The sequence below is a fragment of the Phragmites australis genome, chromosome 24 (assembly GCF_958298935.1).
Source record: "Phragmites australis chromosome 24, lpPhrAust1.1, whole genome shotgun sequence".
In the NCBI taxonomy this organism is placed as follows: domain Eukaryota; kingdom Viridiplantae; phylum Streptophyta; class Magnoliopsida; order Poales; family Poaceae; genus Phragmites; species Phragmites australis.
This window is the reverse complement of record NC_084944.1, coordinates 20,461,576-20,533,664: the sequence shown is the minus strand read 5'-3', so window position 1 is coordinate 20,533,664 and position 72,089 is coordinate 20,461,576.

Sequence of the window (72,089 nt, the reverse complement as noted above, 5' to 3'; positions counted from 1 at the left end):
GAAGCTTCTCTAATCTTGATGTGGTTCAACTGCCCCTTCATATCTACATCAAGGTTTGTACTAAAGGTGAAGTATTCATATAATGATGTGATCTTGTATCTTCTTGTTGAAGATCTCTCCTCTTGATGAATTAGCTACCTTTGATCTTCTTGATTTACACTCATTGCAAGTATGCTTCTTTCTTCGTCTAAGGCTAGGTTAGACGATATATTGTTATAGATGTAATCGTGGTGATTAGATCTATAGTACCAATCCTCGCAATGTTTGAGGCTCGCTTTATTGTATTCTTAGCGAAGGCATGGGCAGACTAGCCTAGTTATCATGACAGGGCCAGGGGCGAAAGGTCATGCGCTTAGCTAATGGATCATGATAGATTGCATTGGTTTAAATATGCTAGAAGTTGTCTCGAGTGAGATTTCTTATTAGACTGAACCTCAACTAGACGTGCTATCTAGGCTATCACGTGATATTGTGGTTACTCTCTCTCTCTCTCTAGTTTATCTAGATTCGCTAGGATTGGCTGGCTCTTTGCCTTGTGCTTTGCTCATGCTCTTGCTTTGCTTTGCTCTAACGCTTCTTCCTATGCATGCTCTTCTTGCTAATAGGATGATCTGTTGGTTGGTTAGAAAGCTCTAGGACCTCAATTACTGATTCCTTGTGGATTCAATATAAACCTTGGAATATTCTAAGGGAAAAGCTACAGATGACACTGTTCGCTTGCGGTTCTTATTAAGTGTGCGCAGAAGTCACCAACAGGCATGACTATATATAAGAGAACAGTGGCGGCAGCCATGTAGGAAGAGGCAGCCAAGGGGGTGGATGTCCTAGGGCACCCCTTAGGTGTGGTATTGGTGGTGGGGGCACACACCAACTTTGGCCTGTGTCCCAAGCGTGATTACAAGGCCTATGGCCCGATAAAGGTGATGCAACACCCGGCAGAACCAGCAGTAACTTGGAGCACCAACCTGGAGGCCTTCCTAGATGAATTTGTATGTGGAACCTGATTCACTGGAAAGATCTTCAAATAACCTTTCCATCGAGTACTTATATGTCTCCATCGGACTCTGGACGAAGGAATTATGGCCTACCAAACGTAGTGCTGTCAGGCTGTCTCCGAGCTGAATGTCCTCACCATGTTTTCTAAACACAAGGAAATTACTAGCATTAGGTAGCAACAAAGTCTCACTAAATTCATTATTCAAACTGAGGAACGATCTCGCCTTGTGAGCAACATGAGTGTTCATATCCAGAGGCGGCATGGTCGCATCATCCTCCCCTTCTTGATAGCAAACCGTCCTTAGTTTGAACGAATATGCATAATATTTGTTCTTCTTTTCCGAGGCCTGTGGGACAATATGCGTAGTGTATGGAAGCAGCCAACAAGGCTCATCTTCTTGTGACTGACCCTATCGCTTGAAAACAAAACTAGAGAAACTCAACATGACATGATTAGTGCTATTGTCACCCTCTATTGTATCCTGTAAGTGCACAACAAATGGAGGTTTCATTCTGGATCAAATGTAAACTTTATGCACCATATATTCTCCTCTATCATTATATCTACCAATAACAGGATATGTATGCCTAGATAACCATGGAAAATTAGAATATGCAAGAAGTTTCTTCTCTAAACTACTTAGATCACACAAATTATCAAATTCAATATAACCCAAAGTATTGAAAGAAGACAACAGTTGAGCTCATCCTTTTCATTAACAATGTGATGCATATGTCTACTTTCAGAACAGGTTTGTGATTCCAAAATAGAAGTGACATGTTCATTCACTAGACGTGATATGGATATAAGTGAAGTATTATCACACAACTCTTCTTTATCACAAGGAAAAACAAGCAAATCATCTTGTGACAAGGGTAAATCAATTTTGGTGTCCACTAAATGTTGCTCCAAAATAGCATGAGTAGTGTTTCATTTTAGTACATCAAAATAATTCTCATTCTATTGAAGTGTAGCATATTTTTCATTACCTTTATTCCCTTTCTCAGCTACCATAAGTGCATTATCATCTGTAGCTTCTTCCAGCATGCATGGGGCAGCAAGTATCTCCTATTTTTCATCGCTCTTCGCATTTCCTTCTTTGGATCATTCTCATATCCCTCCCCTTTTTGATGAAAAGTCGTCCTCGGCGTCGAGTGTCCTTGTGGATCATGCTGCAAAAGATTATTTCCAACAAGATACAAAGCAATAGGTGCTTGTGATCGAGGAACAAATTTTTCTCTCATAAGCATTTTCATATCTTTCCATGTTCGAGGTACTTTGTCAGATGCACACAAATTCATCCACCAAAGTGATGCAAAACCGGTTAAAGAACTAGCAACATTTCGAATCTTTCACGTTTCACATATATGACATCGTGCAAAAATTAGGTCTATCTCTAATTCCCAATCTATGTACCTACCAGAACCAAATTCATCATAAGAAGGAAGGGATGAAACGATATAACATGAATCTGTGGAAGGAGATGTCACAGCTGTGGTGTGGCTCTCTTGCAACTTCTCCATCTCATGACCATAAGTGGTGTGCTCTAGCATTGTTAGTAGCAAACAAGAAAACACACAAGTTGTTTTGTATCGTTATTCAGCTTTCCTTCGTATACCCGTTCTCATACTGTTGTGCTATCACAGGTTACGCTTCTCTTGCGCACTCAACGCAACCATGTAGAGCACGCAGAGGCTCATGCAAAAAATGCGAAGGCGCAAGGGCTCTGTATCAAGAGCGGGCGGAGAAAGCCAAAGCCAAGAAGAGGGATTTTGTGCAGTAGACAAAGGAGGCTGTTCTGCACTCGCAACAGCTCAAAAAAGGAGTAAGCGCCCTTCACTCGAGTAAAGAAAGCGTAAAACAAGAGCTAATTGTTCTTCGCCAGAACCTAACGGCGTCTGAAGCCGACGTGTCGGGGCTCCAGGCCCTCTACAATGCTGAAAAAGTCAAAGCCCAACAGCTGCGCGAAGAATTAGAGGAGGTGGAGCGGCTATCTAATGACGCCTGTGAGGAACCGTCCAAATAGTATTCTAATTAATCATCAGGAGGATCATTATTCATAATCACAACCTCGACGATTAACCAGAATACCATTCCGGTAGTCCCGGCACGTGTTTTGTGCCTAGGATCGGAACACATGCCTTCCAACTCAAATATCACAACACAGTTTAATAGAGAGCAAATAATTAAACTGGATTACCATTAATAAACATGCAACTGCTTCCATAATTTACAACAAAAGAGGAACAACAACAACTATGCAGCGGAAGAAAAACCTATACAACAAAAGAGTATGGAGCCGTATGCCCTTAGGCTCCATACCAAAAGCGCCGGAGTTCGGAGTAGAAGGTGCTACTCCTGCCCGCCACCCTGATCGGCAGGCACAAAGTAGCCGAACACTGCCTCTTCCTCGCCAACCTGCGAACCTGAAAGCAACTTAAGGGCAGCACCCCTTAGTACGAAGGTACTAGCAAGACTTACACAGTATGAGTATATATATTCTCGACTCCAAGGATCATGCATTTGAAGCTGTAGCAAGGATTAAGACATGTTTAAGTTCATTAAGCAGTAAGCAACCTAGACTCTAGGTGTAAGCAACTGACTTAACCAACCACCGACTCAAACCCTGCCAACCAACTAATCAGAACAGATATATGAACAACAAGTGTATAAGAGCAAACCATTCCCACCAAACCACCAACCACATACCGACCAAACCACCCCAATCCAACCATGCCACAACCCACATCGAAACTCTACGACCAAAACATGGTCGCTCGGTGGAGATAAGCGATAGCGATGCTCATGACCGAGAGCGCGGCAGTTCGAACTGATTATACACCCTGCAAGGGGATACTCCTGGACCCACACGACACAGGGACCATACGGCTTGTGCCACCCGCTAAGATGCACACAAGGGGGTACCCGTGACAACCTTTCCCAACCAGGCCCAACCATGTGGATCAACCATAGCTCGGCACGGTGGTATTAGAACTACTCCCCGAGCAAACTAATACCGCTAAAAGCCCGGACTCAAACCGGACTCACACCGTCTATGACGAGGCCCACATGACCACGTCTGCGAAGGTAATCAGCTCGCCTACCATTATATCAGCATGTGGTGAGTAAGGTATGTGCTAAAGCCGACTACACCGATGATCGGTGCTTAACCGGTGCAAGCGGTCTACGGTGTCCGGGTTCCCTCCCCGAACTGCCTGAGGACTCCTCGTGAGCAGATGACACCCCTAACACCGCCCACACCTCGTCTCATCTCACCACTCACCAAACCGACTCATCATCAACACAACCATAAGTGTGAACAAGTAATAAGTCCTAGGCTCGCGACAACGGTGGACGCCGTCGTCGACTTCTACCGGAAAGCCTAAGTACTACTAAGCATAGCGAACTAAAATTAGACCTCGGTGACACCACTAGGCTCCTAGGAACAACACATGACACGTGACCGAAATGGGATAATGCATCGGCATAGGTTCTACCCAACTCAGTACCCGACACATGCAATGTATACATAAGCGTAGATAACATATTAAATTTTCAAGTAGACACGGTGCAATATGAACGATGCTTGCCTTGCTGCCCTGGATCAGAAAGGTGGGACGCCTCACGATCGCCCACGGCCTCCGGGATCGACGGATCGGCGTTCACTATAGAGAGCAACGCGTGCAATGTAATGAGCATGTATGAAATGCGACCATATAAGAAAAATATGCTCCACAATACATGACAATATTTTTCCCAGATCACACTATGCAAAATAAGAGTTTTCCCAGTGGTCTCACGACTTTCGAACATGGCATTGACTATTTGTGCTTTAACTAAGCTGAAACACATTTAATCAATAAATAAATTCTCAGAACATATTTAATGAGTTTCAACATTTTTAACATGTAGTTCATATTCCTACGAAGCCAACGCAACTGGTCTCATGAAGTTTGGAGTTCGTACGAACTAACTATGAATTTCACAAGCCACCAGCTACCATGAAAGCCTGATAAACCGTGCTCGGTGTGCCCAGGATAAACAGTACTCGCGGGTACCGGGATAAACAGTACCCGGAGTGCTCGGGGTGAACAGTACCCGGGGGTGCTCGGGGTAAACGGTACCCGGGGTGCTCGGAGTGAATACCCGGGGTGCTCGGGTGAACAGTACCCCGGGGCTCGGGGTGAACAGTACCCGGAGTACTGGGCTCGGGTGAACAGTACGGGCGCTCGGGTGAACAGTACTCGGCGCTCGGTGAACAGTACCTGGAGTGCTCGGGGTGCTCAGTGAACAGTACCCGGGGAGTGCTCAGGGTGAACTGCGCTCGGTGCTCGGTGAACAGTACCCAGGGTGCTCGGGTGAATAGTACTCGGACGCTACAGTAAAAATCAGCCTCGTGCAGCTCCAGAACAGCAGCTATTACGAAGGGAAAAACTGGGCTAAACTAACCTGGGAGTCTCTCTAAATCAAAGTAAAAATGCCTAGAAGGGTGTACAGGGTCTAGACTTTGCTCAACCGTCTAGCAACATGATTCATAACTTAAATCCACATAAATCCTTATTTGTTCCCAGACTGAAGAACTTTAAGAACTTTGCAACCCTAGTTCCTTATTCAAGATCTATCCAACCAAAAATGAGCATACTTGCCCTGGGAGCCTAGCAGACCCACCCAAGGTCCTTTGCTGAGATTGGTGACCGCCAGTTGAAGGAGGAAACGGCGGAAAATGGCTTGGAGAAGAGAGGAAAAACTGCTGCTTCCTTGCTTCACCCAAAGAACACCAAACAAGTTCAGAACCAGCTCGAATTCCTTCGGGGAAACTGAAAATGAATTGGATGGACGAGTAGTCCTTGAGCTGGTGGTCACGTGAGTACCACATACGTACCTTGATCTTGCTCCCAGAGGTAGGGATCCAAAGGGGAAAAAGGGATCCTAAGAGAGAGAGTGAGAGATAGCCAACTCCAACTTGCTTCCTCAAAAAGCCTTATCTGGTGGAGTGGGTGAGTAGTACGTATGGGCAAGTTTCTTTTTAGGGGGAGAGAGAGTGTTGTTGCCCACCTATAGAGAGATATTTTCCACCCAAGTGGGCCCCATTTAACTAGAGGAAAGTCCAGACTTGCTTCTAGCTCCTTTATTTCTCTTAGTTTTCCTTCTCCCACCTCATTGATTCAAAGTGAGGTGCTCCAGTGACCCAAACTGGAACATGAAGCTGAAATTGCATGTTTTAGGATTAAAACACACAATTACGGATTTCAGGACGTGACAACGCCTTTAGAGTGTTAGAAATCCTGGAGCCAAAGGCCATCGAGGCTAGTGAAGCTATTAGCAAGACTTTTGAGAAAATCGGTGCTTCGGACGTGCCTCCAACACATAATGATGCCGGGCTGGGTGGCCTTCTCGGATAGATTACTGATACCAGCAACAATCTTCTACCCGCAGCTCAGTTATATGGTGACTTCTATGCCATGATCTCAGCCAAAAGTTTGGTCCAATCGATTGAGATGACTGGCTACGACCATCATGTGGAGCTTCAAAAATCAACGTTTTGCAATCCTTCGGATATGTCGACTATGGCTGTGATAAAGGCGGCAAAGGCCACCACAAGATCATTCACCACCAATTACTTGTGTAAACAAGGTCGCGAACTAGCCCTCCGAGAAGCGGAAGTTAACCATCAACGAGTATGCTTCTTAACTATTCCTTCGATATTTTTTTCACCTGCCCGCATATTTATGATTATCTCGCTCTGGAGGCAAAAGCAAAGGGTGTTTCCTCTTCTTCCAGAGCCTTTGCCCCACCAGTCCCATAGGCTACAGCTTCGCAACACATTGGGGACACCACCACGACTTCCAAGGATGTAGAGCAGGTGTGAGGAATGAGCAAAGTTCCGTTTTGGACTTAAAATGTTCTATTATCTATTGTAGTATTTACGTCTTTATTTATTGTTAAATGTTTTGATTACCTTCGCTTCCTACATAGGTCCTCCCTTTGGACACTACGTAGGTAGTCGAAGATGCTTTTCCCATCACTATGATGCGCGATAATATTTTTGTGACCTAGGCTTGTTGGGATTCCTTCCACCACTGCCATCCAGCCATCGGATTTGAGAAGTACTGGAGAGCGAAGGCTAGGTCGTACAAAATGTGTAACGCCAATTCTCAAGCATTTTGGGATTCTTTTTGCCCTTCGGTCTTAGAGATTCGAAGGGTTGAGCGGAAAACCCGCATGATCGAGCACGGAGACTTTGCGCCTTCACATATACTTGTCGAATTGAAACCTGAGGCAGAGGACACTTATGAAGCTCCACTCGGCATTTTCAATTTTGTTATCATTGAAGGACTGATTGTTCGCAAATAACACAACATGTTGAAGATAAAAGTCCTTCGCCCATAACCTCTTCTAGCACATCTTCGAGCAGCTATGCTGGATTTCCGCTAGATCTGACTCAACCCTTTCATGCAAGTCAAGGCATCGCTTTCCAATTTGGTCGCTGCTGATTTTGCAAAGATTTTGTAGATTATGACATAGATGAATTTGCTGAATAAATTTATTATTTTTGTTATATAGCCTTGATGTGTCTTCGTCTGCAAACACTGTGTCCTGAAGCGGCTTCTTGCGCCCGGGGCCCAAGATACTGATTGGAAACAATGCCATCCCGCCGACTTTCAAGCCTTAGGGACCTTCGGCAGCAATGTGCGTGAAGATTCGACCGAACAATGCCACCCCTGACTTTTAAGGTACAGGCCATCAGTGCGGGAGCAGCACTTCAGCTTTTGTTTCTAAGGGTCTCTTTTGCCTTTGGTGTGGGGGTAGATGCTCTTAGCCCCCGACTTATAGTCGAGAGGTGCCCCGCCTTCTTTTTGTGGTCGAGTAGCACTTCGGCTTTTGTTTCCGAGAGGTGCACTGCCTTCTTTCTGAGGTCGGGCGGCACTTCAGCTTTTGTTCCCAAAGGTATCTTTTGCCTTCGGTGCGGGGGCAGGCACTCTTAGCCCCTGACTTTTAGTCGAGAGTTCCGCCGCTTTCTTTGAGGTTGGGCAGCACTTCAGCTTTTGTTTACGAGAGGTGCGCCACCTTCTTTCTGAGGTCAAGCAGCACTTCAGCTTTTGTTTCTAAAGGTATCTTTTGCCTTCGGTGCGGGGTAGGCACTCTTAGCCCCGGACTTTTAGTCGAGAGGTGCACTGCCTTCTTTGAGGTCCTGTAACACTTCAGCTTTTGCTTCCTAAGGTCTCTTTTGCCTTCGGTATGAGGGCAAGCGCTCTTAGCCCCCGACTTTTAGTCGAGAGGTGCGCCGCCTTCTTTGGGATCAGGAAGCACTTTGGCTTTTGTTTCCGAGAGGTACGCCGCCTTCTTTCTGAGGTTGGGCAGCACTTCAGCTTTTGTTTCCGAAGGTATCTTTTGCCTTCAGTGTGGAGGCAGGCACTCTTAGCCCCCGACTTTTAGTCGAGAGGTGCGCCGCCTTCTTTCTGAGGTCGGGCAGCACTTCAGCTTTTTCATTGTTAAATAGATATGCAAGGGCGTAATTAAATAACCATTATCTTACCACCAGAGCGAAAATGCTACTAAAGGATGTCTGATTTAAAATAAAGACAACTAGGTATAGAGAATATGCTCCGGACTTTTACGGTGGGTTTGCACCTGTCTTAAGTCAAAAGGTACGATGTCAGGCATTCCATACCTCGTCTTTTATGGCGAGGCTTCGGCCCGCCACTTTTTGTCAATTGGTTTGCTTCCTTCTACCGAAGGCTATCATTACTTCGATAATGAATTTTTCACAGATGCCAGATGTACACGCTTTCTTGGGGGTAACTACATATATATTAAACATGGTTTATAAAGGTGACTGCCTTGTTAAAAACCTCACACCCTGACAAAGGGTTCCCCTGTAAGAAAAAGAGTACAACACTTGTACACTATTTGGATTGAAATGTACAATTTAAAATTACATAAATGTAAAACTTTCATAGGTGCTTCACCCAGTAACATGATGGCACCCCTCTGATCTTCGCTACATATAAATTTGTGAAGGTTATCTGCATTCCAAGTGCACAGAAGCTCTTCCCCTTCGACAGTAGCCAAATGATAAGACCCAGGTCTAACTGAACTCTTTACCAAGAAAGGCCCATCCCACTTGCTGTGCAACTTTCCTACAGTTGAAGCATTAGGGAGCCTTCGCAGTACTAGGTCTCCAGGCATGAACTCCTTCGGGGATATCTTCTTGTCCCTCCATCTTTTAGTTTCTTCTTGATATTTTGTCAAGTTTTCGATAGCCTGCATTCTAATCTCCTCCAGTGCATGCTTGGATATCAATTCTTCACTTTGAGCTAATTCAGCCGTGACTATAAATGATCTATTTTTACATTCCTTCGGAGTCATTGCCTCTTCGCCGAAGAGCAAACAAAACGGGGTGAACCCTGTTGGTCTTGTTGTTGTTGTCCTTACTGACCATAACACCTTCAATAATTCTTCCACCCATTTTCCTTTGGGCAGGCCTTGTAGATGCCTAGCGACACCAATTAGGACGATGTCGTTCACCCTCTCCACAGCTCCCTTTGACTATGGGTGATACACTGATGCGAAGCGGACTTTGATTCCCATGTCTTCGCAGAATTGCTTGAACCCTTCGCTGTCAAATTGTGTGCCATTGTCAACCATCAGTTCGCGCGGGATGTCGAAGCAACAGATGATGTTTTGCCATAAGAACTTTTGTACATTTCTTGATGTTATATTCACCAGCGGAATTGCCTCCACCCATTTGGAGAAGTACTCTACTGCGACGATAGCATAGCGCAAATTTCCTGGGGCAACCGGTAATTGTCCAATGATGTCAATCCCCCATCGCATTAAGGGCCAGACCGGCGGAATAAGCTGTGTCTCTGTCGAAGGCCTGTTCGAGCCCTTTGCCGAATATTGGCACTTCACACAGCTTCAAATTGTGGACTCCGCATCAGAGATGGCCTTCAGCCAAAAGAACCCATGTCTGAACGCTTTCCCGACAAGTGCTTGAGTGATGATATGGGAGCCACACAATCCTTCGTGTATTTGTCTCAGCAATTCTTGCCCCTCTGCCTGGGATATGCACCGAAGCATTGGTACACAAACTCCCATCTTCTACAAATCAACCCTAATAATTTTATAGTTTCTGTTTCTTTGCGTCATATGCTTCGCCTCCACATAATCTTCTGGCTCATAGTGACCCCGAAGGTAGGCCATTATAGGAGAGTGCCAATCTTTGCTCTCAATAATAGTGACACTATGTGCCTCTTGCGGTGGGCCCTCGACAGCTAGCACCTTCAAGTTCTGATAAAAGACATCTGGTGGGATTGGTAGATGTTGCGCCGCAGCCATGGCGAGGTCATCGGCCTCAAAGTTGTCATTTCTTGATATGCTTTTGACTGTGAATCCCAAGAAATGCTTTTCCATGTTTCGCACTACTGCCATAAACTTAACTAGCTCTGGCTCCTTCACCTGGAATGTCTTGTCAATCTGACTTGCAACAACCTTAGAGTCTGTCTTGACTAGTACCCTTCGGGTGCCAAGCACTCGCGCCTTATAAAGCCCAAGGAGAGCTGCTTCGTATTCTGTGATGTTGTTGGTCGATCAAAAATCAAGTCTGCCGGCGTATTGCAGCTTTACGCCCGAGGCCGAAGATACGACTACTGCCGCGCCAGCACCCAAAGCCCCCCAGGCTTTGTCACAAAACACGATCTATACTGGGTCTAATGGGATTTCATCCAGCCCTTCGGCCTGCGACGTCCAGTCTGCCAAAAACTCCGCTAAAGCCTGAGATTCTATCATCGTTCTTGCAACGAAGACCAATGTAAATGGTGTAATCTCCACAGCTTATTTTCCAATTCTTCTTGTGGCTTCATGATTTTCAAACATGTCGTGAAGGGGTAGGGAGGTGGGTACTATTATCTTGTAGGTTGTGAAATAATGGCGAAGCTTCCGCGATGCCATCACCACCGTGTAAGCCATTTTCTCCATCTCAGAATAGAACCTCCTCGGCCCTGCCAAGACTTCCAAAATATAGTATACCGGAAATTGCTGCTGCTTGCCATTTACTTGCATCTCATGCACAAGTACAACGCTTACTACTAAAGGAGACACCACTATGTACAATAACAACCCAGCCTTCGGATCTAGGCTAGTCAGAGTTGTGAGTTTTGTAGGTATTTCTTTAACTCGTCGAAGGCATCCTGCTGCTCCACGCCCCTCTTGAAAGGGTCCGAGCCTTTAAGAGTTTTGAAGAAAGAAAGTCTTCGCTCAGCGGACCTAGCAATGAATCAACTTAGAGTTGCAAATCTTCCGACAAAGCGTTGCGCTTGCTTCCGACTCTAGGGAGGCCTCATGTCAAGTATTGCTTGTATTTTCTGGGGATCTACTTTGATGCTCCTTTTTTACACCAAAAAGCCTAGCAATCTTCTGGATCGCACACCAAATACACATTTTTTTGAGTTCATCTTTAGCCTTTCTCTTCGTAGATTATCGAAGGTTTCCCGAAGGTCATCGAGGTGTTTGTCTTCCCTAATGCTTTTGACTACTATGTCATCAACATATGCAGAGACATTTTGGAACAACTGTGACTACTATGTCGAAGACCAAATGCCATCCTTACAAAACAATATATGCCGAAGGAGGTTTTAAAACGTGTTTTTTCCTCATCCTCCTTCGCCATCCATACCTAATGGTACCCAAAATAGGCATCTAGGAAGCTCAACATTTCACAGCCGACAGCGGAGTCCACTAACTGATCGATGCATGGTAAAGGGAAGTCATCCTTCGGACATCCTCCATTTTCCATTACTTTTCTTGACTAGCACCGGGTTGGCCAGCAACTCAGAATGCAAGGCTTTGCTTACTACACTGGCGTCAAGCAGCTTCTGCACCTCAACTTTCGCTGCATCTTCCCTCTCCTTCGAAGCCTTCTGAAGCTTTTGCTTTTTTGGCTTTGCATTTGGGTCCACATTTAGAGTATGTTGGATGATTTCTCTATTTACTCCTTGCAAATCCTTTGGTTACCATGTGAAGACATCTTCGTTGTTGCGAAGGAATTGTGTCATCCTTCGCTCGGCCTCCTCTGTCATCTTAGCTCCAATGACAACTGCTCTGTCCGGCCTGTCTTGACATAGCAGCACCTTCTTGGTCTTGCCTTCGGGTGTAGCCTTCGTCACCCGCTGATTCTATAGCTATTCTTCGCACTCCTCAAGTTTCATCGGAGGCTCTGCCACTACATGAACATTTCGCTTGCTTGGAGTATTTCCCACTTCAATCCTACGGGCCACTTGTTGATCTCTGAATACTGTTATGACACCTCCAGGACCGGGCATTTTCATGCATAAGTAACCATGGTGTAGAATTTCTTCGAATTTGTTCAGGATTCCCCTCCCGAAAATTGCATTATAAGGATAGGATATATCAACCACATCGAAGGTGATATCCTCCGTTTGAAAGTTAGATCCTTCGCCAAAAGAAACTGGGATCTCTATTTTTCCCAAAGTGTTAATTGCTTTTCCGCCGAAGACTAGCAATGGGGATGTAGCCTGCCGAAGGCTATTTTGATGTAGGCCCATCCTATCAAAAGCATTGGCGAAAATAATGTCTGCTGAACTCCCACCATCTATGAGGATTCTGTGCACCTCGTTCCCTAAAATGTTCACAATGATGATGAAGGCATCCGTATGCGGGTAATCTAGAACCCTCAAGTCTTCTTGTGAGAAGGTGATTGGTACATGAGACCACTTCGAATGGACATAAATAGGGCCTACTCCAACATGGTTAACCCTTCACACATACTCTTTTCGCTGTCTCTTTGATTCAGTTTCCTGACTGAATCCTCTAGTGATTGCCAGCATAATGTTGAATCCCTGGGTTACTGTGTTCACCGATCTTCTAGCTTCTGCAAGGGCTTTGATTGCTGGCCTTGGTGGAGGGGGTGGGAGTGCTGCTTGAAAAGCTGTTGACTGACCGAAGGTCTGGTATTGGAGCCAAAGGTGTATGAACATACGGCTGTGGCACAACCATCAGTCGCCACTGAGTGACAAATGCCGAGGGGTTTGAGCCGCTACTCTGAGTGGATTCCCCCATGTCTTCATGTCTGAAATGTGCGATGTGATGCACAACTCTTGCAGGATCAAAGGTCTGCTTCCCTAAGCTTTCTTTCACGGCTATAACCTGCGGGCACTGCTTGGTCTTATGAACAGTACCTTCACCGTGCAACTCACAGTATAATGCGATTGGATCCCGCGGAGGCTGTCTACCTCAACTGCCTCAGCCTCCATGGCCTCTGCCACTTCGGCTACCTCGAGCACCCCCGCCCTGTGCTTCAACGACCTCTTGCACGACCTCGTCCAGTCTGGAGTCTATCTAATTGACTTCTTTTTGCCTTGATGTGTACTCGAATGCTTCAGTTTTCTTCACACGCTTCAACCTATCCCTCGACTAGCCAATATTTACATCTCTACTTGAGTTTGGCTTTGATGTTTTAAACGCTGCCAACTCACTTTTCCTCCGAAGATGGTCCATCTCAGACCTTGCATACTCCTCCATCTTGTTGAAGAGCTCATGTACACTCTCCGGCCTCTTGCGTGTAAGCTTTCCTGCCAAAAGTCCTCTGATGCCCTGAATAGCAGCATTGATGATGGTATCTTTGCTTAAACCCTTCGCCTGGCAATGAAGATGCACAAAGCGACGCATATAGTTGTGCAGTGTCTCCGATGGTTGTTGCTTGACTACGAAGAGGTCGCCACGGTAACCTTCTCTACTCGATTGCCTTGGAAATTACTATAAAGGGCATTACGCAACTGCTCCCATGAGTATATGGATCCTGGAGGCAACGTAGAATACCACGACCTTGCTATCCCCTTGACTTCCAACACAAAGGCCTTCGCCAGTGTTGTGTCATCTCCCCCAACAGATTCGATTGCTACCTCGAAGCTCATAATGAATTCCTTTGGATCTAACTCTCCGTCAAACATTACTACCCTCGGCATCTTGAAGCCCGAGGGCTAGGGCTAGTTCTGCAAGCCGACAGAGAGTGGTGATTCTGGATCGCCTGCACATGACCTATGTCGAAGGTCCTGCGTCGGCCATGCTACAAATGCTGACGGAGGAGTAATCATGTGGGGGGTCTACTCACCTGCTTGTTGCAACATGTTAATCTCTTCTTGCATTTTCTCCAGAGTGGCTTTGTCGGCTCATCGGCAGTACTTCGCGGCCGTCTGACCTGTTGTCAAGCTATCCAGCATACACTTATGCTACGTGATCTGCCTCTCCAATTCTTCAGCTTCTAGCCTCACCGCTCTTTCTTCTTTGGTTTCTTCCTCACCTTCGGACTCTTCTGAGTCATCGAAGTCGTCAAGCTCCCCAACAAGATGTGCTTTCCCCCTCTCTTCTATCGAAGGGTTTGCCGAAGCCTCAAAACGGGCCCAAAGGTTAGCTTCTATCCTTCGTATTGTTGTATTTGTATTTTGTTAGAGAGCTTCTTCACGAGCTTCGCCATTCGCCTGGCACCATTACATTGTCACCATCTTGTCCCTGCTAGTCGTTGTCACCTACACTGGTCGAATTGTTGACCGGCTCCGAGACCACCGAAGGGATTGTCTCGGCCGAAGCCCGCACTGGAAGCAGTTGCTTTAGCAATGTTGATGTATCAACATGCTTCGGCTTCTTCTTGGGTGGCATGGCCTCGGAATGTTAGATCCCCACGGACGACACCAACTGTTGGAAACTTAGTTACTGAAGACAGGGGTGGACCTTCGGTCCTTTAGAGGGAGCCGAAGGCTTGTGACACGTGTTTATGGGAAACGGTGCTATATCATTAATGTCAACTGTCATTTTGGGTACAGTGACAATCTATTTATAGCCCGTACTCAACCACTCTCTATTAGAATTTACATCATTACCCCTCAAACTGCTATATTCCTAGCATATTCGGGGGTAATCTGGTACATTCCCAAAGACATTGGTGTTTTTACAATTCCACCCCTTACCATCCTCAGATTCCGACGAATGTCACTCCTTCGGTCTGGCCCCCGAAGGTCTTCCGCAGATTGGGTCTTCGGTGCACCTTCGGTTGGCTTCGGCATGGCTTCGCGAATGGGCCTTCAGTTGACCTCTGAAGTCCCTTCAGAGGCTTCGCCTGCGGTAACGACTTCGGCGCTCCCTTCGGAGGACTTCATGCGGGCGACATGGGTAAGCCTTCGACCGTGGTCCAAAGGCTAGGTGCTGCCTTCGCCGCGTATCCGAAGGGCCCCTTCGGCGTTGAGCACCATCCTGAAATAACTGTAATCATTAGAAATCCTTCTATATTGGAGGTCTTCGACTCACCATCCAAAGGGGGTCCGTGAGGTCATTCCCCAACAGTTATATTATTTACATGTCACCTATTACTTATAATAAGTGATGGGTAAATAATATCACCCGTCACATTTTACTTTTCATCCAGTAAAGATAAATTTGTTTGCTGAACTAAACTTCAAATACTTGAAACCTAAAATACAAATTTGACATTAATATTACAAATTCAAATAACTTGAATCCTGAAATACAAATTTGACATTAATATTACAAATTCAAATAACTTAAAACTAGAAATACAAATTTGACATTAATATTATTAATTTAATATATATAAATTCAAATTTGACATTAATATTACAAATTTAACACTCAAATTTAAAATTATCGTTTTCGTGCTTTCTTGATACGGATCCATTCGTTATGGTCACAACGCAGGTATGGAGTTTTTTGGTACATCCAACTTTTGTCTGTCATCTATAGTTAATGTAAAAACATTCATTCTTCATTAACAATTACCTTAATTTTATAGTTAAACATGCGATTAAAAATTCTATACAAATACACTAGATATATAGCATCTTGCGGTAGATCGGGCAAATCTAGTATCAAATCTAACATAAATACAACTCATTTGTACTAAGATTTTAGATAAAGATGCAAAATGGTCGATTACAACTCAAAGCACAATAAATCCACTAAATAGGAATTAGAGGAGGAGGAAAGGGGGAGATACAAACCTTCAAAGACCTAGCACCAATTCAAACTTCAAATCAACAAGATATTAGAAAGTCTCTAGCGGAGCGGGTAAAAATCGTCAGCACTATGTAGGCGGAACTATTGAGTAACTGTTCGGCCCGCACAATGACTGGCCAGCTCTTATACAGATCTATGTAATAAGTGACGGGTGATAAGATTACCCGTCACTTATTACTTCTTATAAGTGACGGGTAATATTACGCACTTATGACTGGCCCAGGAAGACCTGTCACCTATGCCAAGTCATAAGTGGCGGGTCGTAATTTGACCCGTCACTTATGATTGGTGCAAGGAGATCTATCACTTATGACCAGTTTATAGATGATAGATTTACTTATTATCCGTCACTTATGTCATAGGTGACGAGTAATATTATGATCCGTCATCTATTACATGTTATCTATGACGGGTATATGCCTGGTTCAGACCTGAGGTGATATAAGTGATGTGTGGTTTAATGACCCATCACTAAATTATGTCTCATTTATCTTTTTCACTTAGTGGATGAAACAACATTATGGGTTCTCTTTCGAGCGAATTTGTTTCCCCTTTAAACCTTTTACCCATTTATTTGTTTACCCAGCCCTTTGAACTGTTTCCCCATTTATGTGTACGAACGACCGGTTTCTTTTTCTATTTTCCCCTATTTTGCCAGGAGACGATAGACTAAGCGACGACTACTGTAGTGTACGCTGACAAGCTTGTTCATAAAAGCATTTTTATGAACAACTGAGGCCTTAAAGCTCGACAACATCAGAATTCAAACCCTCAACCGGAGTGAAAGGACGCATCCACTCCCTGGCCTCCATAATGGCATTGTCCACTTTGATCTTATCGTCATCTTTGAGAAGGATGATCCAACTCTGCACGAATGATATACTATGTGTAAGACTTCGTGCGGCTTGTTTGGAAACTTCCTCTCGATCACCATTTTGTTCCTGGAATGCTACATAGCCCATGGCAAACCTGCAAAAAGGAATAAGTCCAAGATTTGAGAATTCTTGAGAATACCCGGGAGCCAACTTGCCCACAAGTCAGCCACCGAGCGAGGGAAGCTGTTCCATCCAAAAAATCTCATGCACAATGCTCCATATGCACAGAGCGATCACACATCTGTAGAAGATATGATCAACTGTCTCTGGTTTACCACATAAAGCACACCTTTCACTCCCTTTCCACCCACTTTTCTTAAGAGAAGTGGCAGCAGGGAGCCTGTCAGGGAGCATTTTCCACTGAAAGATTTTAATCCTAAGAGGTAGCCTACATCGCCAAATCCTCTGAGCCTCCCTGCTCAAAACCCCCTCAAAGGTGAGGAATCTAAAAAGAGATTTGGTAGTAAATCTCCTTGATTTTTCTAAGACATGTGGGACCTCATCCTCAACCTCATTGAGATGAACCTGTTGCAATCTGCTACACAACCATTCCCACTGTGACATGTCACTTTCATTCAAGATCCTATTGAACTGAATATAGGCTTTGGTTTTTTGCTTCCTTTTCGCATTCTCTTCGAGGTTTTTCGAATGCAGATTTTCCTGATTGTAGAATCGATAGGAAGAGTAGCTCTGGTACTTGCTATTTCTTGGGCACCTCTCTGGTTTGTTGGTCTTCTCGCAAATAATCTAGCGTTGCATAGTCTACTGCTAAAGCTGAATATGTAGCTGTTACTAGTTGTTGCTTACAGATTTTGTGGATGGTTACTACTTTGAGGGATTTTGGGTTGGATTTCAGGCGTGTGCCACTTTTGTGTGATAACACCAGTACCATAAACTTAGTCAACAACCTAGTTTAACACTCCAGAACCAAACATATAGATGTGAGATTCTACTTTCTGAGAGACCATAATGAGAAGGAGGATATTGAGTGGAGCTACATAGATACCTAACACCAGCTAGCCGATATATTCACCAAGCCTTTAGATGCTGCAAGATTTGCCTATTTGAGGGAAGAGCTTGGAGTTTATCATCCCTATGGCATTGTGTGAGGAGGAGTTGCTCTTTGTACATTCTCTGTCTTACTTGTGTTGCATTTGCATTGCATTTCATTATGTAAGATAATCATAGTAGTTGAGCTTTGACTTGTATGTCTTTAGCATTTTCAGTTGCTAGACTTGAATTTGGGATAGGTTGAGTAGTTGTGCGGAGTAATCTTTTAATGTTAAGCTCTTCTTGATTCTTGACATGAAACATTTCAAGCAAGCTAGCATTCCCTAAGATGAAATTTAGTAATTTTATGAATCATGTAGACTGAAATGCTCAATTCTTGATCACTATGTTCATAATTGCTTTGGCTTAGTTAATACTTATGTTAAGGCTAGTTTGATAGATATCTAGTTCTAGGTCTCTTGGTTCATGATAGTGGATTGGGGAACATTACACTATATTTTCTGTCTTTATCAAATTTTATCTCATGATAGAACCTTGGGGGAACATGTGTTCCTTGTGTCACAAAGATATTACTTGACTTGATCCAGTGAAAAATTTGATAATTTGCGCAAGTTGAATAATCTTGAAGAAACAAGTTTCTTGTGCTTAAATTTGATCCAATACGGTTGTCTTGAAGCCTCAAGGTGTTTGTCGTACCCAGTTACGCGACACTTTGCTTGGATAAGAGACAACTTGAGGATAAAATGAAATGAAAAGGAAATGTGCCTATATGCTTAATGTTTTTAATCACTTGATCAAACTAAATCTTGATTTCATATGTAAGCGTTTGCAAAGCCTTCTACCATGAATTCTTGTATGCCTAATTTGAGATTGAAGTTAGTTAGTTCTTAATGCTTGTATTGCCTCGGCATGGGTGGATGCTTATGTGGTGATTGATTTTAACATGATTCGGCTATGTGAATTTAAATGCACCAACTAATTCTTCGGGTTTAGCTTGTGTAGCTTAATGTTCTTGTGCCACGGTCTCTTTTTGAGCCTTTGTGAAATTGTGAGCTTCAATTTCTCTTTCCATAACCTTTTGACGCTTCTAGCTTGTGCAAATGCTTTGTGGTATACTTATGAATCTCATTAGGTTTACATGTTCATACTTTGCATAATGTTTTACCTTGATGTTTGCATTGCCAAAGGGGGAGAATATGTGCAAAGAAGTGAATATGCACAAATATGCATCAACAAAGGGGGAGAAAATTGCATTTATCTAGAAATGAAAGGAGAGAAAAATGAAATATGTGCATTCATCAAGGGGGAGCATTTGTTTTTGAGCTTTTGTTGCTCTTTTGAGGCTTTGGCTTGTCTTTGCCTTTTTCGGCCTCCTGCAACCTTTATTATGCCAAGTGATTTTTTTTTTGGCTCTTTCTCGAGTTTTTTTGTCACTTGGATGAGCTTCTTTTGATTTTTTCAAACACAAATCTTTGTGTTTTGAGGGTCGTCAATGCACTCATCAAGGTGGAGATTGAGAAACCAAGTTGAAATGTGACTTAGTTTACTTGTGATGAGTGATTGACATTGGTTTCGATTTGGTTTGATGATCTTTGTTTTTGCTTGAGATGTGCTTTGAATTGATTTGGTGTTTCAATTGAGCATTTTGATTATGGACTAACTGGAGGTGGAGTTGGAGATATGTGTTTGTTTGTCTTATGGTGCGCAGGTGATGGATGTAACTTGGCGATCGACGATGGGTGATCGAGGCTAAGCGGGGTGCTTGGTTCTGGACGATCAAGGACGCCTGGCGGAGTCAAGGATGATCCTAGTGGTACACATGGAGGTCAAGCAAAGCATGGAAGATGGATGGAGACAGCATGTTGACAACGTCAAGCGAAAGGGATGCCCGTGCAACTGATAAGGCGGCCCAAGGGATCGGGAGCAGGAGAGCCTTGCCGGTGGTCAGGATCACAAGACGGAGTACACGTGTTGACACTAGAGCGCTTGCTTAAGGTGTAAGCAAGTGGTGAGTCACACTTTGAGAAGCGTGCTAGAGTTTTAACGGTTTGGCCTCTAAACTGTGGCAAGTCTGGAGGAGTACGTGGCACCATCACGAAGCTTGTGTCGAGGTGAAGCTAAGTCATGAAGGCGCCGCGATCGTCCGATGAATGGAGAAGAAAATGGACCAAAATGCCCTCGGTGGTAGGTAGGTGTTTACTACAAGAGTGGTATTTTGGCAAAAAGCTAGGAAACTTAGGGATCAAGTTTCCTAGACCTATAAATAGATAGGTAGGGCTATGGGAGGATTTGAACCAGCCATCTTGAGGCTCCTGTGCTATCCATATGAGAGCTATTGAGGTAGGGTTTTAGAGAAGAAGAGGATGAGTGCTTAGCCTATGTATTGGGTGAGAGTTTTGTGAGGAGAAATCTTGTAGTCCACCTAAAATTAGGCTGACCTCTACTATAATGAAGTTCCTTTTTCTATATGTTATTTTACTCACCTCCTTCTAGTCTCCTTCTATTGGTTCCCTTGTAAGTTTGCAAGTCTTTCGGTTTTCCGTTGTGATTTTCTTTTTGATTTTTGGGCTGAATTTTCAGCACCTTGTGAAGTTGTTCTTCTTGTTGCTAGAGACATAAAATTCACATACACATGAATATGTGATGGGGTCTTAAATCCCTTGCTCCAAATCATCAATTTGGAGAGTTTTTTCACCCAGTAATAAAATTTTCTTTGGATCTAAGGTTTCTTTCTTAAAGTGCGTTCTATTTGTGTGATGACTCTTGGGATGAGTTTCAATGGAAACTAGGGTTCACATACACCCATGAGAGCCATACCTTCTGTAGAGATTTTCATAGCGACTTATTTCTCTCTAGTTTTTCTTCCGCTCTTGTTTTGAGGTGCGTTGGGTGATAAAATAGGAGAAGGACATTTATTTCACCCCCCTCTAGTCACCATTCTCGGTCCTACAATTGGTATCAGAACATGTTTGATCACTTGTTAACTTTAACAGGCTTTGTGATCCGTAGGCGACATGGAGAGAAGTGGAAAGATTCCTTTGTTCGATGGGCGTGATTTTTCATACTGGAAGGTGCGCATGGAGGCTTATCTTCTAAGCTAAGGAAGTGCATTCTGGGAAATAGTTGATTCCAACTATGAGATCTCTGTTGCTTGCACAACTCAGGTTCAAATAGAATAGTATGAGCCCAACGACAAGGCTAGAAATATTTTGTTCACAAGCCTAAGTCAGAATGAGTTTGACAGGGTCCAACACCTCCGTACTGCCCGAGAAATCTAGACTACTCTGATTGTCTTTCATGAAGGCACTAATTAGATTAAGGCCAGACGTCAAAGCACATACAACTAAGAGTATCAAATGTTTTTGCAAGGGCCCGATGAATCTTTGGATGCTACGGTTGCTCGTTTTGATAGAATAGTGAGCAACCTTAGATCTACTGGTTTTTTGCCCTACTCTGATCATGAGAGGGCTATCAAGCTTCTCTATGCTCTGGATCATAGCATATGAGTGAAGATCTTGAGCATTTAAGAGTCTCCAAGTTGTGACACATTGACTTGTGATGAGCTCTTCAGCAAGCTCAAGTCCACCGAGATATCCAAGGCGGCTTGGATCAGTATTGGAAATCCCCTATCTCAGAATATGGTGTTGGTTTTTGGACCTCGTGATAGCAGTTAGTCTGCATCTGGCTTTTCTTGTGCTAACACTTCATCGAGTGGTTTTGCTTTATCTTCTTTGGTTTCTGTCGCAGAGGAGCAAGTGGTGGCACTTGATGATGAGGACCTTGCTCTCATTGTGAAGAAGTTCACTCGCTTCTACATCAATCATCGAGAATGGAGGAGGGGTGGTTCCAGTGCTTGCTTTGAGTGTGATGACACCACCCACTTCAAGGAGGACTGTCCCAAGCTCAAGAAGAGGGAGGATAGCGACCACGACTACAACAAGCACAAGAATAAGAACAAGAGGCCCTTCTTCAAGAAGAACCGTGACAAGATGGCCAAAAAGGCAGCCAATGCGGCTTCGAGGACGTTCATGATGGCTCTCAGTGACATCGACACCTCTTCAAGTGAGGAGGAGAGCTCAGAGGAGAATGAACCACAAGTAAAGAAAAAGAAGAAGGCCAAGGACTTCACTAGCCTCTGCTTCATGGCGGGCAACAACAACAGCGACCTTGAGCTTGATCCCTCAGAGGTATCACCTTCCTACGACTAGCTTTCCATCCAAGTAGACACCTTAAATGATGCTCTCGTTAGCCAGGATAGGTTACTCAAGAAAGTTGTACGTGAGTTGAAGGAACTTAGGCCTAAGTATGAGTCTGTGTCTACTGAACTTGCATTGCTTAGGTCTAGGTCTGATGATGAGTGTGAGAGTTGCTCTTTGGTCATGGCTGAACTTGCCAAGCTTGAGGGTGCCAAGAAGAAGCTTCTTGAGGAGGATTCTAGGTCTACTCTCTTAGGTGTTTGGAATTGCTCTTTGATTGAAAAGAATGTTGAACTGAAAGACAAGCACCTTAAAGAGCTAGAATCTAGATTGGAGAGTGCTGGGTGTTCGAAGGATGTGCAGCCAAATTGTTCCACCTGCATAGTCTTTCAGGACAAGCTCAGCTGGGTTAAAGGGCATGTGTAGAAGCTTTTGACAGAAAATGAGTACCTTCTTTCTCTAGTGGAGAAGTGCTCAGAGGGCAAAGGGAGGATGAACTTGATCTTGGCCAAGACCAAGATATGTGCCAACAAGGAGGGTTTGGCTCTTGGGTTCGGTTTTGAGAGAGTTGCTCACACCAGTTCTAGCAAGACTATTTTCACTGCATCCGTTACCCTAGAGTCTGAAAAAGCCAAAGTCAGTGTCACTCCACAACTTAAGAAACTCATTCCTCAACCCACCAAGAAGAAGTCAGTACCACAACCCAAGAGAGCTCCACAGCCAAAGGTGAGAGCCCCTATGAGAGATTCCAGAGTGACCGGTAGTCGAGTCCCCAAGAGACGCTACTTTTGTACCTACTGCAGAGAGAGGGTCACATGGTTGGGCTTTGCTTTCGCCATAGGAGAGATGAGAGGCGTGAGTGGGAGTGGAGTACCCAGGAAATATACCACCCCTCTGTTGGTGTACATGAGCCTTTTCCTCGCTCCTACCAACAAGTCTCTAGTGCTTTTCAGTCTCTTCCTAGAGGCGGTGCCCGGTGTTGATTTTACCATGATTCATATGGTTTTGATCCATGTGTAAGAGACTTTGAGTAACGGTAGAGTAAAGGCTAAAGGTATGGTAAAGGTGAGTGAGAGCTTCACTCTTAAGGATGTGGTTTTGGTGGAGTATCTGGGATACAATTTTCTCTCTGTATCTCAGTTGTTGGATGAGGACTTGGAAGTGTGCTTCAAGCGTAATACTTCTCGAGTTCTTGATTCTTCTAGCGTTTTGGTTTGCAAGATTTCTAGAGTTGGGAGAGTTTTTGGAGCCGATTTTTTTGAGTCTTTTGGTTATTCTCGATGTTTAATCGCCCAACCTTCTTCTGAGCTTTAGATGTGGCATAGGAGACTAGGGCACATGAGCTTTGATTTGCTTACTCGTTTGAGTGCCTTAGGTTTGATCCGAGGATTACCCAAGCTGAAGTTTGAGAAGAACCTTGCTTGTGCTCCTTGTCGGCATGGCAAGATGGTTGCTACTCCTCACCCACCAATCAATCTGGTGATGACTGAACAACCGGGAGAACTTCTCCATATGGACATTGTTGGTCCTTCCTGGGTTCGTTCAGCGGGTGGGAAGTGGTATGTACTTGTCATTGTTGAGGATTTCTCTCGCCACTCTTGGGTCTTCTTTCTTGTGAGCAAGGATGAAGTGTTCTCATACTTTCAGAGCTTGGCTTTGAGATTGTTCAAGGAACTCTCTGGTGCATTGAAAGCAATTCGCAGTAATAATGCCACCGAGTTCAAGTACTATCTCTTTGATGCTTTCTATCTTGAGCATGGCATTGAGCATCAATTTTCTATCCCACACGTTCCTCAGCAAAATGGCATGGTTGAGAGAAAGAATCAAATTTTGGTGGAGATGGCTAGGACGATGCTTGATAAGCATAGGACTCCTAGAAAATTTTAGGCTGAGGCCATTAGCACAGCATGCTACATCTCAAATCGGATTTTCTTGCGCTCGATCTTGAATTTGACTTCTTATGAATTGCGCTTTGTGAGGAAGCTGAAAGTTTCGCATTTGAGAATTTTCGGTTGTCGATGCTTCATCCTAAAGAGTAGCAATATTGACAAGTTAGAGTCGCATTCTTCCGATGACATTTTCTTGGGTATTCTCTTCATAGTCACTCTTATAGGGTTTTTAATCTTGACACTAACACCATTATGGAGTCATGTGATGTTGTCACACCCGGTTTTAAGACCAAAACCAAATGTAAACTATATATATGCCAGGATCAGTGTACACATACATATAGCAATGTCATTAGTGGATAACAGATACAATGCTCATATTACAATGTTATTTATTACAAAATGATTGCACGGGTCTAAACAAAATTACATAGTAGCAGAACAGAAAACACAGCGCAGCTCCACACCACAGGCAGTCGACCGAAAGCACTACAAGCCTAGAACTCGGTACCGTCTTCAGGATATTCTTCATAAGCTTCACCTTCTGAAAAGCAAGCGTGGGTATTTTCAATACTCAGCAAGTGGGGGAAAGTATGACATGGAGGATTAAACCAAGGTTTCCTATTCTCTAAGGTTTTATTTGCATAAAGCAAATTTTAGCCTAAAGCTACAGAAAAAGCAGTTTTATTTTAAAGAGGAAAGAAGTACAAAAGATTTTCTTTTACATCCAAGAATTCATTCATATCTCAACCATGGAAAATATCCACCTAACTAATCATCTGAGGGTCCATGCCGCTCATAACCGTGAGCACGGCTGAATATTCAGTTTGACACTCTACAGAATTTGTACAATTTACCCACGAGTCGTGATCATCTCTTTTTGGCGGTACCCGTCGGTACCTTACACACTTTCAGGTTGTGCACCAAGAGATCACTACGAGGCCTTTTTAAAGAGTCTCCCAGTATGTACTCGCCCATTGAGGTTTCACCGCCATACATATCTGAAGTAACCCTCCACTCCAGAAGCCTTCTCTTGTGTCAGGTACAATCGGGAAGTACCCCTTCCTTCTCTACACATCCAACTGGCTCACACACCACTGGGAGAACATCTAGTTACTTCGCCAAGCCGTACCATATTGGTCTCGTGGCTGTACTGTTGTCATGGGTGGTCGCTCCATGAACCGGTCCTTAACCTGGTTTGGGCAAGAACATCAACAGGTACACACCAACATACCCTTCTTGCCTAAAACCTAGATTCCTTGTTGTTGATTCCCTTAACAACATCAATTACCATAGCATACTTTCTATCTCAACTTTTAGTTTCATAGCTTATGATTCAACACCTATATACTACATGTTTATCTAAAAGCATGGCTAAGCATAAACATGATATTACTGAGAAATAAGCATCTATAAGAGTAAAGCCTTTATATAAAACTAGTGTTTGCTATACTACCCATTTCACCACAAAAGCAGCATGCATGTTTTGTAAAGTCTGACTTTAAATAAAAACTGGGCTCACAACATGGTCAAGACACTTGCCTTCGTCAAGGTGATGCACAATTCCTTTAAATTCCTCTTCCTGGAAATTCTCAAACTGCTCTTGAATTGAATCGTCTACACGAGCACACAATCAACCATAAGAATAGTACACTAGATAGTACTAAAACTAGATAAAATCTTATGAAAAGATTCTACACATTGCTACGTGAATATGAGCACAAAGATCACCTAAATCGGAGCTACGGACAAAAAGTTATCAGCATTTGAAGTTATAGAGGTCTTTCTGTAAATTTTACTTATTAGCAGAGAATAAACCAATTATTTTTACATTGAAAATATTTTTTATTGCGCAACAACGATGTCATAAATCAGAAATGAATTATTTTGTGAAGAAAATCCCACTTGGACCACATCCACCGGGCGGTGAACCGGGGAGACCCCTCGGTCCACGGGTCCACCATGGACTGACGGCTCTGGGAAGGGCTTAGGCCAGTGGCGGGAGGCCGTAGAGTGACCAGAGTTGGACGGACAGGGACTCCGGTAGCCAAGATGCTCTAGCGAGTGGTGGAAAATGGCGAGAAGGGGCCGACGAGCTCACCTCGAGCAATGAGGAGGTCGGAGAGGAGTCGGGGTGGCTGGGCGACGGTGAGGACGCTGGCTGCGGTCGGTGAGGCAGCTGGAGGGGTGCTTCGGTGACCAAACGACAACGGCAAGTCACGGGACCGACTCCGGGGACACCTACAGAGATGGAGAGCGGGTCAATTCGACCAGAGGCGAGGCGGATGAGAAAAACAGCGGCGGCGGAGCTCCTCACGGGAACCAAAGAAGAAGAGGCAGGCGACGGTGATTTGAGTGGGGAAAAAGGTGTGAGCGGGTACAAAAATGCGTGGAACCTCGCTGAGAAGGAGGAGGGTGCCTTAAATAGAGGGAAGGGCGAGCGGAGTGGCCAGAATTTGAAGTAGAAGGGGCGGCGGCCATGGCTTTGATAGTCGGTGGTTTCCCACTTTAATTATGCAATAGAGAGGGGGAAAAGAGGGGGAAACAGTCGAGGGGGCCTTGATGGGGCTTAAGTGCTCGGATCCGGCCATTATAGGAAGAGGAGAGAGCACGAGAAAGAAGAAACTACCAGCGGCCGGATGAAGCTCAGGCGCGTCCAGAGGAAGGAGAAGATGAGCCGGAGCAGCGGCTCGGCTCTGCTGGCGCGGCTCGACTGGCATGGCTCAGCTTGAGCTGGGCCCACTGGTCAATGAGGGCGGGGTGCCTCAGGCGGGCAGGCCGGCTCGAGAAGGTGGGCCTGGCCCGAATGGAGAGAAAGGGAGGGGAAAGCGGCTTGGGCTTCGGCCCAAGAGAGAGAGGGAGATGGAAAAGAGGTTTTGGGCCGAGATTTGAAGGGGTTTTGGCACTTTAAAATTCTTTTACTTCTCTTTTTATTTCTTTTCTAATTTTATTTCTAATTCGAATCTAAACCGAATTCAAACGAGTTTTTGAAACATTTTTCACCCAAAAATTCCAGAGAGGGAGAAAAAGGGGCCTACTGCAACTACAGAGCCAGCATGAATGCAACAAATCAAAATATAACCTAAGTTATTTATTTTTGACTTATGAAAATATCATTTAAACCCTATGATAATAGTGATGGTATCACTAATTTGTGGGCAAAATTTTAATAATTCACAAAACTGGAAATTAGGGTGTTACAGATGTGACCTTTGATGAATCAAACCCCTGTGCGAGTTCTGTCTTTGAGTGTGCAGGTGATCAAGAGATGAGTGAGAGCATATTTGTAGATGGCTACCTTCCAGCTCTCGGTGATGACGAGGATGATCCACTACTTCCCTCGACCACAACTGCTCTAGAGCTGGCTCCTGCTTCTTCTACTCCAATAAAGGGTCCTGCAGCATCTACATCCACTTCAGCTACTCTCGAGTCTGCACCAACTGTATTTGAAGGGGAGGTTCTTTCACAACATGAGGCCCCTCAATACATTCAACGATGACATCCTACACATATGATGATCGGAGATCTTGATAAGAGGCCAACGAGGTCCAAGTCTACTTCTCATGCTCATTTTACTAATTCTGCATTTGTTGCTTCTTTTGAGCCCCATGATGTTGGACATGTACTTTCTGATTCGAGTTGGGTCAATGCCATGCATGAAGAGTTAGAAAACTTTAAGAGAAACCAAGTTTGGGTCCTATTAGAGTCACCCCCAAATGTTCACACCATAAAAACCAAATGGGTTTTCAAAAACAAGGGGAGGATGGGTCTGTAGTGAGAAACAAGGCTAGACTAGTGGCTCAGGGTTTCACTCAGGTAGAGGGGATAGACTTTAGAGAGACATTTGCACTAGTAGCTAGACTAGAAGCCATTAGGATCCTCCTTGTATTTGCGGCATCCCGAGGTTTCAAGTTGTATCAAATGGATGTCAAGAGTGCTTTCCTTAATGGTTTCATAGAGGAAGAGGTCTATGTCAAGCAACCCCCATGCTTTGAGCACCCCAAGTACCCTCATAGAGTATACAAGTTTCAGAAAACTTTGTATGGGCTTAACCAGGAGCCTAGAGCTTAGTATGATAGGCTTAGATCTTTCTTGCTAGGGTATGGGTATGTAATGGGGTCAGCTGATAAAACTTTATTCACTCTCAAGCATGGCAGTGATTTCTTACTTGTTCAAATTTATGTGGATGATATCATTTTTGGAGCATCTTCTCATGCACTTGTGGTCAAGTTTGCAGAAACTATGAGCAGGGAGTTTGAGATGTCAATGATGGGCGAGCTAAACTTCTTCCTTGGACTGCAAATCAAGCAATACAAGCAAGGCACATTCGTCTACCAGATGAAGTACACCAAGGATTTGCTGAAGAAGTTCGACATGAGCCATGCGAAGCCCTTGGCGACACCGATGGCTACCTCGACCGTACTTGATCTAGATGAAGATGGCTAGGAGGTAGACCAGAGGGAGTATAGGAGCATGATTAGCTCTCTCCTGAACCTGACGGCGATGAGACCCGGCATCCACTTTGCCATCTGCTTGTGTGCTCACTTCCAGCCTTCACCGAGGACGTCTCACCGCCAAGCGGTGAAACGCATTATGAGGTATCTCAAGCACACACTCGAGTATGGGATTTGGTTTTCTGCTTGCTCTTTGCTTTCTCTTTGAAGTTTTTCGAATGCGGATTTTGCTGGTTGTAGAATTGACAGGAAAAGTACCTCTGCTACTTGTCATTTCTTAGGTACCTCTCTGGTTTGTTGGTCTTCTCGCAAACAGTCTAGCGTTGCGCAATCTACTTCTGAAACTGAATATGTAGTTTCTGCTAGCTGTTGCTCACAGATTTTTTAGATGGTTGCTACTTTAAGGCATTTTTGGGTTGGATTTCAGAAGTGTGCCACTTTTGTGTGACAACACCAATGCCATAAGCTTAGCCAACAACCCAGTTTAACACTCCAGAACCAAACACACAGATGTGAGATTTCACTTTCTAAGAGACCATAATGAGAAGGGAGATATTGAGTGGAGCTACATAGATAACCAACACCAGCTAGCCGATATATTCACCAATCCTCTAGATGCTGCAAGATTTGCCTATTTCAGAGGAGAGCTTGGGGTTTATCATCCCTATGACATTATGTGAGGAGGAGTTGCTCTTTGTACATTCTCTGTCTTACTTGTGTTGCATTTGCATTGTATTTCATTATGTAAGATAATTATAGTAGTTGAGCTTTGACTTGTATGTCTTTAGCGTTTCCAGTTGCTAGACTTGAATTTGGGATAAGTTGAGTAGTTGTGCGGAGTAATCTTTTAATGTTAAGCTCTTCTTGATTCTTGACATGAAACATTTCAAGCAAGCTAGCATTTCCTAAGATCAAATTTAGTAATTTTATGAACCATGTAGACTACGAAATGCTCAATTCTTGATCATCATGTTCGTAATTGCTTTGGCTTAGTTAATACTTGTGTTAAGGCTAGTTTAATGAATATCTTGTTCTAGGTCTCTTGGTTCATGATAGTGGATTGGTGAATATTACACTATATTTTCTGTCTTTATCAAATGTTTAGCTCATGATAGAACCTTGGGGGAACATGTGTTCCTTGTGTCGCAAAGAAATTACTTGACTTGATCTTGTGAAAAATTTGATAATTTGTGCAAACTGAATAATCTTGAAGAATCAAGTTTCTTGTGCTTAAATGTGATCTAATACGGTTGTCTTGAAGCCTCAAGGTGTTTGTCGTACCCAGTTGCACAACACTTTGCTTGGATAAGAGACAACTTCAGGATAAAATGAAAATAAAATGAAATGTGCCTATATGCTTAATCTTTTTAATCACTTGATCAAACTAAATCTTGGTTTCATATGTGAGCGTTTGCAAAGCCTTCTACCATGAATTCTTGTATGCCTAATTTGAGATTGAAGTTGGTTAGTTCTTAATGCTTGTATTTCCTCGGCACGGGTGGATGCTTATGTGGTAATTGATTTTAACATGATTCAGCTATGTAAATTTAAATGCACCAACTAATTCTTCGGGTTTAGCTTGTGTAGCTTAATGTTCTTGTGCCACGGTCTCTTTTTGAGCCTTTGTGAAATTGTGAGCTTCAATTTCTCTTTCCATAACCCTTTGACGCTTCTAGCTTGTGAAAATGCTTTGTGATATACTTATGAAAACTCATTAGGTTTACATGTTTATACTTTGCATAATGTTTTATCCTTGATGTTTGCATTGCCAAAGGGGGAGAATATGTGCAAAGAAGTGAATATGCACAAATATGCATCAACAAAGGGGGATAAAATTGCATTTATCTAGAAATGAAAGGAGAGAAAAATGAAATATGTGCATTCATCAAGGGAGAGCATTTGTTTTTGAGCTTTTCTTGCTCTTTTGATGTTGTGGCTTCTTTTTGCCTTTCTTCGGCCTCCTGCAACCTTTCTTATGTCAAGTGATTTTTTTTTGTTCTTTCTCGAGTTTTTTTGTCACTTGGATGAGCTTCTTTTGATTTCTTCAAACACAAATCTTTGTGTTTTGAGGGTCGTTAATGCACTCATCAAGGTGGAGATTGAGAAAGCAAGTTGAAATATGACTTGGTTTACTTGTGATGAGTGATTGACATTGGTTTTGATTTGGTGTGATGACCTTTGTTTTTGCTTGAGGTGTGCTTTGAATTGATTTGGTGTTTCAATTGAGCATTTTGATTATGGACTAAGTGGAGGTGGAGTTGGAGATACATGTTTGCTTGTTTTATGGTGTGCAGGTGATGGATGCAACTTGGCGATTGACGACGGGTGATCGAGGCTAAGCAGGGTGCTTGGTGCCGGACGATCAAGGAAGCTTAACGGAGTCAAGGGTGATCCTAGCGGTACACATGGAGGTCAAGCAAAGCATGGAAGAATGATGTAGACGACATGTTAACAAAGTCAAGCGAAAGGGATGCCGGTGTAAGTGACAAGGCGGCCTAAGGGATCTGGAGTGGGAGAGACTTGCTGGCGGTCAGGATCGCAAGACGGAGTACACGTGTCGACATCGGAGCGCTTGCTTAAGGTGTAAGCATGTGGCGAGTCACGCTTTGAGAAGCGTGCTAGGGTTTAAACGGTTTGACCTCAGAACCGTGGGAGGACTGAAGGAGTACGTGGTACCATCGCGAAGCTTGCATCGAGGCAAAGCTAAGTTGTCAAGGCGCCGCGGCCATCCGATGAATGGAGAAGAAAATTGACGAAAATGCCCTCGATGGTAGGCAGGAGTATACTATAAGAGAGTGGTATTTTGGGAAAAAATTAGGAAACTTGCCTATAAATAGATGGGTGGAGCTATAGGAGGATTTAAACCAGCCATCTTGAGTCTTGTGTCATCCATATGAGAACTATTGAGCTAGGGTTTTAGAGGAGAAGATTATGAGTGTTTGGCCTATGTGTTAGGTGAGAGTTTTGTGAGGAAAAATTCTTGTAATCCGTCTAAAATAGGGCTGATCTCTGCTGCATTAAAATTTATTTTTCTATATGTTATTGTACTCACCTCCTTCTAGTATCCTTCTATTGGTTCCCTTGCATTGCAAGTTTTTTGGTTTCCAGTTCTGATTTTCGTTTTATTTTTTGGGCTGAATTTTCAACACCTTGTGAAGTCATTTTTCTTATTGCTATAGGCATAAAATTCACATACATATGCATATATGATGGGGTCGTGAATTCTCTTGCCTCTAACTTACCAATTTGGAGAGTTTTTTTTCACCTGGTAACGATATTTTCTTTGGATCTAAGGTTTCTTTCTTAAAGTGTGTTCTGTTTATGGTGATGACTCTTAAGATGAGTTTCAATAGAACCTAGGGTTCACATACACCCATAAGAGTCATACCTTCTGTAGAGATTTTCATAGCGACTTGTTTCTCTCCGATTTTTGCTTCCGCTCTTGTTTTGAGGTGCGTTAGGTGATAAAGTAGAAGAAGGTCATCCGTTTTGAAAGAAATTGGTTGACGAACCTATTTACCCCCTGTAGTCACCATTCTCGCTCCTACACAATGTCACCTTTAAACTGTAATGGGAAGGCTCAACGTTGCTCAACTGGCTTGTGGCTGTCAACCAATCCTGTTGAACTGGTTTCAGTTTTGCACTATGCTATGGAACCGATTTGCTCAACACAGTACGTATGATGTGGTTGAAGCTTTTCATTCATTAGTGCGACAGACCTCAGGTTCACACTATATAGAATTATAGACAAATTTCAAGTGCTCATGTCAATTGTATAAAGGTCATAACCTGGTCTTCAAGAAGATTACTACGCCAGCTGCTTTGTGAAAGGGCTCATGGACCAAGATATTCTGTGAAGCATATCTTGTTTTGCAAATGATCTTGAGAAGGGCAATTATGTCAAGAAGTTTCCAAACAATTTCACTTCTGGGCATAACAGGAACCACTTATGAGCAAGGTTCATTTCAAACGCCAATGCTCCCAATGGCAGAAAATCGAGGACAGCAAAAGGCACAATCAATGCAAAAACCTGACAGTCTGCCTAATATTGCTGTCAGGGATGGTATCCTGGCACCTGTTGGAGATGCAAGGAGCCCTGGAACCCTTGGCCTAAGCACAAAGAGATGTCAGTTAGCCCTGGAACCCTGGCCCTACGCACAAAGAGAAATGTAAGTTCTTCAAGACAGTGCGTGCTATGTCCCTAGATCTTCAAGAATTGAACTATGTAGAATATGATGAACAGGCCAACCTCCTCAACCTGATGCCAATTTTGATAGTCCAACTCCAGAACTAATGCAAATATCCAGACAGGTTGTACAAGGTGCTAGAACTATTGCCACATTCTGCCTGCTAATGAATATTAAAGGAAGAAGACATGTGGCTTTAGTGGACAGTGCCAGCACTCACAACTTCGTGGATGTATCTTTTGCTGCTAAAGCTCAATGTGAAATCCAACAAACTGAACTGCAAACTGTGAAGATTGCTGAAGGCGGTGAACTGTTGAGTGAGCTCATGTCAGTGACTATATCTATTCAGTCAATAAGGATAAATTTTTGGGATAATTTCCACTTGTTAGAGCTGAAGACTACGATGTCATTCTGGGCTGTGAGTGGATATATAAACATAGTCCCATTGGCATGAACCTACATATCAGAAAAATCACAATCACAAAATGGGGTCAAGCGTGTTGGCTTCGGAGATTATATTTCTTATCTTAAACACACCTTGATTGGAGCTGACAGGCTGAAGAAAATAGCTATTCAGAGGGCATGTTTTACAGCTCAAACCTCAAGCGATGAAGCTAGTACAAGATCAGCCAGAACAACTAGGCACAGAGGATTGGCAGTTATGGCTGTACTAGAATTGCTGATGTATTCACTGAACCAACTGAATTACCACTCAAACAATCTTGACATGAAAGAAGAATTTGATTTCTTCAGGTTGTGCCTTACTAGAATATGTAACACCTTTTTTTTCCCCGACAAAGGGAATAGGGAATATGTGGCGTAGTGCTTAGTTACAGCTCTCTTTTTTCCTTTCATCGCCTTATGGTATTTAGGTTTTTCATATCAGAATGGTTATAGATGGCTTATTCATTCACTACGGAAATAACAAGTTTGTTCTGCCTGCTAGATTAGCATACTACCAACAGAGAAACCAGGTGCGCTTTTACTGCATACTGTGGGTGCTCGTTGATGGAATTAGGTAATGGCAAGATTAATATACTTCATTTGATGGAATTAAGTAGTGCATATGCAATGTATATTTTAGTGATTTATGTGCAGTCAAGTGTTTGCGCTTCCCTTAGTGGACAATTTTGATAAAGTCTTTCATGACCATTGCCATCTCAAGAAATGAATAGCTAAATTGCAGATTTAGAATGGCATGCATCTTTGCCTCCAAAGAGTTTATGATGTCCTGCCAAAATGGAGCTTCAGTTCCTGCTCGAGAAAAAAATCCCCCCCCCCCAATGACTGCTAGATATAAATGATGTTGTGGATTTATATCTAGCACATGATTAGCTAATTTATTTTTTTATGTTTGCAATTACTACAACCCTTCTAATTGATGCCTTTTAAGCTGTAAAGGTGAGCAGGAAGCAGGAATCTTTGCTCTGCTCAGGTTTGGTGCGTGTGCTGTTTGTGCTCTGCTCAGGCTTTGATGGGCTGCAATTTTTTATGGGCCACCGGTAGGTGCGAAAAAAAGAGATTGGGCCACTCCTGCGAACCGGGCCGCTGAAGGCGTTGGGCGATTTCCTGTTCAAATTAATGAAGTACACGTGTTCAGGAAATTATCGTTTTGAACTTCGTTATGCTCAAAACAGTTCGACCAATTTGAACTGTTCTGGACTTAGTTGATTATCCATTGCAAACTTAATTAAGTTGTGGGCCGTTGGCGCGCGTGAAGGACGGGTGCGCGTTGGCCGGCTTCCCCACGCGCACGCATCAGTGACGCCCCCTGCCCTTCGAAACAGTGAAGGATCCCTCGCCGCCTCCTCTCTGCACGCACCCTCCCGAGCCCGTCCCTAGCCACCGGCACTACGCGCACACCGTCCCTCACTGCCGCCACTCCACGGCGATCAGACGCTCCTATTTCGCGGCAGCAACCTCCCCCTCCTGTCTTAGTTGAGCAATTCACCAGTTCTTGCTGTCTCATGTGCGTCTGGAATTGTCCCGAGGGACATCTTCTTGGGAGCATGAGCTGCTGTTCGAGTTACAGGCACTAGAGGTTGTCCTCGGGGCCATGTGCTCATCAAATGGACAATAGCATTGCTGACATCGAGAGCCATACCACAAGGTGCTCAACATTGTCATCCTCATCTTTCGCAGCAAGATATGAGATCGGATACAGTTTGCTTTTGGGAGGTTATTTAATTCCATTATTTTCCTGTGGTGGAATTAATGTCCAATTCTGGATCTTGTGCTGAAGATGGATTGCATGTTGTGCTGAAACGCATGGGTGCCATGGCGTGAGTACTGCACAGTGAGATACTAATTTCAGCGATTATTTTTATTCAGTAAAGTAGTATAATGATTGAACAAGTATACTAGGAGTAGCATCGGTATAACCGGAGCAAACATGTCTCTAATAGGTTTGCTCTTTCAGTACATGCTTGTAATATGCAGTAAGCTCATCCGCTACATTGGTGTGTTACCGAATTGTAGAATCTGATGCCATCTCTTATGATTTATGCTTCTGAATTCCATATATTGATTCTTGGGTTCTGCTTTTCAGGATTAATTAAGAAGACGCTTCTTCAGACAATGCTATCTCATCCATCTTCACCACCTGGTCCATCCTAAACAAGACCGGTAAATGACATTTCAACAACTCCTATGATCGATCAATGGTTGAAATATACAAGAAACCAAGTTGAAATGTGTCTTGATTTTCTTTTGATGAGTGATTGATATTGTCATTTATTTGGTTTGATGATGTTCGGTTTTGCATGAGCTTTGATGTGATTTGAATTAATTTGATATTTCATTTGAGCATATTGATTATGGACTAATTGGAATTAGAGTTGGAGATATGTGTTTACTTGTCTCATGATGTAAAGGTGATGGATGCAACTTGGCAGTTGACAACGGGATGATCGAGACCAAGCGGAGTGCTTGGCGCCAGACGATCAAGGAGGTCAGGCGGAGTCAAAGGTGATCCTAGTTGAACACATGGAGATCAAGCAAAGCATTGACAGTGGATGGAGACGGCGTGTTGACAAAGTCAAGCGAAGGGGATGCCGGTGTAAGTGATAAGGCGGCCCGAGGGATCGGGAGCAGGAGAGACTTGTCGACAGTCAGGATCGCATGACGGAGTACACACGTCGACATCGAAACGCTTGCTTAAGGTGTAAGCAAGGCTGTGAGTCACGCTTTGAGAAGCGTGCATGCGGTTTCGCGGTTTGGCCTCAAAACCGTAGGAGGACTGGAGGAGTATGTGGCACCATCGTGAAGCTTGCGTCGAGGCGAAGTTAAGTCGTGAAGGCGCCACAACCGTCCGATGAATGGAGAAGAAAATGGATCAAAATACCCTCGGTGGTAGGTAGGAGTGCACTACAAGAGAGAGGTATTTTGGGGAAAAGGTAGGAAACTTAAGGGCCAAGTTTTCTAGACCTATAAATAGAGGAGTAGGGCTAGAGAGATCTTTGAACCAGCCACTTGAGCCACCTTGTGCCACCCTTTTGAGAGCATTAGAGCTAAGGTTTTAGAGGAGAGAAGGATGAGTGCTTAGCATATGTAATTTTATCTTTGTAATCCACCTAAAATAGGGCTGACCTCTTTGAGTAATTTAGTTATGTTTTTGCATATGCTTGAATTCCTCTCCTTCTAGTTTCCCTCTATTGGTTCCCTTGCAAGTTCGCAAGTTTTTCGGTTTTTGGTTTTGATTTTCGTTTTGATTTTTGGGCTGAAATTTTAGCACCTTGTGAGATCATTCTTCTTGTTGCTAGAGAAATAAAAACTCACATACGAGTGTATGCTCATGGGTCTTGAGTACCCTTGCCTATAGATCATCAACTTGGAGAGGTTTCTTGCCCGTAGATCTTTTCTTTGATCTGCAGTTTTTCACCTTTGTAGGGTTATTTTTCTTGATGCTAGTGGCTTAAACACTCACATACTCATGTATTTGAGCGGGTCTTGAGTCCCCTTACCACTAGACTATTATCGTGGAGGATAACCTTATCCAGTGTCCATCTTATCTAGTTTCTTTGGAAGTTGCGAGTTTTTATGCACAAAGACACATAGAATGGTTTTGAATGGAACCTATAGTTCATATTCCATCTGTGGAGTCATGTTGCCATGGAATTAGTCTTCTTGCTTTTTCTCTCTAATTCTTTTGCTTACGCTTGAGCGTTTTGAGGTGCGTTGGGTGAGAAATAGGAAAAGGCCATCTATTTCGAAAGAAATTTGTTGAGGTGCCTATTCACCCCCCTGTAGTCGCCATTCTCGTTTCTACAATATATTATATGATCGAATATGCGCAAAATACCCAATCACAAGGAGAAATGATTGTAAAAACCAAATTGAAAGATTAACTCATCTAAATCGAAACTCGATTTAAACTCGGTATTCCACTCGAAACAGATTGCACAAGCTCTAGTAAAAATAATATAGAGAAAGATCTATTGGTCAGATTGCTCTCAATTTTTGTCTGCAGAAACTAGATTGAAACATGAAACTAACCCCACAAGAATCGAGTAAACAGATATATGGATCAAGAATTATGCTTAGTCGAAGCAGACTATATCAACCAGAATCTAGTAGATCGAAACCTAATCGAGTTGACAAAAAGCTACTCGAGATCAAACCAAATTCACTCGAAATTTTCTTAGATCAAACAATAGATATTCTAGCAAGGTTTTGGATGGATTAAACCTGGATGAAACTTGATAAAAGCATGAGATTAATCGAAAACCAAAACCAAATATGCAGAATATAGAACAGAGAGAAAATTCCAAATCAGCAACTCATCAACTTACAAAATTTGATTTTCATTGAATAGATGAGTTTATAAGATGCCTCTCCAAAGTATCCAACAAGGATTTCCACGAAATCCTAAAATAGCTCTCTCTCTCGAGTTTCTCTATCTCTCTGCTACGTTGTGTTGCCCTGTTCTGCACTCTACTGTACTCTACACAATACAACGGACCTCTCTATTTATAGGGTAGCCACACGCACAAACATGATCGAATCGAACTACAACTCCCTGTCATATTCAATTTAGTCTTTATCCTCCTCTAATCACAAGAGGACAAATAACTTCCGCTAATTAAGCTAATTAGCTAACAACCCTTACGTAATCATGCATGCACATCTTCCATGCATACATGCATATACGTAACCTACTCAGAGTCAGTCTCCGACACTAACTCTTGTCTCATGTCCAGCCACCACACAACTCCCTCGTGCCTGCTCTGACTCAAACACAAATTAGTCTTGACGTCCTCTCACGATCAGATCACCTCCTGCGTCCATCGTGAAGCCTTGTCTCCATATGCATTGTTCTCTCAGCTCGAACATCCCGCATGACATCTTTGATCACCACGACTTCAGTTCCTCCTGAACCTAGTCACCGAACCTCATTTCCTCCCTGAACATAGTTCGTCGATCCGTCATCGACCACGTTCGCCTTCGGGCAACACCTGCACATGAATCAAACAACAATCGAGTACAAGCACAAGTTCTTCCTGACTTGACTCAGAATTAGTTCACGTAACACCACACAAACTCCAAACAAAACCAACATGCTAACATAAGTATACCCAACTAATGATAGCATCAAACCTACTATACTATCTTAGCATATCTTAGCAACTCATAAACATCAACCATATATCATTATACTAAATCACTTTACTCTACCAATTTCATCAATCAAACCAATTTTTTATCACATGATCTCACATATATTTATATCAGTACCATGCCAAATCTTCTCTTTTCTTTTCGTGTCTCGCGTTTTTGCCCACCACCTGTCTGTCAGGTATGGTACTAGTTGGCAATATGGGCCATCGAGACCTTACTACACAGGCTGGTCAATGGGCCCTGGAAGGTTGCAATCCAATACATAAGGAGGAGGAGCAGCAGCATCAGGACGATTGAACATCAGAACCCTGAACCAGACTCCTGTTCCTATCCTGTGCTTCTTCTTCCCCTACCTCTAGTTCCTCTATCTCACTAGATCCCCTTTGCTGTGCTTCTCTACTACAATTCCTTGCTTTGCTGCCTATCACAAACTCCATATATCTCAATTTGTATCATCGGCTATGTGTACTGTGTGTTTAATTAGCAACAACACTTGAAGTGGTGCTTGATCGGTTGGGTTGCTAACACTGTCCCCTCTAGCTTCTTCTTTGTAATTTATGTTGTACAGACCTTCTTGCACTTTGCTTGATCAACCAATACTTAAAATGTTCACACTAAATTAGTTGTTCTTGGGAGTATCTAGATCATAGTTATTAGGACCAGGGCGGTGATTGAACCTTCCAGGTGTTCGTTTCAATGGTCCAACCGGTTCAACTATCGTTTTGAAGCGGATAAATAGCTCTGTGCGGCTGAGGGATATGTTCTTGGGAGGAAGGGAACATGTTCTACTCTATTCATTTTACAATTCTGTCATGTGCTTATTCATTTGTTCCTAAATATTGACTTTTTGGTCCGTTATAATTGCAATGTGTGGTTATTCATTGTATTGATCCAGAAAGTATGGATCAAGGTTTTTACCTTTGTAGCAAGTCAATGACGGGTTGGTAGGTTTCTTTCGGATTATCTTGTGAGTCGAAAATAAAGATCTTGCTAATATCTGACTGGATGACAAGAAGGATCCAGTGAAACTGTACATAGGTGACTATAGGTTAGTTGGTCCTAATTTCTAACGATGTATTGCTAAAAAGAGTAGAAACACGTACCCCCAGTGGTAGGGTAAAAGTATGTATTTCTTCAATTGTAGCTCCAGAAGACACTTCAATACGTAGTCCTCGATTTTCTTTAGGTCGGTAGATTTCATCATTGTTGGGTTAACAAGATATGGGTCGATAAATCCCACATGCATGATGCACTCCTTTCTGCATCTTTGTACCTCCATTCTACACAAGGAATAAGTTAAGAGATTCAATACAATGGTACAGAAATGTATATTATGAATTTTACGTATACGACACTTATAGAGTCCAACAACTCAAGATAGACACGTCGAGGGCATCATACTGGTACAGTCGATACATTTCCTCGAAGAATATAAAAATACTGCCGTCCCCGTGGAGGAGATCTTGTTCCTTGAATCTGGCCTCAAAACTTTCCCTACCCTTATTCGACTCATTCATGTACCACGCATGAAATTTTCGAAGTTGATATGTCAGTTTGGCCCACTCGTCCGGCGCGACCAATAGTTCGCCCAGCTTAAATTGCCATCTCTCGACTGCTTTGGGTACCATGGACTCGTTAAAAAATTGCTCTTTTGTCATATTGGCATCCTTAAGGAATCTTTCTAGTTGTTGTTCTTCCCGTACCTGATCAATAGAAGCTTGCCTCAAGGATTTCTTTCCTTTGATACGCTCATAGTCTGATTGACGCTTAGCCATAGCAGGTTTGCTCAGCGTCAAGAGAAATTTTTTTGTTTCCTTAGTGAGTGGTTTTTTCTTCTCAGGCTCTCGCTTCTTATAAAATTTCTTGACTTTGGCGTTCACTATCGCTCTGTTTTCCTCTGCAGTTCTTTCATAAGGCAACTTCTCAGGTGCTGCCACCTTCTTAGACTGAGAGCGTGTTGTCAACTTCGGAGGAGTTGGCAATTTTGGTGGCAGTGTTGTTGACTTCGGAGGAGGAGGAGTCGGCTCACTTGGAGGCACTGATGCTGACTTCGGAGGGGGAGGTGTTGGCTCCCTTGGTGGCACTGTTGCGGACTTTGGAGGGGGAGGAGTTGACTCTCTTGTTGGCAACTTGTGTGGGGGAGGAGTCGGCTCTCTTCTCGGTGACGGTGGCAGTGGCGGCGACAGTGGAGGAGTTGGATCTCTTCCTAGTGACGGTGGCACTGGCGCCGACCGTGGAGGAGTTGGATCTCTTCTGTGTGCTAGGTCTGACTCTGCATCAGACGACTCGTCTGTCTCATCTTCAAACAATATGTAGCGCTTGTGCCACAAAACGAAACCACCCACGTTTGATCCGAGCCTCTTGGAACCCGTCTCTCCGGGGTAATCCATGTCAAGCTTACGGTACGGCTTTCGCACGGAGTCCACGTGGACCTTAGCGTATCCCCGTGGTATCGGAAGATCGTTCAAGAGAGCCCCTTCGACGCATCTGCGTCATCATCACGTGACAATCATGAGACTTCATGCCAACTAACTTCGTATCTTTCATGTTTACAAAGTTCCTGATATTGGAGGAGTAACCGGTCGGAACTTTGACATCATGCAAGCAACCACACAGGCGGATCTTCTCTTCCTTGCTCATAGTGTAGCAAGCTGTGGGAAGTTTCTTTTTACCGTTGTCTAGTTGTATGTAGTGTAGGTCCTTCCTGAGGTTCATTTCTTCCAGGTCCAGCCGTGCATTTAGTGTATCTTTTGTTTTGCCGGGTATGTCTAGTAAGGTACCAATCAAGCTATCAAACACATTCTTCTCCACGTGCATGATGTTGATTGCGTGTCGGACCATAAGATACTTCCAATAAGGCAGCAACCAAAATATTGACATCTTTTTCCACATGGGAGCATTTTGCCAAGCCTGCATTTTTGTACTGCCTGGCCCCTTTCCAAGTACAACTCTAAGTGTATTAACCATCTTAAATACCTGTTCTCCACTGCGAATCTTCGGAGCTTGACGAAGCTCCATTGTCCCGTCAAAAGCTCTTTTATTCTTGCGGTATGGGTGATCCGGACGGAGGAACCTACGGTGACCCATGAAGATCATTTTCTGGCTGTTTTTTAGCCACCGCCCCTCCGTTTCCTCCAAGCACTGAACACATCCATTGTACCCTTTTACAGTCTGCCCTGATAGGTTACCAAGAGCAGGCCAATCTAAAATCATCACGAACAGCATCACGCACAGGGTGAAATTCTCGCGTCTGTACTCATCCCATACTCGTACGCCATCTTTCCACAGTACAAGAAGATCTTCCACCAATGGTTTGAGGTACACATCGATATCGTTGCCTGGTTGATTTGGCCCACTAATCAGTAGAGGCATCATAAGGTACTTCCGCTTCATGCACATCCAAGGTGGAAGGTTGTAGATACAGAGAGTCACAGGCCAAGTGCTATGAGTACTTCTCGTGTTGCCGAAAGGATTCATCCCATCCGTGCTCAACCCGAACCTTATATTTCTCACTTCATCTCTGAATTCCTTGTATTTCGAATCGAATCTCCTCCATTGCATGCCATCAGCAGGGTGTCTAAGCATTCCATCTTTCTTGCGCTGTTCGACGTGCCATCGCATTAGCTCAGCATTCGCTCTGTTAGCAAACAATCGCTTCAAACGGGGGACTATAGGGAAATACCAAGCCACCTTAATGAGGGTCTTTTCTTCTTTCTCTTCACCCCTATGCCATCGCCCTCGATATCATCAACGTTGCTCTTGTACCGCGGTGCATTGCAAACGCGACACGCTTCCAAGTTTGCATCGTCACCGCGGAACAACATGTAGTCGTTTCCACATGCATGTATTTTCTCTACTTCCAATCCCAACGGGCAGACAACCTGCTTGGCATGGTACGTGTTTTCGGGCAACGCGTTCCCCTCTGGAATCAATTCCCTCAAGAATTCTAACAATTCATTGAAACCCTTATCGGCCCAACCATTGCTAGCCTTCATTTGCATCAGTGTCAGCACCACATGCAACTTGCTATGCTCATCTTTACAGTTCGGGTAAACTGGTGTTTTAGAGTCCTCTATCATGCGCTGGTACTTTTGATGTTGTCTTTCAATGGTGAAGTCCCCCTCCCCATCGCGCAACATTTGTTCTATGCCTTCTTCATTGTTGCCAACAAAACTATCCCGATCATCATTCTCGACAAAAGTATCTTCAAATGCCGACATATCGAAGTCTTCGTTAGCCGTCGTATCGTTGACTCCGTCACCTTCGACTGTTGGTTGCCCTTCACGCCCAACATCTGCAAGTTCACCGTGCTCAGTCCAATGGGTGTAGCCAGCCTTAAAACCCTTGCGAATCAAGTGTGCACGGATCTGCTCTATGTTTGAAAACTGCTTCTCATTCTTGCAGTCGACACACGGACAACATATATAGTGCTTGTCACGCTTCCCTTTTGGCTTCTTGTACACCGCGGTAGCCCTCAAAAAAGCCTCGATGCCAACAATGAAGTCTGGCCCTCGTTCCTTGTACATCTATGACCGGTTTATCTGCAAATCATTATAATTAAACACATTGGACTTATAATCATTAAACATTTCAAAATCTAGAACATATTCATCGAATTACCTCGCATCCTAATTGGTCCCTATTTGAGGGCCCATCTCCTTCCGGTACTTGGGCCGAGTCGGGGGACCCGCCTTCCAAAGGCTGCCGAGTCTGATTGCGACCCGTGGGTGGACGTGCCATCTCTACAACACAGTATTTTGTGAACTGTACATGTTAAATTCAGTATGTTGATTAATTAACAGATGAAATTCATCGGATTATTATTAAAATTCATGACTTTAAAAATATACGCAATCCACATACCAGAAAATTAGAGCTAGATTTTAGAGACATTTTACAAATACCTCCCTGATTTTTTATTCTTTGGATGCCACTCGAATGACAGTTCTAGCGGTATTTTTGCAATTTTTGAATGGCAATAATGGTTCAACAAGTTGCAAAGTTGCAACTCGTTAAATCATCTACAATGATAAAATTGCGACCTTTCTCTAATTTATATGGATATTTGAGCTCTTGCTCATTTCAAATTTCAACACCAACTAACAACCACCTAAATTCAAACATAGAGAAATCTAACAACTAAAATCCAACTAAGAATCAAATTTAGATCATCTCTATACATATAACAACGACAAAGTTACAAAATTTACCTAAATTATATCTCAACTACATCTCTAAATCCATAACCATGGAACAAGCACCATCCATCATCAACCCTAGAGCAATTTACCAAGTAATCTATCCAAAAATGAAATATAGATCTCACTAACCTTAAAACAATTGACTCCTCCAAATTTTGAAGGCTCCCACGCAAAAAAAAAACCTTGAATTGCCAAAAAAATGGCAAGGAGGCGCTGTAACACTGGGCTGCGGCGGCGGTGGCTCTGTTCTGGGTCGAGACGGGGAAGAAGATGGACTATATATACTGTAGCAGGCTTTCAGTGCCGGTTTAAAGAGAAACCGGCACTGAAATACCACTATCAGTGCCGGTTTGTTATTAGAACCGGCACTGATGTATCAGTACCGGTTCTAACCACCAACCGGCACAACTATCAGTGCCGGTTCTTAACTCCAGGCCCTCGATCGCGGCCCGGAGTTTTAGAACCGGCACTGATACCTCTTTCAGTACCGGTTCCTTTGAATCGGCACTGAAGGTGGCGACTATTATGTGGGGTTCTGTAGTAGTGTTTGAAACCATTTTCAAAACTTCTCTTTTTCTTCTTTTTTCTTTCTTTGTTTCTCATTTTTGTTTTTGCTTTCTTCCTTTTTCCTTTTCTTTTAAGCCATAGAATAAGTGAAGCTCTGCAGAAATATTTTATGCATTGTCTTTTTAGCCTCAATATTTCTCTTCGCATGTTGGCCGTCACCCCGACATGTTGTTTCGCTGTTTTTCTCCTTTGTCATGCAGGTGCCATGCGGAAAAAGCTAATCCATGAGGAGAATGGAACCATGAAGTAATCAACATTTGCACCAACATGTTGTCATTCCATTTCCGACGACCCTTGACGAGCAGAAATGCACAGCAAAGTTCTCTTCCTCATGATCAACACAAGGAGAAGCAACAAGTCACTCCCCATCCTCCACTGCTTGTTTCATTTCTATGATGCCATGACACAAGCGTCAACATCATGGAGGAATGATTGGGATCAGTTCAGCATAGCCAGCATATGAGTTGCCACTGAGAAGACAGGGCCTTTCAACTTTCACACCATGCTCTCTCTTAAGTTTTCACTATGCTGGAGAAGGCTCTACAAGTTGGGATAAGCATACTATGAAACAAAAGATTCAAGCAACCTCGAGATGCTGAATGAGAAGACTTAATCAACAGATAGATGAAGGCCAGCACAATGGATTACTCACTCTGAATTGAGAAACAAGCAAAGTTGCAACTTCCAATATAAGGCACCACCTCGAGTCCAGGCTACACCATTCTCATCCATTCAACAGCAGCAACTTCAAGTATCTATCAAATCAATGAATTGTGCTTGGAGCAGATGATTCTTATAGGCCTATAGGCATCGCCTATAGGAGTCTTTGGCTCCAACTCTGCACCGACTCGGCTCCAGCACCGCCTCATCCTGAGTATAAATATGGGGGGGGGGGGCTCGGCCACAAACAAAGCCAATTCATAATGTAAATCACAAACCCGTGATTAGAGCCACATCGGGGCGCCGAGAGTAATTAGAAGCCTCTAGTTGTCTAGATAAGTCATTGGGATTAGACTAGTCTAGATGGATAATTAGATAAGCCAGGAGATTAGAGCATGTGGCTCTAATCACGATCTAATCACTTTGGTTATGCCTATAAGTAACTAGCACGGGATTATAGCCTCGCACTCTAATTATGTTCTAATTATGCCATGGGTCCAGAGGCAGTTCGGATTTACATCAAGGTTTGTACTAAAGGTGATGTATTCCTATTCTTTTAATGAAGATTTCTCCTCTTGATGAAAGTAGCTACCTTTGATCTTCTTGATTTACACTTATTACGACTATGCTTATTGCTTCGTTTATTTCTAGATTAGACGATAGAGTGGTATAGATGTAATCATGGTGATTAGATTTATAGTACCAATCCTCGCAGTATTTAAGGCTCACTTTATAGCGTTCTTGGCGATGCGCTGGTAGACTAGCCTGGTACCATGATAGGGGTTAGAGGCGAAAGGTTTGGTGCTTAGTCCATGGATCATGGTAGATGCATCAGTTTAAATATGGTAGAAGTAGTCTTGAGTGTGATATCTTTTTGGCTGAACGTCAACTAGATGTGCTATGTAGGCTATGACGTGATGTTGTGTTTACTCCTAGTTTATATAGTTCATCTAGATTAGCTAGGATTGATTGGGTCTTTGCCTTGTCCTTTGCTCACGCTCTCGCTTTTGCTTGCGCTTCTTTATATGCATGCTCTTCATGTTAAATGGATGATCTGCTGGTTGGTTAGAAAGCACTAGAACCTCGATTACTAATTCCCTATGGTTCGATATTAAACCTTGGAATACTCTAAGGGAAAAGCTACAACTGATACCGTGTGCTTTCGGTTAGAGTTATTGTGCATAGAAGTCACCAACAGTGGAGAGTTAGACCAGGTCCTGCCCATAGGCACCCCCTACACTCCTATAGGCGCCCCAGGGCTCCTGGCCGAGTCTGGGTCGGTCTCCAGCGTGTAGCTTCCTTTCTTCATCCTTGTCAGTTTCCAATCTCCTTTTTGGGTTCCAACCTTACAGAATTTCCAGAACTTGAGTTCTATCGCGATTCCGGCAGAGTTCGTATCAATGTATATTTCCACAATATTCATGTCGATTATAAAAAATTCCAAAGTGGGAAAGCTTTAGATGGTCGAGGACTCCTTGGGCCTGAACCGAGCTTCAATTGGGCTTTATGGGCCAGGGGCGCCCATGAGTGGCTAGGCCCACCTGGCTCAACAGCCTCAGCATTTTCTCTAGTAGTTCAATGCTTTCCAATGCTTCTCCATATTGAGCCTTTTTCTAAGTAAAATGTCGCCTTTTACGATATTGTGCAAAACACTTCCAAAATGACAACATACTCCAGAATCATCAAGGTTAGCTTCAATAATGCATAATTATATTTCGGATCAAGCCATAGATTGAGAGAATTAAGCACTAAAATGATACAATAACGAGTGCCAACAACTCCCCCATGTTTAAACTTTTCTCATCCCTGAGCAAACACTAAAATGGGTAATCCTCCCAAAATGAGATTAGCATCACAATGATGCCAAATAACATGCATCAGCAAATAGAGCTTTTTAGAGTTAGTTTTAAATGCACCAAATTGTTAGACACATGCTTATGGAGATCAAGCCAAAGAGTAAGAACCATTAAAAAATATTCTATGTCACATAAATAAAATATAAGCTCTCAAATTAGTCTATTCCTCAGCTCGAGTCCCCGAATGATAATGTAAAAAAAGAAGGTCTCTTTCATACCAAGCAAAAGTACTCAACTTGCAAACACTAATGCAAACACTCAGCTCACTAGTCTCTCAAAGACAAAGAACAAGAATTTTCTATTCTACAAAGATTTTTAGTGGAAAGCTTTATCTGTAGCTTGGTGAGAAAAAACAAGGCAGATCAAACATGCAATCTAAGAATATTGTCAAGCCAAGAGATAATTCTACTTGGTTTTACGGGGAACTTGACAAAAAGGCCGTTGGAACAAAATGATGTGAGAGAGAGAGAGAGGGAGAAAGCACACCCTCTGTTGTAGCACGGTGCATTCAGCTTTGATGTCCATGGTACCCTCTGTTGCTCCTTTGCACTGTAGCTTCTTTTTTGTATAGGTCTTCGTCTTGAATAAGTGCATAGAACTATGATGATGATTGTGCAAGGGCTCAATGAGAAACTCAAATCCAAATAGGTTGTAGTCAAGGAGTGGATAACACCAAAAGGAGAGATATGGGTTTTCAGGGTGGAAATCCAGTGAAGTGAAAGTTGAAATAGGCCATGCATGGATTGAAAAGACTAGCAAGTGAAAGGTATACAAACGAAGAGGCTAGCTTCTAAGCCCCCTACAAAAAGAATACAAACTTGACCCAACTCACTAAGAAGCATGCGGAAATTTTGTCAAAGGTTTATCATGAAAGCATTTATTTGGCTGTAGTAGGTGTAATCTAAGCAAGAGAGTAAACAATTGCAAGGAGTATACACTACCACAAAAACTATTTTTCAAGACACTTAGAATAATTTTCTACAGGCGGTTTATTTGAAAAACCGATTGAACAATTGGCGAGGGCCTCCTGCAGTTATGGACCGCCTATGAAAATATATTTTCACAGGTGGTTCCTTATGTGAACCACCTGTGATAATAGATTTTTATCACAGGTAGTTCACATAAGGAACCGCCTATAAAAATGACCATTTTTACAGGCGGTTCCTTATGTGAACCGCCTCTGAAAATGACCATCCATTAAAAAATTCATAACTTTTGTATATGAAGTCGGATAAGGAAAAAATCTATATGAAAATTGTGGATCTCGATGAGATCTACAACTTTGTAGTCGAAAGTTTTTTTTATTTGAAGTCATTTAGATATCTAAATAATCGGTTTAAGTTTCAAATAATTATTTGGGTATCTAAATGACTTCAAATGAAAAACTTTTTCAACTATAAAGTTGTAGATCTCATCAAGGCTACAATTTTCATATAAACTTTATCCTCATCCGACCTCGTATGAAAAAGTTATGAATTTTTGAAGATAAGCTGTCACACATTTTTACAGGCGGTTCCTTATGTGAACCACCTGTAAAAATGATCACATTTAGGAACCGACTGTGGAAATAGATGACAGCTTATTTTTAAAAATTCATAAATTTTTCATACAAAGTCAGATGAGGATAAAGTTTATATGAAAATTGTAGCCCTCGACGAGATCTACAACTCTGTAGTTGAAAAGTTTTTCATTTGAGGTCATTTAGATGCCCAAATAATCATTTGAAACTTCGAATTGCAGATATCAAAAGAATTACATATGCTAAATGTTCAGTTGTCGTTCTCTGGTGTGATGGTGGGGAGGGATCGCGCGACCCGATAGGTTTCGAGTTCGAGTGCCAAAAACCGCGTAGCGCGCGTATTTCGCGCGAAAAACCGCGTGGGGTTCCTGGTCGGTCAAAAAAAAATTTTTTTGCTTCTTTTCGGTTCAAAAAGTATCGATTGAGTAACCGATTATCACAGGCAGTCCGCTTAAGAAACCGCCTGTGGAAATCAATTTCCACAGGCGGTCCGCTTAAGGAACCGCCTGTGGAAATCTATTTTCACAGGCGGTTCCTTAAGTGAACCGCCTGTGATAATAGATTTCCACAGGCGGTCACTTTTACGCCTGTGAAAATCATTTATTTCTACAGGCCTTCGATCACAGGCGGATGCACTAAACACCTGTAAAAATGAGTTATCACCCGCCTCTAAAAATAATTTTTGTAGTAGTGATAGAGACCAAAAATGATACAACATTTTTCTAAAAACTCAGGAAACTCAAAGCATATTGAAACATCATTCATTGAGAGCATGTCAGGACTCCACAAGTGACAAAGAAAAATATGGGGTCTATTATCATAAAGCAGAACTCCACCAGAAAGCAATTAGCCATATTGATTCAGTGCTGATTAATTTTAAGTTTTAATAGCTCTAAAGCATCCACAAATCAAAAGGCAATAGCAACTTTCAGCATATCTCAAGCATGAAGCAACACTATTATGCATATTTCCTAATGGTGATCAAACAGCTGCCCTAGATAGGTGGATGACATTGGGACACCCTAAGGTATCTATTCAGGCATGTCATTGTTCTATCTAGTCTAAGTGGCTTATTAAGTAACCTTCTCGCCGGAACAACAATGTAAGGGTGCCTGATGGGAGGATGCCTGATCTTCCGAAGGTAATATGATAAGTCGATTGATGGAGTTTCGATGTTGCTGATCCAAAGGATCTGACCAGAATAGATCGAGGACCATCGAAACCACTACATCACTACTCCATGGTTATCAACTGTGGAAAGACACGGTTGACCTCGCCAAGAAGGCTTTTTCTGTAAGTGAATCAAGAACACAAAGAACAGGTAGATGCAACCTGAATATTACTAATGCCCAATGAAGTACTCGAGTTGGGGTCCTACAAATTGATATACGGTGAAACTATCTAAAATAGATTAATCTAAGCAAAACCCGAGACTAAATTATGAAGGCTACTGTTTATATATAGGGGGACATGAGAAGGTCAACCTAGGGTTGTGTGAACCTAGAAAGAGGCGTATACAACCTGGACTCCAACCCTGACACGCTTACAAGACCTGACACATCACCTCAGTGACATATCACCTTATTTTATTGACTCTGACTAAATTATAATGAATCTATGGGCGATACTAGATAGGCCTCATCATAAGCTTTCCAGCAAGTCTAAGAACGTCTCAATTGAACTCCGTATGCGAAAGTTGTGTCCGTTTTACTGGTGTGATGTTATGAGACTCGAGTAGACTTCGGAGTTCGACTAGGACTCAACTTTGAATCCAAGTAGACTTGGCACTTAGTAATGACGTCTAGGTGAGCTAGTGATGCTTCTCCCATATTCCTAAGCAACAAAATAACATAAAACTTAGTAGTATCCTATTCTTTACTAAGAAAATATGAATAGGGAGGAACGAGTTCACCTTGTGTGTATTCGAAGGAGCGATGTACTCATCAGTACCACACTAAAAACATGAGAATCAAAGAAAGCAAAGAAATAAGTACACACATAAAAAGCCTTATGCAGTAAAATTACAGAGGGAAAGAGATACGATACTGACGAATGGTTGTTATGAAGATGTTCCCCCATGCTTAATTTTTAATTAGCTCATCGCTGCAATGATGATGGCGGAAGAGAGTCTCCACCATTCGTTAACACACTCACGAATGAAGTGAAACTTGGTGTCAATGTGTTTATTGCGGCCATGAAACACTGGATTCTTCATCAAAGCAATTGCTGATTTGTTATCAACAAATAATTTGACTGCTTTGGGCTCTTCTCCTGTCAGCTCCCCCAACAGACTTCTAAGCCACAGTGCTTGGCATGCCGCCGCCATTGCCGCCATGAACTCAGCTTCGTAGGAAGACAAAGCCATCATTTTCTGCTTCTGCGAGTTCCATGACACTAGGCTATCATTAATATAGAAAGCCATATCTCCAGTACTCTTTCTGTCATCCATGTCACCAGCCAAATCACTATCTGTGTAGCCAATGATCACCTCTGTTTCTCCTCCTCTGGTATACACAATACCATAATGCACGGTGTCCTTCAAATATCGAAGAATCTGCTTCACTGCCTTGTAATGCATCACCGTGGGCATCTCCATAAATCTGCTTGCCACCCCGACAGCAAAAGAAAGGTCAGGTCTTATATGGAGTAAATACCTCAGGCAACCGATGATGCGACGATACTCAGTTGCATCAACCAGCTGTCCATCTGGATCCGTATGCAGCTGCACCCTCTGTTCCATGGAGAATTTTGTGGGATTGCAATCCAGCATACCGAATTGACCAAGAACCTTCTTCGCATACGCTGTTTGCTTCATTGTAATTTGCCCATCTTCTTGCGTTACCTCAATCCCAAGATAGTAATTGAGCAATCCGAGATTAGTCATCTTGAACTCACTCATCATCTGCTGCTTGAATCCCATGATCTCTTCTGGACTTTCTCCTGTCACAATGAGATCATCAACATATACTCCAACAATAACTCCATGTCAGCCTATTCCTCTTATGTATACGGCATGATCTTGAGCACACATCACAAATCCAAGTTGCTTCAAGCTTGTATGAAGCCAGATATTCCACGCCTGTGGCGCTTGCCGAAGTCCATACAACGCCTTTCTGAGTTTGAGGACAAGATGCTCTTTGTTCTTCACTACAAATCCCTCTGGCTGGGTCACGTATACTTCCTCTTTGAGCTCACCATTTAAGAATGCTGATTTGACATCCAGATGATGAACTTGCCAACCTCGGTTGGCTGCAACTGTAAGGATGACGCGTACGGTGTCCAGCCTGGCCACCGGTGCAAACACTTCTTCAAAATCGATTCCTTGCCACTGCACATAGCCTTTCACGACTAGCTTCTTGAGCTTGATCACATCTCCATCTGAGTTCTTTTTTCAGTTTGTAAACCCATTTGAGCCCGATTGGCTTGTGACCAGCTGGCAATGCTCTGAGAGTCCATGTGTTATTCTTCTCTATGGACTTGATCTCCTTGGCCATGGCGTCCTCCCAAACCTGTTGTCCAGCAGCCTCAAGGTAGCAAGACAGCTCCTCCATCTCTACGAGCATGACCTCTTCTTCCATGTCTTCATCGAGATCCACCCTTGGAGCATCTCTCATGATGTTGTCAATGTGCCTGAATCGCACAGGGCCCTCATTTGTGCTGCTGCTCCCGCTCGATAGTGGTGTGGCTCGATTATCCACCGGCAATTCAAGTGCTGGCAACACCACTTTCTTGGTGGGGGTTATTGGAGAGGCAACTGCCGTGCATGCCGCAATGCGTCTCTTGGTTACTGGCCCTTCCGGTGTCACCTCGCCGGCCAGTGGAGTCGATGAAGGAGCTAGATCACCATGTGTCATGGGCGTTCGTACACCTGCCGGACCACCCATGAGTGGCACAGTACCGTCCACCGGCGGCTCAGTGCTAATCACCTCCTCAACATCGAAATCAGACGGCTATTCGTCACCTGTTCTTGTACACCAGCTCCACTCAATGTTTTCATTGAATTTAACATCACAATTTACATTAATTTTGTTGATGAGTTTGTAGGCCTGATCTTCCGATAGGTAGCGATAAGTCGGTAGGTGGAGAACTCGACGTTGATGATCCAAAGGCTTCGACCCGAACAGATTGTCTCCCTTGCAATCACTACACCACAGCTCCGTTGGTTATCAACCGTATCGCGCGGTTGACCTCGCCAAGAAGGCTCAATCCCTGCAAGCGTACCGAGAACACAAGCAAGAACATAGAAGATGCAATCTAAAATATTGTGAATAGAATTCAAGCACTCGAAGTTGGGGTTCCACAAACACTTGCGGCGGCCTAGTCGGTCCGGAACAAGAGCGAAAATCTCATAATCTATGTGTAGATCAATATCTAAGCAAAACCCAACTCTAATTGGGGTGGCAGCTACTGTATATAAGAGACTAGGGTCGGCCAAGGACCCCTGGACGCGTCCCTAATGGACTCCAACACGTTACACGGCCCAACGACCCAAAAGATGGTGGCGCAGCACCCTGACAGATTCTAGACGTCCACTTTTTTCGACAATTCCTGTTGACTCAGAAAGAATTTGGACATGGGACCAATCCCGTTGGAAAGCCTATCTCCTTAGCTTTCCAACCATGTGTAGAACGTCGAAAACGGAGTCCGTATGCGTCCTGGGCGATGATTTTAGTGCAGTTTGGTCCTGAACTCCGAAACGGACTCGAACTTGATTGGACCTCCACCTTGGCTTGGGCGCCCTTGCTGGTCTTCTCCCGTGTTCCTAAGTAACAATACATCACAATTATTCAGTAGCATCCCATCCTTATCAAAATATAAAGGAACACTAAGGAACGAGCTCACCTCATGATTTAGTTGACGTGCATTAGCTCGTGTCAATGGACCTATTGTTGGAGGAATACTCAGTGTGTGTGTATCCAAAAGAGTGATGTTCTCATCATTTCTCACACCTTGGATCAAAGAGACGATGCCTCCTTGCAGCCGTCTTCGACACCAAGATACACCATTGGCTGGATTCGGTCGTCGAGCTTCTTCAAAAGTGGCATTGTCACATTTGCGTGTTCAGTGCAGCTGAACACACGAAGGTGCACCAAATGCGGCTTCCTTCCATTCCAAGCCTCAAACAGGGTGCGTTCGTCCAGCGCCTTCATCGGCATATGGTTTAGAAAATACACCGCGTGCCACACTGCCTCCCCCCAAAACCTTCCAAGCACGTTCATGCTCTTGAGGAGGGACCTCGCCATCGCCATCATGGTCCTATTCCTCCGCTCCACCATGTTGTTTTTTTGTGGCGTGTATGGCGTGGTGAGGTGCCGTTTGAACCCGGCCTCCTCGCATAACCGAGTGAACTCAGTAGAGAGGAATTCCCCACCGTGATCAGTCCTTAAAGTCTTGATGCGTTGCCCGCTCATGTTCTCGGCCTGCTACTTGAACTTTCTGGACACGGAGCAAGCTTGGTCCTTTGAATAGATCATGAACACCCACATCCACCGTGAGTCATCAACAATTAACATAAAGTAACTGTTACCGATGAGAGTCGAAGGTGTGATCAGCTAGCAAAGATCAGCATGTAGCAGCTCCAGTGGCTTCTCTGCCCTGAAATTTGCCACTATCGGAAGTGGCTATCTCGCCTGCTTTGTCAGCAAACACCCATGACATAACTCATTCGGGTGTGTGATTGGCGGCACTCTTATCGCCATCCCTTTGTCTACTAGGAGCTTCATAGCAATGAAGTTGACATGTCTGAGCCTCACATGCCAAAGCCACATCAGTTCTTGAAGGCTGGCTAAGAGATACACTGGCGTCGCTTGATGCAGCTCGATCTTGTAGAGGCAATTTGGAGTTCGCCTCACCTTCATAAGCAACCGTGCAAGACTATTATCATACACACGTAGATGTTCAGCATCCATGATGACCTTGTGTCCAACTTTGGTAAGTTCTCCTAGGCTAATGATATTGCTGCATAGTCTTGGAATGTAGTAGAGCTCCTACAACAGTCACTGGTCGTCGTTCTTGCAGCTGAACACAATAGACCCTAGGCCCATGATCTGTACCGTGGAGCCATCCCCAAATTTCACCTTGCCAGTGCCACCTTCGTCCAGCTCTCTGAACTTCTCTTTGTCACCGGTCATGTGATTAGTGGACCCATTGTCCAAGTACCAGACCTCAGAGCTGGAGCCTCCCTCTATTGTGTCGCATAGTTCCGGCTTCACTTTCTCCTCATTCAACAGCACGGCTCCCCGCTGGTGCTACGGTTCTTATGCTGGCTCTTCTGACACCACGAGTAACAGGGCCGGCTCGGTATCGTCAACACAGTGAGATGAGTCTCCTCTTCCTTCTTCTTCGGTGCCTTCCACTCGTTTGCGTAGTGCCCCATCTTGTGGCAGTTGAAGCACTTGATGTGGCTCTTTTTGTGGTGACCGCCGCTGGAGCTGCTCTCCTCATCATTGCACAACATCCCGCCACAACCACCTTTGCCACGGCCTCTGCCACGTCCACGACTACCCTGGTCGCGGTTGCTGCTATTTGCAGCAAGGTGGGATTTTCCCTTGTTGCTTGATGAGGAGTTTCCACCATCCTTCTTCTGTAGCGCATGCCACTTGGCCTGAGTGAATAGAAGCTGGCAATCGCCGATGCTATTGCCACTAGATGCACGCAGGTGAGTACGTTCTTCAAACGCCTTAAGCCGCCCCATGGCTTCCTCGAACGGGATCTTATCGAGGTCGTAAAACTGCTCGATCCCGGTGATCACACTCAAGAATCGATCTGGCATGGTGTCGAACAGCTTTTTGACAAATGCAGTGTCATCGAGCGTCTCCCCTAGGTTTGCGTACCTGACGGACATGCTGTTGAGCCTTCCGGCATACTGGTCCAGGTTCTCTCCCTACTGCATGTGCATGGCGTTGAAGTCGCTCTTCAACCTGAGAAGCCGTGAGTTCTTGACGTGATCCGCGCTGATGAACCTTGTCTTGAGACAATCCCAGACCTCCTTCGCAGTTTTCTTTCTTGCTACCTGCATCAGGAGATCCTTCGGGAGCGCTTGGAAGAGATATGACCTCGCCTTCTTATCCTTCTTCTCGTCGATGGCCTCACCGGCTGCTGGCTCGATTGCCTCCCAGACGCCTTGATCTTCTATCATCGTCTGCATGTGAATCACCCAGCTCGTGTAGTTCATCGTTGTCAACTGTGGGTACAGGAACGGCCCACCGTCGCTCTCCCGCGCCACCTCGCCCTGAGGTACGATCGACATCTTCACGAGTTAGTGCTACGCACAATGAGCTCTGATACCAGATGTTGGGTCCGACCACTGGATCACGTGTGCGACCACTCTAAATTCATGACAACGCAAGCGACCAGGTTCCTCGACCACGCGACCGACCAAAGTATGGAAGCACGCCAACTCACGACCACCAGTTACAACCAGCTTGAGCGACTAGTTGTACGTGCCCAACCACGACTAGTCTGGCTATCCACCGTGTATGTGCTGCTCTCGATCATACCGATCGACCAGCAATGCCTAAGTCGCGTACTACTCAGCGAGGACAAACTCGCGTATCTCGAAGAGAACGTCAAACAACAGAAATTCGACGAGAACAATGAAACAAGACACAAACTCTGTGGAGGAAATTTTAGACTATATTCAACTCGTGACTTGCATAACTGTGTCTTGCTTACAAAAATTAGAGATTACAACTCATATTTATAGCGACATGCTAACTCCGAATCATAACACGAATCGTGCCATCCCACGATCCGATTTTGACTCGAACTCTGCACACATACGAACGACGCTATAGCCGTATATGAACCATATACAAACTCCCTGCTTCTGCACTATCGTGAAACGAGTCCTCCGAGGCCCATAACAAGGATTAATTCCAACAGAGAACACCAACCTCAATTGTACAGTTTGATTTGACAAAGATGAGATGAGGACCCCCATCAATATCGTGCAACATCATTTAAAATTATAGAAGATAAAGAAGGCATTAGTAGCACAAATACACAAAAGGGAACGACATAAGAACATTAGTACAACGAAAAACACTCTTGTGAGGTAAGAGCTTAGTGTTATACATATCATACTAGAATCTAATGTGATTAAATAATGGCATCCGGCCGGAAGGAACTTAGCAAATAGATAAATGAACATTTGTAGAAAACGGCAGTGTACGTATCATAACAGAGAGGTAGACAGAGGATTTAGCCTATATATACATGAACAGGCAAACTTCATCATTTCAAGACTAAATCTTCAGGTCGCTAAACAAATATCATTTGTTGCTCTAAACAATGAAGTTAATGAGCATAACAATTCAATAAGATGTTGAGTGCTAGACTTCGTAGTTTCCACAGTAGCAAAGATTCACAAAAATTACATGCATGCATAACTGACGTATACCCAAAATCAAACCTTGACAGTCAATGCAGCACATATAAAATATTTGAAGTATCATAACGGATTCAGGGTAGAACCAAGGATCAAGAGAAGTCAACTGCAATACATTCAATGATTCCAAACTTCACTTACCACTCTCATAAATAGTCACAGGGAGATCCCTCTGGGCGAGGTTGATTGCAGGATTTAATAGAAGATAAAAAGCTCCTCCATTAGCATGCATCAACCGGATAAAAATAGTATTAAAAAAAGGTTATGCAGGGAGTCAATTAAAATGTATAGCACAGATCAAACAAACATCCATTTTGATAAGTATTTCCTCAACTATTCTCAAGCCAAAATCAAATTTCCAACATTTTATTCAGCCATACAAACTAGGTTAGAGCTCTACATAGAGTTTAAGAACAGTCACTACTACAGAACGATACTGTACAGGCGGGTGGAAACGCCTTTTCACTGGCGTTTGGCGCACCCGCCTGTGACAGAAGGCCTGTGGAAATCATTTCCACAGGCGCAAAAGTGACCGCCTGTGGAAATCGATTTCCACAGGCGGTTCCTAATGTCAACCGCCTGTGGAAATCGATTTCCACAGGAGGTTCGTTAAGACAACCGCCTGTGGAAATCCATTTCCATAGGCGGTCCACATTAGCTGCCACCTATGACATAAAGATTTCCACAGGCGGTTCTGTATGAGAACCGCCTGTGGTATGTATTTATTTCAAAAAAATAATTAGAATATATTTTATTCCATCCAGATTTCACACAGTTTCAATAACAATATGAATAACATCACATATTTCAACATTTAACACAAATATAGCAATATTTACAAAACAATATTTACAACATCACAAGCCTATATAGCTAAGAGTCGCTGTCCCACACACAAAGTCTCAGATGGCTAGCTAATTCGCCTCCGCGATCAAAGAATCTACCGTTCTTGTGGATGACTTCGTGCATAATAAACCGACACATGTCACGTTGGACGTTTTGGATTTCTTTATCGATGAGAGCTTGGTTGGCACATTGGATCATCCTTGCCTGGTTTGAAAACACACTAAAAGAGTTAAAACACTACTGACAACGGAAACATAACCAAATAAGAATGTGCAGGCGCAATGATGACTTACGTCCTCAGGGTTCGTTGTGTACCTCCCGTTTATCCTAAGAAATTCGCAAACATAGTATCCACAAAGAACGGTATTGAAACCTTGCTTGTGGCACTTAAAAAAACGCAACGTATTTGTTAGTTCAATAAAACTATTCATCATTAATAGTGGAATACAAGAATTAGAAGTTGTGTTAGTACCGGAAAATGTGTATGGACTGTCATCGCATCTGGCCTGTCCATATTGTGTATCCCACCTTTCATTACGTACCAATTGTGGGCCCTATTCGAATACCAACAAGTAATTATCAATTCATAAATAATGTATAAGAATTTTAAGTATGGGAGATTTCCTTTACCTCTGTATAACGTCAATGAAATCTTGGTAGGATTTTTGTTGGAAATCGGCAGAGTCAAGGACCACGAGTCTGCTCGAATTCGGCATCAGTATTATACAAATATAGTGATCGCTACATGAATACTTCTGTTAGATTCTTGATCGATCAACTAAGTTGAACACTTATGTTAGATTCATAACGTATCACACTTACTTAAAGTTGTAGGGAGCGAAGATGTAGTCCTTGTCCTGCATTTCAAGCATAGCCCTTCCTACGTAGGTTGACATTTCGAGACTTTTTGTTTTGGTTGCTTCTTTTATGACCCGTGCTTTATCCTTTTTACTCTTCCCCTTAATCCTAGGGTCATCAGTCCTTATGTTCACGATCATGTTTGGCTGGGAAATTCGTTGCGGATCAAGGAATCCGACAGTCCTCTTTAACTTATCTGCATCGTTAAATTGCATCCTACAGAACAAATCAATAGTCATTAGCTTCTATAACATATATTGGTACATATATGAACGTAGAGGTAGATTGTTGGCACTTACAGGCACCACACGCTTATGAGATTGACGTCAAGTTTGTCGAGGCGGAACACAGCGTGCATGTCCTTGAAATCCAACATGAGGTAGTTGTCTCCGCTTAGATAAACGTTAACGGGGACAGAAGCAGTGATTATGGAGAGGCCCGCGCGACATGCCCTCATGTACCATTCGTGGAATTTCCTCATCTCCCACGGACCTTCCTGGAGTTGAAATGATGGCAGAAATGGCTTGCCATGCTCATATTTTTCGGGAACATCCAGTGTAGGCACGAAATCTATCTGTGAGGTACTTAATGCTTTGACGATCTCTTTCGTGAGATTGCCCTTCGCTGGAGATTCCTGAGCGGATGATGCCTTTGGTTTTGACGAGGACAGAAGCCACCTCTTCATCGGATCAGGTAGATCAATCTTCTCATATTGGGTAATCATTGTAGGAACTCTCCGAATGCTCAGGTGATGGATGTGCTGGAGGCGAAGACGCCGGAGTCAGAGACGCTGGAGGCGGAGGTGCCTGAGTTGTAGATGGTGAAGCACGATGCGAAGTTGCCTGCGGCAGAGATACCGGGCGCGGGGGCGACGGTGCCTGAGGCGGAGAGGGTTGGCACGGGGGCTGAGGTGCCTGAGGCGGAGTGGGTTGGCTCTGGGGCTGAGGTGCCTGAGGCGGAGTGGGTTGGCTCTGGGGCAGCTGTGCCTGAGGCAGAGATGCAGGGCCTTGGGACAGGCGGGACGCTGGTGATTGTGACTTCTGACAGCTTACTATGATATCCCGTCTGGGCCACAAAATGAAGTTTCCAACAGCCTCATCGAGAATCTCAGTACCCTCAGGTGCGCTGATTTCAAGCTTGTACTTCCTGAAAATCGGCTGCACCGAGTCCACTTGTACCTTGGCGTAACCGGCCGGAATACCTTGACTGTGAAACACACGGCCTGGAATGGCCTGGCCAGTGGCAGCCTCGCAGTGAAGTCTCCCTTGCCAACCGGAACATGAAGAATGCATGGGGTAGCCTCTTTGATTTCATCCACAGGATATCTCTGGCTATCGAAATGTGTGGACCCGACGCTGCTCCAAAATCCTGGGCTGGTTGGTTGCTCTATCAGCATTAATGCCGCCCTTTCCTTCTCCTTTTCATTCCACATCTTCATGAATTCGACCTTAACCTGTTCTTGTATCTGTTCCTCTAGGGTCTTCTTATATCTATTTCGTGTCTTGTACTGGCCCGCATCGTTTGGGAACCCATGCTTCCAGCCCACTTTTGATCCGATGCCTCGAGTACGACCCGGGTGTTCTTTGTTCCCCAGGGCCTTGGTAAGCAGGTCATTCTCCCTGTCAGGCTCTAGAGACCATTCCTTAGCAAACCCTTGGATGGTCTGGGTCACCTCCATGGTCTCAGGGCTATTGAAGGCTATGTCCCCAGACTCGGTTCGTTGTGACCGAGCGTAGACCCAGTTCCTGCTTCACTCGTCACAATTTTCTAAAGGGTTGGGTTTCCCAACCCGAGCAGCCTCTTCTTCTTGCCACCGCCACTCAGGAATTTTGGGGGCATACCCAGATGTGCCCAGGTGATGGTGGTGCTTATTCTTCTTCGCAAGTTGCTTGAACGATTCACCCAGTTTGATGGCATCAGGTTTGGTCTTCTGCCTAACAAACTTTGCCCATTGCTCTGGTGTAATTTTTCCGTATTTATTAAAGGGTACCAGATTCTTCTTCACGAATTCCTTGTTGAGCTCACTCTTCCAACCCTGGAAGCTTTTTCCCATAGTTTTCAATGCATTCTGTTTGGCTGCTTCCTCTGTTCCCGATGGGAATCGGATGGTTCTCTGCAATGTTGCCCATAGGAACTCCTTCATCTCATCCAACACCAATCGTCAATCAGTTACAGTGATTGGGACGTACTCCTTGACAAGGAATCCGCAGCCGTTGCGGAATTTGGCGCAGGCCTCACGAGGTGCTATAGGCTCCCCTTCAACACCGACCTGTGTTATTGTATAAATGCCGGACGGCAACTTGTTTCTGCTACGCTCGCCCCTTCTTCGTTTCAGCGTCGGCCCATAGGGACCCAAAGTTTCGGACACAGATGTAGCGGTGGGTTGTGGCGCAGAATGTTGTGGCGCAGATGATCGACGTGAAGATCTTTGCACCCTCACCCTCTAGAGAGAAAATAAATGAGAGGTGACATCAACAGAAGATATTCCTCCATTTAACAAGTATGAAATGCATTGACTCAACTAAATACCTCTTCGGCAGGATCGTACTCGTTGTCACTTTCCCGACGGCGGATCTCCCGCTCGCACGGAACAGGGCTCGGGCTGTGATACGAGCCCGAGCTTTTGCTGCTGTCGGAGGAGGACGGCTGGTGAGGGCTTGGGTCCCTATCTGACCTCTATGCCGGGGAGGCCTCTATTGCGAGCGTCCTCTGTGCCGGGGAGGCCTCTGTTGCAACATCCGACATCCTGCTTGCTTCTAGTTTCTTCGGGGTTACTGTCCTCTTCTGCCCCATAGTACTTAATCGACCACTGGATTATTGTTGTCTAGAAAAAGCTAACAAGTATGCTAGTATGAAAAAAAGGGGAATTTAGTAGTAGTGTAAAATGCAAAATGGAATATCATAGAACACAAGAAAAGCATAGAAATTAGAGAGCAGAGAATGACAATATTGGATTATTCGAATGCCGTATGTGCTTATATGCATGCATACATGCATACCGTCCTATACAGTAAGTAGTTGTACCAGGTTCTAAGGCCCTCAAGAACTATATATATGCCTGTTAGCTCTGGTCTTAATGCCTATGGTCCCTATGGAGTAAAATTTTGCATTGGATGCCATGAGCAATGTCAAAGTCTAGAAAGAACAAGTAAAGAATGAGGGTCTTCCTTATGGTGATCACCATAGTGTTAGATTAAGCTTTTGAACAAGGATTTGCTCTATAACCCGGGAAAGGAAGCTTCTACGTGAAGTTTGTGAGATGGGTGGTGCCATTTATAGAAAATATTGGCTACAATAGCACTTTATGCACTTAACTTTTGGCTATTCTACATGGGCAACAACTAGCCTGGGAAATGGGCTACCGAACTTAATTTGTTCTCTCTCTGTTGATCAAAACAACCAATCCTTGCTTTTCCTTGGCAAAACTTTCAGTAACTAATTAAATCACTGTTGTCTATATGTACCACACCATTACTATCTGCAAATTAAGATGTAACTAGTTTGCATGAACTCAATATATATAATGAAGAGTGGATGGTCTTGATAAGTAATCCTTCTAGCTTATATATGTATGCATCTTATTATCTCGAGAGTTGCTGAAAGATTAAGAGCATTATTGGTATGATAGTATAAGTTGATATATACAGGTATGTGTATAAGCTGAAAGATTAAGAGCAACTCAGGTCCTCTAATAGGTTACATTGCCGCAAACATTTTTATATCTTTTACATTGCCATAAAAAGTCATTTATGATTTTCCTAGTTTGTTCATCGTACGTTAATTTCTATGGATATCAAGACGTAAATAGACCGGGTTGCAAAGGGCCAAAAAAGGGTTATCCAAAATTCCAATAAGCTAGAAACTAGAACCTAGCAGAGTTGAGTACTGCTGGTATGGATCATCTAGTGAGAGTTTGGTTTTCATTCTCTTTTTTGGAAAAAAAAAAGGAGTTGAGAAGATGGTAGAGGAATGCCCTACTTGCCAGATTTCAAAATCTGAGAACATACGCATTCCAGGCCTACTCACCCATATATAGAGGAATCCAGATTTCAAAATTCATAAAAATATCAGTGCATAAAGTTCAAAAGGCTGACTCCATGAATTATAGGATGATGTTTGCTTTTGATAAGTGAACCCCTCGTGGCCTCATCTAGCCATGGCAGAGATGAAAATTAAGCATGTTTGTTCAATTGCAATTTTTATATAGCCCATTTAACAGAATATGATGATCAGAATTTATGAATTTACCAAAATTTAACATATTCACTTAATTATAGGGAAAACAGTAGTACTTTATTTCTAGTCACTTAATTTCTAGGATGGAATCAATCTCTAGACTTATCCTTAAGTTTTAGGGTTCTTCATTTTGTTGAGCTCCTGAACTCGTGGGGCTTGACACTAAAACAATCTTCATTTTCTAAACAGCATTGTTGTTTCTTTCTTCAGAAACTATACATGTGTACAAAAATTAACGACATCACAGAGAAGGGGGGAGGGGAAAACACGGCCGGCCAGAGAACCGACTACGACGGCTCGGCCGGGAGGGGGAAACGGAGCTACTCACCGGCGGCGCTGCACCACGGCACGATGGCCGGCATCACAGAGAAGGGGGGGGGGGGGAACACACGGCCGGCCGGAGAACCGACTATGACGGCTCGGCCCGGAGGGGGATATGGAACTACTCACCGGCGGCGGCGGCTCCTCCTCGGCGGCGGCGGATCCTCCTCGGTGCTGTCGAACTCGGCGGCAGCGGCGGTGGCGGCGGCTCCTCCTCGGCGCTGTCGGCAGTAGGGCGGTGGCGGCAGCGGCGGCTCCTCCTCGGCCCTATCGAACTCAGCGGCTCCTCGGCACGGTCACACTCGGCGGAAACAGAGAGCACGGGAGGCAGACGGAAGGACAGCCTGACGGCGCGGTCGATGTTTTCTGAAAGCACTAGGGTTTTTGGGGCCACGCGCGGTTATATAAATAGGAACGATTTCCACAGGCGGTTGACTTAAGAAACCTCCTGTGAAAAATCATTTTCACAGGCGGTTCCTTCGGTGAACCGCCTGTGGAAATGGATTTTCACAGGTGGTTCACCTAAGGAACTGCCTGTGGAAATAGATTTTCATAGGCGGTTCACCTAAGGAACCGCCTGTGGAAATGGATTTTCACAGGCGGTTTCTCAAGTCAACCGCCTATGGAAACCTGTGGAATGTTTTTTTGCTTGTTTGGGAAATACTATTCTATTACATATTAAAGCATCTTAAATATTCTATTATATACTAAAGCATCTTAAATATTCTATTACATATTGAAGCATCTTAAATGCATACAAGTCCATAATACAAATTAAAGCTTATCCTAATTGTATACAAATTTCAGGGTTCTATCACATTGGAATTCTATCACATTGGAAAATAATTAGCATAACATTGCACTATTTGCCTTGAACTGTTTTCCCTACACCATCCAGACGCATGTACGGCATCACAGATCTATCGAGGGTTGCTTCTACAAGTTTGATCTTTTCTGGATCTCCAAAAGGCGGCACGCCATCGAACTGATTGTATTCTTCCGCATCCTCCACATTCTCGACTCTGACAATTCTTTGTTTTCCGGCAACAACTACGTGCTTCTTTTCATTCGCGGGGTCGATTATATAGAAAACTTGTGCGACGTGATCAGCGAGTACCCACGGGTCATCTTTGTGGCCTACAATGCTGAGGTCGACAATTGTGAAGCCATAGTTGTCCACCACCACGCCATTTGGGTGTTTGACCCATTTGCACCGAAAGACGGGGATCTGCAGATTCACTCCATAGTCGAGTTCCCAGATTTCTTCTACGAACCCATAGTAGGTGACCTTTTCCCCTGTTGTGTCATAGGCTTCTATTCGAACACCGCTGTTTTGGGTCGTGCTCTTCTTGTCTTTTGCTTTGGTATAAAACGTGTACCCATTAATGTCATACGCTTGCCATGACGTAACTAAACTTGAAGGGCCACAAGCCAACATTTTAACATTTCACCATCCGGAAGGTTTTGGTTCTTGAACCATGTGGTGAAGCGACGCTTGTGCTCTTTCAAGATCCAATCATACGAGCGGCCTTGATTTTTTGTGTACAGCTCATTTAGGTGTTGCTCGACGTACGGCGCCACTAACTGGATTTGCTGCAATATGGTGAAATGTGCTTCTTCCACTGCTTTGTAATCATGATCGACGAATCTTTTCTTTCCTTTGGTCCCTCTCCCAGACAACCTCCCCTCATGTCAAGATACACATACACCAATGGGATTAGAATCTTTTATGTAATCGATGCAACACTCAACGACTTCCTCGGTACTGTAGCCCTCGATCACGGAACCCTCTGGGTGAGCACGATTCCGTACATAGCCCTTCAGAATGCCCATGTACCGCTCAAACACATACATCTGATGTAAGAATACCGGGCCCAGCGCAATTATCTCATTCACAATGTGAACCAAGAGGTGTACCATGATATCAAAAAAGGATGGAGGGAAGCACATCTCAAGTTGGCACAAAGTCTCTACCAACGAATTATGTAGAGCACCCAGTTTTTCAGCATCGATCACCTTCTGAGCAATTGCGTTGAACAAGTGACACAACCGTGTGATGACCACCTTTATGTATCTCGGCTTGATACCCCTTATTGCAATAGGGAGGATCTGCGTCATCATCACATGACAATCGTGAGACTTCATGCCGATTAGCTTCAAATCTTTCATCGAGACTAGGTTCTTAATGTTGGATGAGTAGTCAGTCGGGACTCTCACCCCACGTAAGCACTTGCACAGTGCCTTTTTCTCCTCATGTGTCAGAGAGTAGCTAGCCGGTGGAAGATAATGTTTCCCATTTGGTCTGTCTTCAGGGTGTAGCTCTAGCCTAATTTCAAAATGCACCAAGTCCTTACGTGACTTGATTCCATCCTTTGTCTTGCCTGGTATGTCCAGTAAGAGGCCAATGATGCTATCACACACATTCTTCTCAATGTGCATGACATCGATGCTGTGACGGACGTCCAAGTCCTTCCACTAGGGCAAATACTTAAAGAAAATTGGCATCTTCTTCCACAGCCTGCTGGTCGGTGTCTCACTTTTCTTCTTCTTTTTACCCTTCGGCGGCTTCCCAAAAACAACCTTGATGCTACTGACCATTTCAAACACTCGTGTCCCGCTGCGAGGTTTCGGACCAGTATCTTCCTCAACCGTGTTGTCAAAATATTTCTTCATATTGTGGTATCTGTGAGTTCTGAGTAAGAACCGTCAGTGGCGGGTGTACACTACCTTCTGTGAGTACGGAAGGTACACAGATGCGGTTTCATCCAAGCACACTGCACATCCTTGCTTCCCTTTAACCTGTCCTGATAGGTTAAAAAGGGCAGGATAATCAATGATGGCAACGAAAACCATTGCTTTCAGCGTGAAGTACTATCGTCGGAATTCATCCCACACCCGGACCCCCTCGTTCCACAGTTTCGCCATATCTTCCATCAATGGTTCCAGAAACACATCTATATCGTTGCCTGGTTGTTTCGGTCCATAGATAAGAGTGGATAGCATAAGGTACTTCCGCTTCATGCATAGCCATGGAGGAAGGTTGTAGATGGCCAGGACCACTGGCCAAGTGCTATGTGAGGTGCTCATGTCACCGAAAGGATTCATTCCATCCGTACTCAATGCAACCTTACATTCCTTGGTTCTTCAGCGAACTCTGGATACATGGCATTGAACTTTCTCCATTGCCTAGCATCAGCGGGGTGTCGAAGCTTAGTTCCATCCATCTTGCGCTTATCGAAATGCCAACGCATCAGTTCAGAGTCCCTAGGGTTCGAGTACAGGCGCTGCAAGCGGGGTATCACTGGTAGGTACCACATCACCATCGCAGGACTTCTTCTCTTCTTCTCCGCGTTGGAAGAAGTGTCTTCTTCATCACGACCAGCATTACTTTTCTTCTTCTTCGTGTTGGCGGAAGCTACTTCGTCCTCACAATCCTCATTCCTCTTGTACCGACTCTCATTGCACACTGGACATCTATCCAAGGCTTCGTACTCTTTACGGTAGAGGATACAGTGGTTCGGACATCCGTGTATTTTTTGAACATCCAATGACAACGGGCAGATAAGCTTCTTCGCCAGATAAGTGGTGGTGGGCAAGGAGTTAGGCTTCGGAAGCATGTTTGCCAAGAGACTCAACAGATCCGAGAAACTCTTGTCGGACCATCCATTGCTGGCCTTCAACCTTAGAAGTTCAAGCACCGAATGCAACACCGTAAACTCCTTATCACAGCCCTTCGATTCCTCATACAAAAGTTCCTTCGATGCCTTTTTTAATGCCTCGAAATTATCTAAACCTCTCGTGTCCCTTAAAACATGCGGTTCTGTGTGGCGCAGCATTTCCTCCAGATCAAAGTCAGCATCATCATCCATATCAAAATCGGGTTCATCATCCATCATAAAATCAGTGTCGCCTTCGACTGCTCCCTCATCATCACCATCTACTTGATCAGCAGCGATGTCCTGGTTTGGTTTGCTTGTACGTTGTTCGCCGTGATTGGACCAACATTAGTAATTCTCAATAAAACCTCTCAAAATCAAGTGCGATTTGATTATACTTGATTTGTCTCATAATTTCTGGTTCTTGCAGTCAGAACATGGACAGTACATTTCCTTTGTCTTCTTAGTTAAAGCGTCCTTCTCTGTGGCTTCAATAAAAACAGAGAGTCCTTTGATGTATATTTCTCCATGTCTTGGCGCATCATACATCCATGCTCTGTCCATCTTTAACTTCAACCACAAAATTAGATACATTAATTAATTAAATAATTTATTTGAAAATCAGAATTAAAAAATTATTATGATTATAATATGTCTACGCAATTGAATCTACATTAACGTAAATTTATGACTCAAAATAATGTGAATTCATTACTCTCTCTCTCTCCCTCTCCCTCTCCCGCTCCCCTAGATCTAGATCTAGATCTAGAGAAAATATCCCCATTCATGATGAAACCTCCTAAGACTAAACATCACATTCTAGCAACATTTTTAAAATATAATACTAGAATCATGTGAATCTACACAATTAAATCAATATTGCAACAAATTTGAGCTAATTTGATGATCAAAATAGCAAGAACCATGAGCATCTCTAGGTCACATTGAAACTCTAATTTAGCCTTAAATCTAAATTTAAACTTCAAAAAAATGCAAGCTAAGGATGAGATATACATACCTTATTTGGCTCCTCCAAGAAAATCAAAAACAAAACCTCCCCCCCTATTTTCCAAATCGGCCGCCATAGTAAATGCTTACTGTTTTGAACAGTAAGTCTGTCTGAATGGAGCTGGCCGAGAAGAAGCAGTATTTATGGAGTATTTTCACAGGCAGACGACTTAATAAACCGCCTGTGGAAACTAATTTCCACAGGCGGTTCCTTAAGTGGACCGCCTGTGAAAATGAGATCCATTTCCACAGGCGGTCCACGTAAGGAACCGCCTGTGAAAATTACTTTTTACAGGCTGTCCTCAGCCGCACGGGGCCATAGCCACTTTCTGAAACGGTTCTTCCTATAAACCGCCTGTACAAATCAATCCTAGGTGTCTCGGAAAATAGATTTTGTAGTAGTGAGTGTACATCCCAACATAAGTAATATCTATTATTGCTGTCCATTACATCAGCCATAATCATTGTACATACAAGTTTGAAACCAAATATTACTCAAATTCTCAAAGAACTCAAACTAATGCTAAAACTATCTTCCAATGTGAAACTTTGAATGCAACCTTATTAGAAGCAAAATGTGTTTACATTATTATTAGGTTATTGCATGAGTGGTTACCAACCATCTGCTCCAGCACTGATTACAATACTACGATGAGAGAGTCCCCAACCTTCCACCAGCATTAAAAGACTTTCTTCTCTTATGTTGTAAGTATAAGCATGTGAAATACAATTGCATGAAGTGGAAACAGCGGCAAACACGTCCAACCATTAAAAAACATAATTGTGTCTGCGCAACGTCTCACCTACCATCACGAGTGGTAAGTATACTAACAGTAAATTACATCTGAACCTCATATTTTCTTCATAACATGAGCAAACACTAAAGCACAAGCACAATACCAGTCTCACGGATTAAGCACTTGAACAAATGGTTCCAAATACTCACGGCCTTGTGGATTTGCATGTCGGTGTCCTGCACAACGCTCCCAGTGGAGTACCACCCCAGAACGTCGAAGTCAGCTGGGAACACGTACCTTCTTGTCTGCACAACCACAACCGCAACAAGCACTCATCCTGCGTCTGTCTAGCAGACCAGGTACATTCCTCTCCTCTTGTTCCCACAACTCTTTGCTAATTAGCAGTGGATGCTTCTTCTTCCCCGGTTAATTATTGTTCCTTGAACTCAGATTGCTACTTCAATCCTTTTTTTCTTCTTCTGGAATTGCAATCCTCCTCGGCTCCTCTCTGCCTCGGGGCTCACCTTCACCGCACCAGCCCCGCGAGTGCGCCCAACGACGACGTGAGAAGAGGGCGGCGGCGCTCAGCAGCCACTCCAGCAGGTCCCTGTAACACCCGTTGCCGCCGACAAGGTCCCCGGGACGTGAGGTATATACGACTCTAAGACATGGAAGCAACTTGGAGAAGAAGAAGAAGAATTTCGGGAATGGAGGGAATTGGTTCAATCCATTTCTGTCTTACCCTCTCACCAAGTACACGGTTGGGTTATAAACCCCACAGCCAGACACTGCCCTCCGGGCCCCATGCACACTACTCGACCACTCCAAACATGACAACTCCTTAATTCGAACTCGCTTTGTTCCCACGTGCTCAAGTCACCGCCACATCTCATGCTAGTTCAACGCTGGCCTGACACTTCCCCCCGCTTGAGACGTTGCTTGTCCCCAAGCATTGGCGTGAGGAAATCGCTGCTGAACAACATAGAGGTCCTCCCAGGTAGCAAAAGCCACTGGTAATGTCATCCATTTGAGCAACACTTGTGGAACAGCAGCATTTCCTTTTTTAACCAATCGACGATCCAGAATTTCTTCAGGTTCAACCTCCTTCATATCCAATTTGGCCACCTGAGGTAGGACAGAGTAAACTAGAGAGTAATCAGGTGTAAAAGGTTTCAATTGGGAGACATGAAACACTGGATGCACAGCAGCCCCATCTGGCAAATCTAGCCGATATGTTGCCTCACCAACTTTGTGCAAAACTGTATAAGGGCCAAAATACTTATAAGCCAATTTGGGAAAGGGCATATGCACCACTGAAGACTGAGCATATAGGTGCAGCTCAGTAAAACTTGCTCCTCCACTTGAAATACACGATCCGAACGATGGCGATCAGCATGGAGCTTCATTCAATTCTGAGCCACAGCAAGATGTTGCTTTAAAGCTTGTTGATGGGCTTCTCGTTCCTTAATAAAGTCGGCCACTGATGGTTGTTCTGCAGAAGGCAAATCAGGCAGAGCTCCCAAATTTGGATCATGTCCATATAAAGCCTTAAATGGAGAACATCCCAATGACGAATGGAAGGAACAATTGTACCAAAACTCAGCTAAGGCTAGCCAAGAATGCCACTGTTTAGGAGAATCATGCACAGCACATCTGAGATACATCTCCATGCATTGATTTACCCATTCTGTTTGACCATCCATTTGCGGATGATCCAACAGCCGAAACAGTTCACACCAAAACAAACTGACAAAGACTTTATCTCGATCAGAGACTATGGTCTTAGGAACTCCATGCAACTTAACTACATGATCCAAGAAGAGTTTAGCAATTTGAGAGGTAGTGTAAGGATGTTTGACTGGTCTAAAGTGAGCATATTTAGAGAATCTATCCACCACAACCAAGATTACCTCACACCCTTCAGATTTAGGCAATCCCTCCACAAAATCCATTGCAATGTCCTGCCAAGCTCTAGCAGGTATAGGAAGGGGCTGTAAAAGTCCAGCAGGGTGGATATGCTCATGTTTGGACTGTTGACATACCAAACACTGCTTGATAAAACTCTCTACTTCTTGCTTCAAACCTTTCCACCAAAACAACTTCTTCACTCTATTGTAAGTTGCCTTAACTCCTGAGTGTCCTCCAATGGCACTAGAGTGCAGTGCAGCAATCAACTTAGTTTTGAGTGCAGAATTGTTTCCAATCCAAATTAGATTATGATGTCTAATAATACCTTGATTGAGAGAATAGCCATTTGAGTCTGGACTGGAGATAGCCAACTGAGCCAACAAAGATTGTGCTTGTGGATCTGTAACATAGGAATTTACAACCTCTTGTATCCACACAGAATAACTCCAAATATAGCTTGCAAAGTCAACAAGTGACCCACTATTCTCACTCCCTTTTTTATAGATTATTTTGAATTGGAGCCCCATGAATCTGGTCATAGCTTTGTGTTGAAGATCAGGTTGCAGTTTTTGGTCACCCAAATAGCATAAGCTTCTGTGATCGGTTTTGATAAGAAATTCCTGTCGCTGCAAATATGATCTCCAATGGTCTACAGCCATGATGAGAGCCAATAATTATTTTTCATATATAGACAAGTGTGTATGTAAGGATCCCAAAGCTTTGCTCATAAATGCTATGGGTTTGCCCTTCTGCATGAGAACTGCTCCAACTTCAGAATCACATGCATCGGTTTCAATTTCAAACAACTCATTGAAATTGGGTAAAGCTAGTACAGGAGTACTGGTCATGGCTTGTTTTAACTGAACAAAAGCCTTATCAGCCTCAGCATTCCATTGAAAATGTTTCCTTTTCAATAAATTGGTTTAAGGTTTGGCCATAATACCATAATTCTTCACAAACTTACGATAATAACCGGTGAGACCCAAGAAACCCCTTAATTCAGTGATATTAGTAGGTTGTGGCCAGTTGTTCATTGCCTCAATCTTGCTAGGATCAGTGGAAACACCTTCAACTAAAATGATATGGCCTAAATAGATTAACTGTTGTTGGGCAAAAGAACATTTAGAAGGCTTTAGCTAAAACTGATGTTCTCTCAACTTCTGCAACACCTGTTTGAGATGATCCAAATGATCTTCAAAGGTAGGGTTGTAGATCAAAATATCATCAAGCGCCGCCGAGCACCGCCGAGCTCACCGAGCCAATCCACCGCGCCGAGCCATCCCCGTTGCATCTGAGCACACCGCCAGCATCGCCGGAGCGTGGGGAGTCCGTTTTGCCGCTCGCCGAAGCCCCCCACCGGCAGGACCGAAGTTCCGCCGCACGCCGGTAAGCGCCGCCGCCCCTCGCCATCGTCAGCATTACCCGAACCGTATTTCAGTCGATTGATCCTCTCTCCGGCACCGCATGCTACCCAGGGAGCTCCCCTGACCGTTGATTTCGCCTCTCCGATGTCGCAGCAGCGTTTTCACCGAGCTCTGACCGCCGCCGTGCACCATTTCCGTCGCCGACCGCCGCCAAGACCTCCCCGGGCGACGACAAGCCCTCGGTGAGATTCCCCGTGCTCTTCCCGTCCTTTTGCGCCGTTCCCCGTAGAGTTTGGTAGCCCGCAGCGCGATCCAGGGTGTCTCCGGTGAAGTTCTAGCGAAATTCGAGGCGGCGCCGCCGTCTTCCATCGCCGCCGGCCTGATTGCCCTCCCCAATCGATCTCGGTCGTCAGATCCGATATGAACGCCCCAGATTAGAAGGCCCCGTACCCCTTCGCTAGCCATTCGGATTGCGCCACGTGTTCCCTTAATCTAGTCAGCAACCGAGCCACGTCAGCGCGCCACGTGGGCGTTCCTGTCCTACGTGGCCAAGCCATGTCAGCCCCAGAGTCCAGTCAGCCGCCATGTCAGCCAGTGACGTCAGTGTTGTGCAATAAATAGGGTTTTCAGTGTAAAAATAAATCAATTTATTCTCTGAAATTAGGGAAACTTGCAGATAGACCCTTAGGC